The 60,948-nt window shown below is 37.2% G+C and overlaps 3 protein-coding genes, 2 pseudogenes and 2 gene segments (V, D, J or C); 5 read left to right on the top strand and 2 right to left on the bottom strand.

Annotated features, from left to right (window-relative positions):
* Positions 1–9,470: 9,470 nt before the first annotated feature.
* Positions 9,471–11,023, top strand: LOC311080089 (uncharacterized protein). The gene is made up of 5 exons (XM_084109857.1): positions 9,471–9,497; positions 9,596–9,748; positions 10,025–10,150; positions 10,287–10,342; positions 10,561–11,023. The coding sequence occupies exons 1-5, from the start codon at positions 9,494–9,496 to the stop codon at positions 10,714–10,716; spliced, it is 495 nt and encodes a 164-aa protein (XP_083965983.1). The 5' UTR covers positions 9,471–9,493; the 3' UTR covers positions 10,717–11,023.
* A 2,939-nt stretch (positions 11,024–13,962) lies between these two features.
* Positions 13,963–16,394, bottom strand: nitr9 (novel immune-type receptor 9). The gene is made up of 4 exons (XM_084109401.1): positions 16,269–16,394; positions 15,827–16,171; positions 15,265–15,609; positions 13,963–15,177 (listed from the first exon to the last, which is right to left on the bottom strand). Exons 1-4 carry the CDS (start codon positions 16,303–16,305, stop codon positions 14,963–14,965), a joined length of 942 nt encoding a protein of 313 aa, XP_083965527.1. The 5' UTR covers positions 16,306–16,394; the 3' UTR covers positions 13,963–14,962.
* A 5,580-nt stretch (positions 16,395–21,974) lies between these two features.
* LOC311080073 (Ig kappa chain V-VI region NQ2-6.1-like) lies at positions 21,975–24,399 on the top strand. The segment is given in 5 exons: positions 21,975–22,041; positions 22,193–22,543; positions 23,000–23,028; positions 23,167–23,201; positions 23,751–24,399.
* A 5,895-nt stretch (positions 24,400–30,294) lies between these two features.
* On the top strand, positions 30,295–32,484 carry LOC311079748 (annotated as a pseudogene). The gene is made up of 6 exons (XR_014609578.1): positions 30,295–30,372; positions 30,488–30,841; positions 31,252–31,636; positions 31,726–31,842; positions 32,135–32,181; positions 32,259–32,484. The product of XR_014609578.1 is annotated as an uncharacterized misc_RNA (transcript).
* An 8,549-nt stretch (positions 32,485–41,033) lies between these two features.
* On the top strand, positions 41,034–43,895 carry LOC311079608 (Ig kappa chain V region 120-like). The segment is given in 3 exons: positions 41,034–41,169; positions 41,267–41,611; positions 42,533–43,895.
* Positions 43,896–53,995: 10,100 nt separating this feature from the next.
* LOC311079898 (collectin-12-like) lies at positions 53,996–54,656 on the top strand (annotated as a pseudogene). The gene has a single exon. The product of its transcript is annotated as a collectin-12-like (transcript).
* A 1,239-nt stretch (positions 54,657–55,895) lies between these two features.
* Positions 55,896–57,743, bottom strand: LOC311079606 (uncharacterized protein). Its single transcript, XM_084109182.1, has 6 exons — positions 57,659–57,743; positions 57,190–57,543; positions 56,752–57,123; positions 56,546–56,674; positions 56,199–56,245; positions 55,896–56,121 (listed from the first exon to the last, which is right to left on the bottom strand). Exons 1-6 carry the CDS (start codon positions 57,726–57,728, stop codon positions 55,993–55,995), a joined length of 1,101 nt encoding a protein of 366 aa, XP_083965308.1. The 5' UTR covers positions 57,729–57,743; the 3' UTR covers positions 55,896–55,992.
* Positions 57,744–60,948: the final 3,205 nt, after the last annotated feature.

Here is a 60,948-nt window from a genome sequence, read left to right as displayed (position 1 = left end):
AACTTGTTAATTCTGATTTTAGTCAGAGGATGTAGGGTTTGCTAATACCTCAAAAGTCGGTTGCCTACTGCTCACTCGAACAAGAGAGTGTAGTTTAATTTATCCATTTCCATACACCTTGCTAAATCAGTGATAGACAGAAAACAAAAGGTCTTCAGATGATGTGCCTACTGCTCCGTTCATACATGCGCCTTTAGTTTGACCTACCTTAACTAAGATTTGCGGTAGCACAAGGAATGAAACAACTTTACCATTCGCACCAGAAGTATTTATTTTGACCTCTCATAAAACAACTGGAGACAGTAGGTGTGTGTGTTTTGCATGACTGAATGAGACCTGGAGGGGAGAAGATAGTGTGAGGAGTCAGGAACTCAGCATGGGGGGAAGAGACGAGATTGGAGAAGTTGTGTTGTGCTCTCTGTCCCATAGATCTCTTCTTCAGATTAGTGAGTTTTATTGTTTTATTGCAGGTTGGAATTCTTGAATTCAGTCTTAGTAAAAGTCCATCCTTACATGGCCTTAACAAACAAGATTAGTTTGGTTGTACTTTGCATATGCCACAATACATGCAAAATAATTGCACTTGTTGAAAGTCGAAGTAGTACATTAGAAGTCATATGTTTCAAATAATTTCATTTATTCACAGTCATGTAAAATATATATATATACACACAATACAATACATTACCGTTCAAAGTTTGGGGTCAGTAAATTTTTTTAAATACTTTTGAAAGAAATCCCTTCATCTCATCAAAGCTGCATTTATTTAATAAATACATTAAAAAGAGTAATATTCTGAAATATTGTTGCAACTTAAAATAACCGTTTTCTGTTTTAATCTATTTTACAAAGTAATTATTCCTGGGATGTTAAAAATTTATTTTTAGTAGCCAGCATCCAGTCGTCAGCATGTAAATCGTGAAAAAAAAATCAGGAATGTTTGAACAGAACTGTCAAAAGAGCAGCATTTATTTTAAATAGATTTTGAGTAAAAAAAAGTCAAAAAAAAGTCAAAAAAAAAAAAAAAACGTATAAAACCACATCACAACACATTGGTAGATTATGAATCCTCTAATAAAATAAATCAATCCCCTCGGATACCAGTAGATCTTTGCCAGATCTCCAGTCTTCTGGTTCTTCTGCTCCTTCCACCATCCCAGTCTCTTGCATTATGATTTAACAAGATCATGATTTAACAGGATCAGGATCAACCTTTGGATGCTGCGGCCTGGCCTGGAAAAAAATGTCAGAAAGAAATGTTGTTGTTGTTGTTGTTGTTGTTGTTGTTGTTGTTGTTGTTGTTGTTGATGATGATGTGCGTGACACTCCTAATCGTGTGATGTTTTTAATGGCGCGACTGACACGAAAAACAAGAAACATCCTGTGAGTAATCGAGTAATGTGATGTGAATTTTCGCTTAGCTTTTGGTGTGAAGTCAAACATTTATAGATAAACTCATCAAAGTAAAGAAACCCCAGTTCGGTCAGGACCACTATCGTCAAATACGATTGACAATTACTGTAGCATACAGTTAGGATTGGCGGTATGGTTCTGTTCTGGGAGAACACCCTGCGCATCCATGCAGCCTAGCATGGATAAGAGCAGCAATAACCCCCCTTAGGGTAAACAGAACAGAACCAACATGAATGAATTGCAGATATCATCAATTCATTTTTATGTACAACATAATTAGAAAATTTTAGTCTGATTCAGGAGGAATCAGAATGCCAAATCCTGACTGACGAGAGGAGGAGCTGGGGATGGAGGAGGGAATTGGCTCCTGAGAAACGTGATAGCTGTTGACACTAGCCAGGATTTTGATTGTAGGTGGGCCTCGAGAAAACTGGATGGGCCAGTTAAAATAAGCCAAAAAAAAACAGGTTCCCCTTCATCTCCGTTTCAGCGCTTTTCTGAACATACTGAATTATCAACATACTGAAGGAGCTTGAATACAGTGATAGGCGTCGTATTCCTTAGGTAGACGTGGATCAGCTGAGAGTCAGCTGGCAGAACTGACGCTACAAAAAAAAAAAAAAAAGCTACGAAAAAAAAGAAAAGAAGTGATATTTGAATAAAGATTAAGATCTTTATTCAAATCTCACTTCTTTTCTTTTTTTTTTTAGACCCAATTCTTAAAGACTTGCAAAATGCCAAGTCAATCTTTTGTCTGCAATGCAACAGATCTGAGTCCTGAGCTGTCTGAAGAATGACCACACCTGGGACCTCGTTTATAAAACGTTGATCTTAGAGTGTGCATACGCTAAAATTTATGCCAATGGTCATATAAAAAAAATCTTGAACATAAAAAAGTGCTGTTTATCAGGATGTCACTCATCCTGGGGTTTGTCAGTCATGTATTTGCTTGCATGCATTAGCAGATTTGCCTGGAAGGAAATATGCAAACACTAAAAGCCTGCCAGGTTCTAAGCAGACATACGCATTTTTCTTTGTGGCAGAGTCGGAGTTGGGCCTACTGCAGGTTTTTGGAAATATAAGCAATTCATGTCGCTCGCCATTCTCAAGTAGCCTAAAAGATTGACTGGTGCTCTTTTATATTTTAAAGGGATAGTTCACCCAAAAATGAAAATTTTGTTTTACTCACACTCATGTTGTTCCTGTATGAGTTTCTTTATTCTGTTTAACACAAATAAAGTTGTTTTAAAGAATGTCTGTAACTAGACAGTTGATGGCACCCACTGTCTTCTTCCAGTCATTTTTTTCCTACTATGGAAGTCAATGGGTGCCATAAACTGTTCAGTTATCGACATTTTTTCTAATTATTTTGTGTTCAACAGAAGAAAGAAACTCATACAAGTTTGGAACAACTTGAGGGTGAGTAAGTAATGACAAAATTTGGGGGTGAACTATCCTTTTAATGACATTGATTAGTGGGCGTTTATGAGGATTTCACGTCTGCAAAAGAGGCGCAGGCACATTTTTTATGCGTACATTCGTTCTCTGAATCACAGGTACGCACATTTGAGAAATGATCATAGGATCAATTGTAGTATGGTTTCTACGCTACATTTTATAAACGATGCTTCGGGTGTTTGATTAAAACCCCTGAACAAGTAGAAGAAAGAAACCTTTTAAATGTCTCTGTCAACAATGAGTCATTAGCCGCATTTATCAGTAATGATTTGTTAATTTATTCAGAGAAGAAGATACAACAAATGAATTAATCATTATTGTGAAATAAAGAATAATATGATAAAAAATCAATATAATAAAAATCAAATCAAAAATCAAAAATCAAAACTTTTAGCACCATAAATCATGAGCATCGAAGAAGACGAGTTATTTTCTGTATAAGAAAAAGATGCAAGTGAGACGTAATACAGAGGGCGGAGACAATGAATGCATTTCCTGCAGCATCAGTGAGAGGAAGTAGTTGCTCAGAACAGACTGAGCTCTGCTGAGGTGAACATCAACGGACCAACTTATTCACTGAGGTCTGCAATTAATTCACATATAATCATCTGTTAGTTTAATACAAAATGCACTGCAATGCAAAAGTATCATCATGATTCAGGAAACACAAGGTTTAAAACGTATCTATTGATTAGTATAAAATGCATTTATACACTAACTATTATAATTTATGCACAGATAAGTTATGCTTAAAGGGACACGTGTTGTTTGTATTTGAATGTTTGTGTATCAATGCTTAGATGTTTTCCAACCACAAGTTTGACCCGCCTTCACATCAACAAAACCACACAGTCTACCAGCAGTATTCTCACGAGACACGTCTCTTTCTTATCAACCGCCCCTCCTTCTTCTCAACAGACTGCCACTGTAATGGAAATAGCAGAATTAAACTTCAAAAACAGCCTAAAACTACAGTATGTAATAAAAACTGATTGATGTGGTTGCATACAGCTGTATTAACAACATTAATTGTGCACATTAACTGTAACTAATAACAGAACCTTACAGATAAATTGTACGTTGTAATTTTAAAATTCAGGGCTTTCTATGTGTCTGGGAAAAAAAAAAGTGAAATTTTGATTAAAGCACTTTTAATAAACATAGGCAATTATAATTAAACGTTAAAGTAACAAGGCAAAAGTCTACCCTGAATACAGACACCATCAAGAAAAAGCAAGGCATAATTTGATCAATGGATTTCATTCACACAAATAAACCTACCTTACGTTTAGAGGAACAAAACGACCTTCAGGTAGAAAAGAAATGTGAGAAGCTGTGCTGTTTGTTGTTTGCAGAGGCTGCTGCTTGATGCATCATGCACTTGTGGTTTTGGACTTTGAGCCCACCTATTGCTCAGTTTGCAGCCAACCTGTAAGAATGAGAATAGAAAAGCGCAGTCAGAAAGCCCCAGCAGAGCTCACATTTCTGTGGTCAAAAGTTTCCATATCAACAGTACGTGCCAGTGTAAAAACTGTTACTTTCAGAAGTATGACAATTGTCTCCATGCCAAGGTAGTCTCAACCAAGGCCGCATTAAGCCTCCCAAGTTCAGGGGCCTCCCATGTTCAGGTTCATGATGAGCTGAAAAGGTCATATTGTTTTGTAATTTGTCAGGTTTTCTGTCAATCACTCGAATCGCACGTTACATGTCTGCTGATTGAGTGACCCACGTGGCACCATAAGCCCCGTTCACACAGCCAGCGATTTTGTCGCTGTATGTCGCTAGTCTCTATACTGTGAAGTCACTTGTGGGCATTGGTAGTGCTGTCGCTCTAATGTTATTGGTAGACTGCTCGTCTGGCCACATCTATACAAAACACCATCACAAGTGATACAACTATATTATTTTAATTTGACTAGGAATTAGGCTCAAAAGAAACATTATGCTGTTGGGAGAGTGTTTTTATATTACCACAGCAGTGTTCAGTGGATTAAATAATTTACTACATTTACGATCGATCAATCTACAAATTAAACTCACTCATACTGTCATAAATGACTAAAACGTCATCCGAATTTGACAAATAATAAATTTTCTTGTCCCTAACAGTCAACATAATGCAGGGGAAACTGTAAAATGAACTGCAGCAGTGCTAAACTTGCATCATAAAACTACAACAATCGAACTATAAATGTATGAATTAAACTCATTGAGACTGTCGACAGTTTCTTTTCCATGCATCATTTTATTATATCCATGTTTGTGGTTAGTTAAATCATATAAAACAGTGAAATCACCCTCGAACTCTTCTGTCTTGCCTGCACTGCACTCGAGACGGTGACGGGAGCTGAGCTTCACTGAAAGGCTTCTTTCCTATTGGTTGTCGCTCGCGAAAATCGCTTCTCATTTGCATAAAGTTGAAATTTAATTGCTGTGTGTGGTTGTTAAAGGACAACTCCGGTGAAAAATGAACCTAGGGGTAATTAACACATGGTTACCGAGTCGATCTTTCCCTGGGATGCGTGTTCATGAAAATCGAATGTAAAGAGTTTTATCTCTAAAAACAGATTAGCTTATAACGCTAGTATATGGGGCACAGAGTAAGTAAAAGTAAATCGCTAGTTAATACCACTAACAAGGCTCAAAATAGCCTCACACTAACATGGTAGCATAATGAGGGTCCCTACATGCAAACCGAAGCATTGAGAACTTTGTAAGTGTACAGACAGTTTAATAAGAATATACTTTATAAAGACAGTGCATTACGCGTTTACAGACAGGATCCATCTTGGGAAACAGTCTCAACCAATCGAGTCACGAACGCCTAATTTCTCATTTAAAATGAGACTCTATAAATCGAGGGGATGGGGGGCCTACAAAACCTCTCAGCCCCGGGGTAACATTAGGTTAAGGCGGTTCTGGTCTCAACCATATATTGAATATATTGAGTTAAAACATTTTACACAGAGGCACCAAAACATTGTGAATATATTCATTACATGTATATATTCATTACATACGTAAAGATTTTTCACGTTAGGATTTATATATAAAGCCCATGAGAACCGTGAGGAGTCAACCCACAGCCGCTCCGCTGCCCTGCTGAAAATGTGAAGGAGAGACGCTTAATGTCAGATAACATCCATAATAATTTTTTGACAGTTTTCAGTGGTTATGAGGAGCAATATGAGAGAGAAATTTGGGGATCATTGATCGTTGTTTAGGTACATTAAACCACGTTAAACTTTTTTCCTTACAATAGGCTCTAATGAAGCAGAAACGCTTAATGTCAGATTATGTCCATAATTTGACTTTTGGTTCGATTTTTTTTGTCCGTGTTCAGTGGTTATGAGGAGCAATGTGAGAGAAATTTGGGGATCGTTGTTTAGGTACATTAAACCACGTCATGTCATATTGTCAACATGGTCTTTATGAAGCAGAATAGTTGGTCATAGTCTAATGCTTTTTGAAAACTTAAGGCTTTCTTCTTCATAAAACGAGTCGGACTTCATCACATTTTTGTATACATTTTTATTTATTTACATTAGTAAACTACAGGAGATCGTCTTTCAAAACATAAAAAAAAAATGAATGCATCATTGTACCCAGCACTTCTGAAAATGCACTTCCAAATGCGTCTCTGTCCCCAGCACATTTCAAACCAAACTGACGCCCATGAGTACCATCTATGTGTTTGTGAGGCACATGCATGTTTCCAGTAGCATTCAGAATGCACCCATAGTTTACAGACACGCACTCAATCACTTAATTATTCAACTCCTCTCTGGCTTACTGGAAAATCACTTCCTTTTACACACAGCTAAACTCATGTCTTGGCCCCCGTTTCTGTTAGGATGACATTTTGTTTTCTCTACGGTAACAAACCTACACCCTCATTTATTTACTTAAAGGGATAGTTCACTCAAAAATTTAAATTCAAAGTCATTAATTACTCAACCTCATGTCGTTCCAAACCCGTACGACCTTCGTTCATCTTCGGAACACAAATTAAGATATTTTTGATGAAATCGGATGGCTCAGGACGAGCTCCATTGACAGCTATTTAATTAACACTTTGAAGGCCCAGAAAGGTAGGAAAGACATTGTTAAAATGGTCCATGTGACTACAAGGTCACACATGCGCCGTGGTGCTCTCGTAAAACGCGGGTCGGAGATTGATACGAAACTGATACGAGACTGATCGCGCAAAAAAGTATTATCGTTGCTTCATAAAATTAAGGTTGAACCACTGTAGTCACATGGACTATTTTTAACGATTTAATCCAAAATATCTTAATTTGTGTTACGAGGATGAACAAAGGTCTTACGGGTTTGGACCGACATGAGGGTGAGTAATTAATGACAGAATTTTCATTTTTTGGGTGAACTAACCCTTTAATAAGTTTCTAATTACGTTCATCTACTAAACAGTTAATTTTCTGTTTCATTTAAAAGTGTGTGCAATGTTATTGATAAGTATCGTTTGCCATGTGCTATATATAATCACTAACATTTTTTTCTTTTTTTTTTCTTCTTAGACCTGGGTGTGTTGACCAGTTTCGTCAGACATCTTGCCAGATCTATTCAAAGTGGGTGTTACGTGTTGGCTGTTTTTTTGGTCTCTTAAGGTTAATTTACACGCTAGTTCCTCTCATTGGACTGGGCAATTTACACTTATCTCTTTGACATTGTTTTATCCTCTTAAAACTGTTATCATAATGTTTAAAAATATAATGCAGCATAGTTTCAAAAATAAAGATTCTCATTATTTACTTACCCAGATGCCATCCAAGGTGTATATGACTTTCTTCATCAGAACACAAATGCATATATTTAATCTGGAGGAAATTCAAGCTCTGCATACAATGCAAGAAAATGGGTTCCAGCATTGTGATTAATGTAAGAAACAAATCAGTAAGTAAAACATTCTCTACTTTAAACTAGTGCTTCTGACCCAGGGCTCTGATACCGTTTGAAATATCAGAATTTTCATGTGAAGTTCATTCTTCTGTTTTCAATCAAAGCATCGTTTTCTATTCACATGAACATGCCAACATACTTGCATTGCACAGCTACGCAATGAATTGAGTGCAGTCAGGAAGAGCTTTTTTGTTAAATCTTTATTTGTTTTGTTTATACACCTATTGTTTTGCTACATAAGATATTAATTGATCAGGTTCATGCATTACTTTTGGACTTTCCAAATGACTGCAGTCTTTCATTTTCATGGTATGCATCTAAAGATCTCGAATTTCTTTCTAAAAATGTTTGTGTTCTGTTGAAGAAAGGCAGTTGTGCACATCAGGGATTGCATCAGGGTAAAAGAATAAAATGAAAAATAAGAATAAAATTCATGTTCAAATTTATAGCAAATCTTAACTAAAATTAATGACTATTAATGCTATTTGTTTACTTATTTATTAGCAGGCAGAGCAGCAATAACCTTGTTATACTTGTTTGTAGTTTACTTCTGTAGAAACCAAGAAAATATATTATTTTTTATTATTTTTTTTATTTTATTTTTTACACACTACCATCACCACGACTGAGGCTGATAGAATGGTTACATCCAAATGTTAGCGGCATATGTTGAGCACTATAGATCCAATCTTACTAGTATGACTCACTCACTACAAAACGCATTTCTTCGCTTCAGAAGGCCCGAGTCATGTGGAGTACATTTATGATGGATGGATGCACTTTTTTGGCCCTCAAAATTTCATCCTCCATTCACTGCCACTTATAAAGCTAGGAAATCTCCAATTGTATTCGTCTGAAAGAAGAAAGTCATATACACCTAGGATGTCTTGAGGGTGAGTAAATTAGGGGCTAATTTAAATTTTTGAGTGAACTATCCCGTTAATACTTATTTAATACTTACTATTGTATAACAGTTCATCATCCCTCCACTGACTAACTTTGCTGCCGTCTTTCATACCAAAGAACTACCCTTATGTAAAATCTTTGGTGTGATGTCCATCAGGGCAGAATTGTGGCATGAATTCTGATATGACTGTTCAGACTGAGGTTGCATTGCAAAACATCAGACCTATATCTGATTAAGTACCACTTCATGAGTTCACCCTTACATATAATCGGATATAGAAAAGTATGCATATTTAGCGAGCTGTCTGAGGGGAGGGCTACAAGCTCGGAATTTGGTCCAAACCCAGAGTAATCCCCCATCCCTTGTTGGGATAGGAATACTTTAAGAGTGATGAGTCGGGGTGGTGGAGGGATGCTGGAAAACTGTTGTGGGATAGAGGAAGGTTGGGTATATACCGCCTCTCATGCTTTTTGGGTTGATTTATCTGAACGTTCTCCTAAACGTTTTAATGTATGTATTTCCTTTGAATACATATTACAGAATTATGATTTAGGACATGTTTGATGGCATTTTACTTGAGAGGACTGCACCAATGACATTCTAGGCTATAGACTATATATTTTATTAGGTGTAAGATTTTGTAGCCTCACCGCAATGTTAAACCAAACGTACTTTCACACACTAATGACAGCTCTTCAGATGAAAGGTGATAAGGTGGTCTATATAAGGCACTTCTCAAAGCCTCAGAGCTCTGATCATATGCTCTAGTCAGACGCTTTCTAGTAGACACGCAACATGTGTGAGTTAATTTCCTTTTGAATTTATATCACATTGTCAGTAATTGATTATTGCATGCATAATTATCTAAACAGGCCCACTCATGTTTTTTCTCTGTAGGTGAAACGGTTGTAGTAAAATGTTACTCAAGCTTTTATAATATACAAGAACATAATTACTTCACTCTTAGTATTGAAAGATCAACAGAACCCTTACATTATCAATGCACATGGAGTAACCAAACCAATTGTGGATTAAGACTTCTTTTAAAAGGTAAGAACTACTGCAGTGATTAATACTAAAATTGCATATAAAGCTGTTTTGTATTAAGCACATATGTGCAAAGCAATTAATTTACTTTGCACATAAATTATATATTTTTAAAGTGATGTTATAATATTTTTCTTTGCTTTGACAATAATAATAATGATATTCAACTTTGTTTTAATATTCACTTGTTTTTGGACATTATTTGTTTCTTGTACATTATTGATATGCTAGGATTTTTTTCACCATTTACCTGACCAAAATGTTTCCTGCATGTTTTAGAAAATCAAGGTCAAAACTGGTCTTACCATGCAGTGTTTGTCTTCAATACTCTCATTTTGCTCTTGAGTGGAATAGTCAACATATTTCTATGTAAAAGACTGAGAAGAACGAGTGAATTCCTTGGAGGTAAATTTGTAATGACGTTTAAATGTTGTCTTTTTGAAAGGGCTCAGTTGTGGTCAGTATTTCTTGTTTTATTCCCATTATTTTCCTTGTTTTACTTTCCCGCCACAACTGAACAGCAAGTTTCAATATGTTTCAGGAGTTTCTGACCCATCTCCCCCAGACACACCACCCTCTGATGCCAGTTCTTCTCTTGTAAGTCAGAAGTTTTATGACTGTAGCATTTACATTAATGCTTTGGGAAGACACTTTATCTAATGCATTGCATTCAAGGTATACATTTGATCAGTTCCTGCATCCTCTGGAAATTGAACCCATAACCTTAGTGCTGCTAACGCTATGAACTGTTTGAGCTACAGGAACGCAGCAGATGAAGTTTCTGGACAATGCTTTCCCTTTTTCTCTCCTCACAGAATCGAGTTAGTGTAGACCTGAACTACACAACCCTGCAATTTCCTGAAGACGACACAAGTAGAGAGAACTCAGCGATTGAGCGAAGAAAGACAAGAAGGAATGCAATCTACTCCAGCCTTAAATGTCATGTGCAGAACATCACTGAAGAAAGCTGAGCCATTACTTATCCTTCTCATTTTGTTTTCAAGTGATAAATGCAGCACAGTTGTTTAAAAAACCTATAAAGACATTTTGAGGTTACAGCATTATTTTTAATAACTACAGATTTAAAGAAATAAAAATATGGTTTAAAAACAGATCTTATCATTATTATATACATTATAGACACATTACAGACATGTCTTTACCCCTGCAATATGTATTTTCATGCTTTCAATATACTTTGTAACATTATTATTAAAATTGCATTTCTGTTTTAGGCAAGCTTAGGCCCTGATCAATATTTAATAAAATGGAAGTTAACACGCATGTACTTAAGATTATGCTCACTTGCTCAGATTGTAATTCATTGTTTTTGTGATAATATAAATAAAGTGAATGGAGTATGATCATCATTCAAACAGGAAAACGAGTTTATATAAAGGCCAGATATTCTTAACAGGATAGCTGAATAATAATACTTCGCATTACAAATGCCTTCTTCATTTTTACATTTAGTTTTAAAGTTGTGGTGGCCTGTTTTTGGTTCTTTATTGATAAGCTACAACCTTGAGCAAACTTTAAAAAATAGGCCACTTAGTTGTCCATCCTGTCTCTGAAACCACAAATATGTGTCTGTCTTAGTATTTGGTTCTTGTGGGCAAGTACAAGGGTCTCTACAGCTCATTAGATATATATGCATTTTTGCTTCTGACCCCATTGCAAGACACAGAAGAAAGCAAACCTTTCAATCATCATCATTATTATTTCTGAACCCTTCAGCTTTGAGATATTGTAATAATTTGTATATTATGAAATGTTATGCCTTGTTTAAAAGAACCAACACAATCTCCTGGCACTGCATAGGCTATATAGCATGAGTTCATGCTTTTATTTGGCGTGCTCTTTATACGCAAAAGTAATCTCTTACGTGCATCTGGTATGCAAAATTTACTAGTTGGGTAGAATTGTTTGGGTAAGTATAGTGCATATCATATGCACGCAAAAAAATTGCGTATCATATGTACGCTAAAAAGTGCGTATCGGATGCGTGTAAAAGGTAATTTCTGTGTATAAATAGCACTCAAAATAAAAGCATGAACTTGTGCTGTAGATACGCAGTTCCAGGAGATTGGACTCAAAAGAGCATATCAGTTTTATTAAATATTGATCAGAGCATATTTGACACCTCTTAAAAATGTATGGTGTGTAAAGTAAAATGTGTTCTAAAACCTAAAATGTTAACTTCCTTTTAGCTTTTATTCTTATTGGGTTATTGAATTTACATTCTTAGAATTTGCCTCTTTTGTACAATATAAGGTTAATGATGTAAATTAGTTTATCATGCATTATCACAATAGAATAAAAAGGCACAGCTGATGTCATTAGCTAATGTAAACTTGATGTAGCTTCTCTCATCCAGTATGTATGTACATTATCTACTGATAACATTAACTGTGCCTTAATAGGAGTCAGGGGTGTATCTTTGAGGGGTCAGTGAGATCATCCTTGCTTTTTGTATTAGGCAAAAATAAACTTCTTTTAAAATATATTTGTAATACATGGACTTTAATTAATCACTTTTTGTTAACTTAAAAAAAAAAAAATCAGGTTACTTCACAGCCCATGTTATTATCCAGCCAAAACCAGTGCAAAAATTGGAGACAGTGTAACAATGGAAAGTTATTTTCTCAAACCCCCCCCCCCCCCCCCCCCCCCCCAGGGTTAGGGTTAGGGTTAGGGTGGGTTAGGGTAGGGTAACCCTAACCCTAACCCTAACCCTAATAGATACTTATTATCATGGAGTGATTAAGGATTCCAGGATTTCAGTCCTGGAACACTTCTGATGATAACAGGTTAGTATTACAATGCTGCAAAACTCATTCAGTCAGTGGTCTAAAAAACTGATTGTTATATTTTGGATTTATTTTTAAGGAACACATTAAAGTACAAGAAGAATTTTACAGCAACCCGATTTAAAACCTGTTCATCTTGGTGATAACATCACTCTGCAAAGTACAGTTCAATTCATGGAGGACTGTGCACAAGAAAAACTCTGGAGAATCCCTGTCTAGAATTATGGATGCTCATTTTATAATGGCTGCTGCACAGACATGTGTCCACAACTTCACAGTGAGGATCCACACACTCTCTGATACTGCTACTTACGAATGTGCCATGAATGTAGATGGAGAAATAATCTTTGGACAAGGAACTAAACTGACTATCACTGGCACAGGTGATATTGAGTGCACTGACTTTATTGAATGTTCACGAATGTTATGCTGACACTTTAATAACATTGCAATATGTGCTTTTACAGATCAGAACATTATGAATCCAGGAACTTTCATTTTGGAGTCTTCATTTTTTTTTTGTATAATTACGATAGCCATGGTCAAACAGCATAAAAACAAAAAAACTCTGTAGGTACGTGCATTCTTACCTGTATTTATTATGTGTTAAATTAAGCAGCTGTCTGATCACAAGCAGTTTCTTTCACTTCTATCCTGAAGGCTGACTGAATTGAGACATCCTCCCCTACCCAAGTAAGTCTAGTTGAGTCCAGTTCATTTTTAAACTGAACAATTTGATATCAGTTATTCCCTAGAACATCAAGTGCCATTTTGTTGCTTAACTATATTCACTATTGCTATACATAGGCCTAGGTAGTTGACAAATTACAATTATCCTAAATAGCTGTTCTGGGTAAGACACTGTTTTGAACTTTTTCAGTTAGTCATATTTTTAATATTTGTATACAATATTAAACAGATGACTTATAGTATGTGAAATAATAGGCCTGTTGCATCTTCAAAGCACTGTTATATGGTAATGCATGTGTTCTCATGGTTATTTCTAATTCCTCTTATAGATTTTGCTTGCATGTTCAGTAAATAAGGAGAATATTTCCTGCATAATACAAACTACCAGAGGTTCAACATGTTCTGGGCCTGAAATATTCTTTCTATTTATGTTATTATAGCGTTTCTATCAGAACTGTGTTGTCAAATATAGCCTGTTTAATCTTTTAGGTTGCAATTTTTTAAAATGTTTGTGTTCTGAAGAACATCTATTCAAACCCTACTCTGTATTGGAATAAATTACAGATTTAAGAACATTTTAATCTCTGGATTGTGTATGCATTTCTCATTTTTGCATAATTCAGAACTTCAACTTAATTTGCAGGGTATGAAATCATGCGTGAAATAAAAGGATGAAAGGGTAGTCTTGCTCCCATGAACCAAAAACAGACATAATTTGATATTGGACAGTTTATTTCTAACAAGGAGACATTACAAACATTGGTTACACTTTATTTGAATTTCCTTATTAGACATTCTGTTGACAATAAGTAATGCTGGACCTACATGTCAAGAGTTAAGTATCAGTAGACTGTTAGATTAGGGCCCAGGTTTAGCCAGTAGAATGACTGTGCATGGGACCATCAAAAAAGTGTTAGCAGATATTAATAAGACAGTCTACCCAAGCATTAAATGGCTTGTCAAATTGATTAATCCCATGAATTTGCAGTGATACAGTATGTTGAATAATATGGATGATCAGAGGCTGATTTCATCAACAGACCTGGGCCCAGTTGTTCAAAAAATTTAATCTGGATCAGAATTATGTAGAATTTTGCATTCTCTTGGTAGAAATATTGCATTTAATCGCAAAGAAAGAGTGAATGCAAAGTTTCTTAAGGGAACACAAAACATTTGCAAGAGAACGTTAAAACATTGAAATCATTTCCCATAACCATGTCCCTTTAGGGATTCAGTTGCTCCTCATGTGACCCACAATAAAAACAAATATGCAATAAGGGATGCAAATGTTAGTAACTACTTTCCACTGGTTCATCCCTGAGGATTGTGCCAATGTAGTTTGACAGCTGTTTGGGAGATTATTTTATGGATATACTTTACTGTACTGAAAGGCTCAATAGGTATAATCTCTTATTACTTTAACGGTTAAACTAATCAAGAGCAAAATTAAAAATATAAATGTGTGTATATATTACATGACATAAATGTTGTATTTTTTTTTAATCAGTTTTAAAGTTTTATTACATTTTTGTTCCTGAATTCCACCATTCAGCTGGGATCAGGATAATCCTGAATTTTCTTTTTCTTTTTTTGCATCAAAAATCTTACTAAAAGTCTTACTACAAACTGACGACTTGATCCAGATCAAAATCAAGACTGTTTTTTTTTTGACCAACCCATTTTCAAGATTTGATTCAATCCAATAGCCAAAATCCGATCAGATTACTTTGGAACAACTGGGCCCTGGTCTTCCCTCTGGTTGGGATTGTCGATCTCGGAAAGCCATGGCAGACGGAGAACAGCCCTCTTTCGACATTCTTTTTGAATTCATGCAGTACCAAACAGTAACTGTGGCAACAGTGATTAAAAGAAGGACTGTTCTAACAATGGAAAGAAGAACAAAAGTCATCATCTGTTCTGTGGAATCGGCACCTGAAATAGGAAAAATTGTAGGTAAAGTATTAACACATCGTAAAAGTGCCACTTTTCCCCCAATCAATTAATTCTTGAAAGACACACCTATAATGTTCAGTTTGGTTCCGTTCCCGAGCAGCATCTCCCCACATGCAGCAACAGCGCAGTAGTAAGTCTCAGCATCAGACAGACCGAGCTCCTTCTTAGAGACGCTGTAGACGCATCTACGTGCTGTAAAACCGGCTTCAGAGATCCAGTCACACTGATCAATACTCGTTCCATGTGCCCAAATAACTCTTGGATGAGATTCTTCTGATTCATGTATGAGCCAGTACACGCTGTGGTTTCCTACACAGTTCTGATTTAAAACTGTGCACATTAGATTCACTGAATCTCCAGATTGTGATTCAATGAACTCATGTTGTTTTACAACAGTGTAGCTTTTCAACCCTGTATGAAAAAAGGTTATATATTCATGAAGAACACATATTAACCAAATCAAAATATATTTCATTATTGAGCAAGTTTTATGTAAGACATCATGGACTACTCATGTATAAATTGCATTCACACATGGCATTCAGTTAATAGCTTCAATAACTAAACTATTATAAATACTCATTATATTAAAAACAATTAAATTATAGGTAATCAAAACTATAATTACCTTCAACTATCAACTCTGTGCCTTCGACAAATTCCATTACGTTGGAATAAGCGCTTCCACAGTAGTATGTTGCAGAATCTGAGATCTGTATGTTTCTTATCACCAAATGATGCACACCCTTTTCATTCAGCACAGAGAAGCGTGAATTATTCTCAAAATTATAGTAAAACCTGGCATTATTATCATACTTGTAACTGGTGGAGAGTAGCCTGGGATTCTGTCCAGTTTGATGCTTGTACCATGAGAAGTGCATGGCTATTTGGCTCTGGTAAACGCAAGGTAAATGAATTGTTTCTCCCGGTTTAGCAAACACTGGTGGGTTATTCAGGTGTGTTGCAGTAAGACCTAAAAGAAACATGAAAAATAACAAGCAAAAATGGTTTAGCTTAAATAGCTAAAGTAAAAACATTTAAGTTTTGACATTAAAGACAGTTCAACTTACCAATTAGAAAGAGAAAGAAAACTCCAAAGTTGATCATATCTGGATGGATTTATCTTATTTCTAAACGAGTACAAAACAGGTGAGTGATGACTAAATGAACATCACCAGAGAAGCAATGAACGATGTGAGCGGATGTGCTGCGTTTGTCAAAAAAGTGCTGAACCAGATTTTTTCCCCACTGACCTTTTCCTACAGACTTGTTTTCATATTATTATTATATATATATATATATATATATATATATTTTTTTTTTACTTCTGAGACATAGTTGCTCATGAGTAAAACCAGTTGCCGCTGTCAGTAAAGACTGTTTACATGTGCAATTTAAATAGGTTTGAAAGAAGTATGTTTCTGGAAAAGTACTTCTAGAGAATGTAAAAGACAAAGGCAGTGTGCTAGTTGTGGTTTTCTGCTGGTCATGCGGTAACTTGACCTTCTTAAGTTCTAAGTAAGTGTTTCTTGATCCCACCAACATCAAAACTGCGATCTGACAGCGTGTAAATGTGTGAATGTCAAGCATCTCTCGGCAATATTGTCAGGTGGGTCTGATATTAATCGAGCTCCTTTTAAGAAGCTACATTAAAACATTAATGAAGAACTGAATTACACTGCTCAGATCTGTATAATGACCACAACAAAAATCACTCACATGCACTAGTCCGATAGCCTTGTGGCTTCACACGCACACGTGCATCACAAGACCACGAGTGTGGCATCTGCCATAAACACCCGTGCAGTGCAGTTTCTTTGAGTGAACTGACTTTACGGTAAATATCTCAAACAGACACCGTCTTGCCAAAATTCCTATTATCTTTTTGAATAGCCTGAAACATCACTTGAGTAATTCAAATTTCTGCATGATATCTCACTGGTCCGATGTCTGACAGATTCATAGCAAGAACTGTGAAAGTTATGTCCTGTAAAAGTTTGAATTCCTTGTTTTAAACTACCGTTTACTACAAGTAGCTTCATGTCTGTTCTGATGGCAAAAGGATTTTTCTGTTGTTTTCTTTTGTACTCATCTCTCTCATCTTATTTAAGAATTTTTATGTCTGAAGTAAAATCCAGTATGGCATACTTGATGGTTTCATCAGCATTGGTATTTTCTCAAGAGTTTTTAAATAAATATAAAAAAAATGTGCAAAGAATGAATAAATTCCAATGAAAAAAAAAATCCATGAATGCACACATATCACCAATGCCCAGTTGTGCAAAATTCCTTTAAGAATAAAATGAACCCTTTAGTGATAATACGCATAATTATGACCAATGGTTTTCTTATTGTATCTTTGCAACCTTTAAAGTCAGAATGCTTGAAACAGAAGTTGCAGTAATCTTTTGACAGGTTGTCCTGCCTTTGAACCAAAAAACACATCATCAGAGATGTTGCTGCAAGTGAAGCGGGGAGTTATTTTAATCAAAGATTATGAGGGCACATTATTTTATTTATTTTTTATGTGCATAGATAAACCATTTAAATACTGCGATATTCCAAAAAAAGAAGTTGTTTTTGAGTTCATGGTGACTTCAACATCATCTCCATCATACATAATTATGATCATTTTCTAAAAACTATCATCTGGGTGATTTTAGTGGTGCAAAGCATTCTGTAGATGTTATAATAAACATTTTGCATTAGCATCAACCAAGTGTGCAATCTTATAGACCCACCCACCATCCAGCAAAGTGTTTTTGTAGACAAAAGGAGGGTGCTGGCTATGATTTTGGAAACCACTAGGGGGCTACAGTGAGGGATGGCAAATCTACTCAGACTTGCTAATAGGGGTTATGCGCAACATACTTCCGGGTTCTACAAAACAGATATAACTACTTCCGGTCGTCAGCTACTGAGGTAAACACAGCGTAGTGTTACGGACCCTGGTCTAGGTCAGGGAAGTAACATAAACAACAACACAATGCTTCTCAGTTAGTCTTTTTATTTGACTTTTCTTGCTCTCTTGATTGTTTTCAGAATATGGTATCTCAGAGTTTACAAAGTGTCTTGAATAAATCAAATAAATCAAACAAAGCAATATATGAAGCCAAATCTTCAGGGGTGAGCTAATGCCAAAATAACAAACAAACAGAAACTAACTTTCCCACAAGAAAGCTAACTTCCCTATTGATCACAAATAAAAGAAACAAAATATACAAAAAAAGTACCCCATCTCCTTAACTATCCAGTAAACAGGAGAAAAGTGAAGGCCTTTTGGCCTACAAAGAAAACGAGGTACTCACCCCCTACAGCTTCTCAAAGTCATGTAGCTGGTATGTAACAGATGTAATCACAAGCATTGAGGTTTCTAAAAACATATCACCAAGAATGGTGGCTAGGTGGCTAACAGCACTCTGTTAACTCTACACAGGAAGAGCACGGCAGACATTGTGTTACACTTTCACAGGTCAAACACACAGTACAACAAAGTGCAAGCAAAAAAAACAGAGAGCTCCCTCCAGAGGAATTCCAAGGGATTTTATAGTCCAGGCCTCTTTCTCTGGTCCAACCACCAACAGCTTCTCATTAAGTCCAGGACCAATCCTAAAGGAGGAGAAGGAGACAGCAGGAACAACAACAAAAGCATCACAACCGTAACAGTATATGGCAACCTTTTATAGCCGGTGTTTACAGGAGCTACCCATTCTATCCATTTCAGATGTACATCGTATTGCCAAACGGACTTCCAGAGCCCCGAATACTCCGTTAGATAAAGGATTTAAAGGTCCCATGACATGCTACTTTTTGTAGGCTTTAATATAGTCCTTAGTGGTCCTTAGTACTATATCTGAAATCTCTTTCCAAAAATTCAGCCTCGGTGCAGAAATATAGCCACTACAAGCCAGTCCCAGAATGAGCTTCCTTCAGACGGGCCGTTTCGGTGTCTGTAGCTTTAAATACTAATGAGGAGGAGAAAGGCGGCGCAAGGTGGAGGGTGGTGTGGCCTATGACCATCTTGCGCAACGGTACCATGTATGTTTGTTTATGTTGGATATTGCAATGGCACGAAGACACGCAGTCGTTCAAGCATTTCAGTTTGACCCAGAATCTGATCCAAATGGAGAAGCAACGGATGAAGAAGTTGCAACTCAGCGGCTCCAGCAGGACGTTTCCGAATGGTTAGTTTAAAATATTATGTCTGGATACGGTACTTTATTCGGATGGTTTACAGTTATTATCATGTAGCTAACGCGAACCTACTGTTGCCTTTTCATGAGAGATCTGTAACGTCTGTAATTTATCTTATTACAATTACATCAAGCTCTGCGATCTTGAAATGCGGATATCGCACGCGCCATATAACCAACAGGAAAACGGTTATCCAAATAACAAAGAAATGTACAACACTCGCGTTACAGTGTGTGTAACTTGATGCTGTCTACCTTTACATTAGCACAAGTAACTGCATAGCTAATGTGACAGCCACATTCTACGTGTAACAAGCTAGGTAACCATAAACAGTAAAGCAACACACTTATATCATTTGTTGACTTACTTGTCCGACGTTCAGCAAGCCATCTGTATTGACCATTCGATGTTCATTTGTACATCCAATTATTGAGCAATTATTATGCTTCGCTCGCTCAAAAGCCTCTCGTGGACAAACTGAAATCGCGCGCGCGCGTTCTACTTCCTAGCTCATTTTCTCATGGGCGGAAAATATTCTCTGGGCGGGCAAAGCAGAGAAAGGGGAGGAAACATTTCTCCTTATAACATCATAAGGAGGAGATTCAAGCTCAGCCCGGTTGAGCTTCCATTTTGTCAAAGGCAGAGAAAAATAGCAAAAGCTTGATTTACACCGATTAAAATTTCTAGAAACTTGGGGACCATATACAGGCTAGGGGAACTCATATTAATGTTAAAAAAACTCAGAAAGTGGAAATTTCATGTCATAGGACCTTTAAGTTTTTACGCCTCCTCATTTATTCATGATTATGAAGGTAGGCTATGTAAGTTAGTATATGTAGCTTTTGCTAATGGCACCCGATGTAGAGTTAGCTAACTATCAGTAAGTTAGTTTAGACTTGTATGCTATCATAGTAGTTTAACCTTTTATATTTGCTTGCAGACGATTAAAACAATCAAATGAAGACTGCATTTTATTTTTGTATAAAATTTTTTTTTTCTGATACTTAAGCATTCGTGACATTTTAATTAAAACAGAAATAAGAATTGTATTCTAAAAAAAGCGCAAAATAAGTTACCTCAGAGATCACCTACCGCTGCAGATGCATACGGTAATGCAAACCGGAAATGTTTATACCTGTTTTCCGGTTCGAACGTTGGGCGTTCCGCATAACCCCTATTAGACGCTTTAACTTGAACCCACATTTGTAATACAATGGCTTGATAAAAAATAAAAAAAGTGCCAGTAAGGCCGGTGACACACTGTTCTGCGTGGCTGCTTACACTCTGCTAACGCGTGCAGTGTGAAACCGGCGTAAGAGTGCTCCGAAAATTATGACCATGTAATGCATACTGATAAAGGTACTTTCATTTGACTTGCAAGGGCATTTGGAAGCTCACATGCTGCTACTGAAGAACCAATGCACATCATTGACAGGAACATCATATTTAGTTCAGCAGGCTTGCAAACTGGTCTTTAAGGCTACGTCTGTATTAATCCGGATACATTTAAAAAATTTGGTCCACACTGAAACATCGGGAAACACTAGATTCACCTTACTGTGCATGCGTAAACTCTCGTAAAAGCTCACTGAGATGATACAGACGGAACAAGACATAATAAAGTTATCATGCAATTGTTCTGGCAGGATCATTTTATTTAGCAAAAAAAAAAAAAAAAAAACCCTAACCATTCACTGATGCTGTCACGGTTCTGTTTAGTTAGTTTATTTTCAGTGACGTGTTCCTTTGTTCAGTTTCCTGCCACTCTTTAGTTGTCATGGAGTTTCAATTATCATCACAGGTATTTGTCATTATTTCCCTCATTTGCTTTGCAGCTTTTCAGTGTTCATTTGTCTGGTTACGTCTATGTTAGAGGTTGTGTTTTGTTTGCCCGCCTGTTTGGATTGCCTTTAATGTGGATTATTAAAGACTTTTGAAACTTGATCATCACCTTCTTGTTCTTCCTTCAACCTTGTGTGACAGATGCATCCTGGTCGGTATTTATTGTATCTATCGGTACAATATGCGTCTCATGACTAAATGTCATCGTTTTCAAGTACCTTTGTTTTCACAGTCGACACTACAATGTGAAAACACCGTTTTAAAATGTATCCACTTTGGAGAGCATTTTCAAAAAGCTCAGTTTTCGTTAATAAAAACGCTGTCTCAGTGTGAACAGAAGGCCAAAACGGAGAGAAAAAGATGTTTTCAAATGAAAACGTAGTGTGGACAAGGCCTAAGGTACACAGTGGGTTCCTTTAGGCAAATAGTTAACCAAGTAGTGACATCACTGATCTTGTGTATAGATGCAATAGCAGAAAAAAAATATTTACAGGCTGAAAATCATTAATAGGTCTATTTATATATATTATTTATTGACTGTTTGCAGATTTAATTCATTCAGGAAATCCCAAACATTTTCAGAGCACTGAATAAAAGAAGACTTAACATGGTGCCTTCATCAGTACATATTTTGTATTTGATTATGTTCTCTGTAGAGAGCATATTTGTTCAGGGGTAAAAGCCACTCCTCCTTCTTATATATAAAACACATTGATATCGCCCACTTAATTTCCTCTTCAGCTCTGGTTTGACTCAGTGCACAAATGTTACATATTTCAACTGCAGCGTTATTGCTCTTTGGGGCTGGTAAGATTTATCTACTGTAAACTACATTTCTATGATGGGAGACATGTAATAAAATCTTTGGAGAGTTATTAAAATGGGTAGAGATTTTAATGTAAAAATTATGTTTTGTGGTGTACTATGGCTTTACTTCTTTTCTTTTTACGTTTTTCAGGTTGTCTCCAAGTAATGTTTTCTATAGCAAGTATGAATGCTCAGCCAGGACAAAGTGTCACTATGTGGTGTGCACATGCTATCCATGTTTCTGGAAACCTGTACTGGTTCAAACAAACAGACAGTGATGTGCCGATTACTATTGCGTACATGCTATACACCGAGAGTCTTCAGACGGTACAGCCAAATTATTTCAACAATTTCACAAAAGACCAAATTGCCATGAATCTGTTCAGCAAAAGCACAACCCTAACAATTAAGCATGCAAGTATTTCTGATTCTGGCTTCTATTTTTGTGGAGCTATGGGATATTACATGGAATTTGGCAATGGAACCAGGCTTGAAGTGAAAGGTAATCTTTTTGAATCTCAATATACTCTCATGTTTATATAATGTTTATAGCTCTTTTTCTCATTTTGTCATAAATAGCACATGTTGAAAAACACCACAGTTTAGATACCATTGTAAATGCCACAATGGTAAGTGACTCACACTGGCCAACTGTTTTCAATTCAGAGAAAAATGGCAAAGGAACCTCAAAAAAGGGTATGTTTATTATTTTACTTTCTATATTAAGTTGAAACTGCAGGTGATTCATATCTAAAATAATATAAAAGATGTGTTCTTTGTGGAATCACTAAGTGGTGTAATAAATATTGTAAAATTGAAATGTCCACTTTTTTACAGATGATGAGAAATCGCCTGTGTCTGAGGAGTGTTCTAGAGACATTTTTTTCATGCTGACTCTCCTATTTGGTGGCATAATTTTTTTTACATGTACTATTCCTCTCCTTTTGGCGATTATCAGGCAACATAAAAGGCAGAAGCATAAAAAAGGTAAAATATTTACACATTTAAACAGATCAATCACAAATGAAATCACAAATATAAATGTTAATCACCAATGTGGAATTCATTCTTCAAAAAATGTATTCTCAACAGCAACTGATTGACTTTTTCTGTGCTTTGTGACAGCCGCTGAATGTCAAACACAACAGCACGATGACAAGGTAAACTCACTGACTTTGATTATGTTACAGGCTAAATAAAACTAATTCAAAATATCTCAAAGTAGAAATGAGAACAAGCAAATCTCTGTTTTAGTTCTGTTTCTTTCTAAAATCACTTTCATTGATTGACTTTCAACAAGATGACATTAATGAATTGATTGGAAATGAATTACTGCTATGCTTCTCCATGATGGGTAGAAATGCTTTTCATTTTACCGACAATACATTTGCATGTGTTCTGCCATTTAGTAAATTTAGTTGTGTCAGCAAACGTCAACATTTGTTGCGCATTAAAGAAAAAATATATTTTTGTGTTGTTGGTATTAACAATTGTTTTGATTCTGATTAAACAATATTATTTCTAATTCTGTTGGCTATTGGAATGAACTGTTGCTCTATTTTTTTGGGGGGGGGGGGGGGCTGTATAATATAATTTGGGCTAAAAATAAGAAAAACAGGCTTGAGAATAAAATATAAGATGTCATATGATAAGTTTTCCTTTTAGAATTTCTGATTAGAATCTTGAAAGACATTTCTGCTTCTTTGCAGGAAAATGATTCAGTAGAATATGCTGCGGTGTATTTCTCAAACAAGAGATCCAAAACGGCAGGAAGACATACAGAGGACTCAACTGTTGTGTACACTGACACTACTTGAAATATAAAACAACCTCAAACTTATTATTTGAAAATTAACAATGGTTTATTATCAACACCTGAACAATATCACAGTTTATTTTTTAATTTATTAATTATCGGAGGTCAAATGCTTAGGCAGAAAGCTGATGTTCCGACATGCTCCATCAAACCCTGGGCCTTCAGAGAATTAAAGTCAGGATAAGATCAAGTTTAACAATTTGTGGGTCAGGTAAAATGTATCATGTAAAATGTATAATATAATTCAGAAATTATCAATTAAAGACATGTTCATACATAAGTGTCAAAGATGCTTTTTAGTTCTTTGTAAATTTGATTTGGAAAAATGTATTCTCAAAAGTGCCATGGGGAAACTATGGGGAGCTAAAGCAGTAAACAAAACATAAAATCAATATATCTGATCAATAATGAAACTTCTTGTTTTGAATTGGCAATATGTGCTGTGAAGTTGCCTGTTGATTGACAGGTTTGTCATAGTTTGGTGTTGGCGTAAGCCACACCCCCTCATATATAAATAAAGCACATTGATTTCCTCATCTAAATTTCTTGGTTGGTTCTAGTCTGATTCAGTACAGCAATGTTTCATATAATAATTTCAGCGCTGCTGATCTGTGGCATGGGTAAGCATTACTGCACTATAATTGCTTTAGTCATGCAAGATAGGAATAATTAATTCTGGATTAAATAGTAAACATTAGGTGTGAGATATGCAGCATTTTTTGTGTCATCAATTTATGTGTTCTAAATATTAATATGAAGTTATTTGTTATCCCTCTGTGGGTTTTAGGTTTGCTCACAGCTACAGCATCTCAGACAACCAATATGTCAGCTCAACCAGGAGATAATGTCACTATCTGGTGTCAACACACCTTAAATTTTGCAAAATACATGCACTGGTTCAAGCAAACAAACAGTGCTGTACCTCTTACTATTGTATACATGATGTTACCTTACAATATTGAAGTAGTGCCAACATATTTAAATGGTTTTCAACAAGACCGTCATGTGATGTCTCTGAACAGCAAAAACAGCTCCCTAAGAATTTTAAATGTGGATATTTCTGATTCTGGTCTGTACTACTGTGGTTGGCACAATCGGGTGTTCACATTTGGAGATGGAAAAAAACTGGACATTAAAGGTAATCTTTCTTTATCAACAGCATATTGTAGAGGAACTGCTTGCCCACATTATGTATGATAGGATAATATGTTTTAAAAATGTGAATTTTTTTGCAAAGTACAGACATACAACCTTATGATTTCCAGACTGCAACAAGAAGTTGTGTTGATTTTCTAAATGACTCATATATTTTAATTCTTCATTTATTGCATAGAGAGGAGCGTTACGCCACTGAAAAATGAAACTTACGAAGTTACAAATAAAGGTGTTTATCATCTGCCATCTGCCTAACACTCATAACATTCATAATTTCATATGCAATGATGCTTTATCTAGATTGTGTTAAATGTGATTTACTTTTAACAGATCTTAAGAGGAGTTCGATTTCTGAAAAATACTGTCCTGGAAACATCTTTTATACACTGACCTTTATTTTTGGTGGTGTTGTTGTTATTCTGATCATCATTCCTCTCACACTGTTCATTGTTAAGATCAGAAAAACACAGAAAAAAGGTAACAGTACATCTATTCAGTTCAAGATATTTAATTCCAGTGTGAATGCTTTCACGTATTGGATGTGTAAATGGCAAATAACTGTTAACAAATCAGCAAGTGTATTTAACAAATTATATTGGAAAACAAAATCTGGAATAAACATCTAAATTTCTCTTTCTCTTTGTTGTCACAGATGCTGATCAGCATGTAACACAACATCATGAGGTAAACATTCTTAATATACAATTATTAGATTACACTATGTAAAAATTAAATGCAAAGCATATTTCACACAGAAGTCTTCTGAGGTCTGCAGGATATATATATATATATATATATATATATATATATATATAAGCATATACATATTCTTGTAGAGTTGCTATTAAAGATCATATTGACCCGTGTACAAAAAGATTTGAATATGTGCGTCTCTGCTGTTGATAGGAGTTAAAAAATCTGAAAACTATAAACCGACTTTTCTAATATCAATGTTTTTAAATGTCTAACATTCTTCAGGCGAAATAAAGTTTCTTACTTGATGATCTTTTACATACGGACTGCAGGCCTGCTTCTTTTTCCGTTTAGTACTAGCCATGTTCTTTAAAAGGACTGCATGTTTGAAATATTTTTGTAAGAATCCAGATCTATAGATCTATAGAATAGAACATTATAACAAAATTAAATATGATTTATTCTTAAATAAATAAAGTGGGTATAAAATATAAAGTATTTTGCATGGGTAAAATGACCATGCGTTTTATATGATACATTAAATGAGTGTGGGAGAACAAATCATGAACACTTTCAGTTAAATTCCACTTTTTCTTTCCCTGACTATTTCCCGACTACCCACAACATCAGAATTAGCATTAAATAATAAAATCTACGTAACAGCAGTGAATGTAATTTGATGTTACTAAGTCTAAGTCATAGTTACTAAGTTACTAAGTCATTTATACACGCATGTATAATAACCGTTTGCCTTCGTTTTGCTAAACACACAGATTTTCTTCTAAGTGCATTTTAATTTTATTTAATAAGTGAATATTATTTGAATTTAATAAGTGAAAGATTACAGTAGCTCTGTTGATAAATGCATCTTTGGTTCAGTTGCAGGAGCCTCAATCAACACTGTATGCTGCTCTACAGTTCTCAAAACAGAAAACCAGAAGAGCAGCCAGACATGCTGAGGATACAGATGTTGTGTATTCTGCTACTAGATAGTCCAGCAATGACACATGGTCCAATACTGTAGCCTAATGTTGTGTTTACAAGCTATATTTTTATCAAGACTCTAATATTTATGCTATTGCTAATACGATAAATTTAAAGTGTATGTGGACTTTGCAATGTTTAATATTTTTGAAGCAATAAAAGTTGTGAAATCATGTCAAGTTCTACTAAGAACTTTATTTTAGATCTGTGTATATACTGTATCATGGAGATATAACCAGGCCCTTACAGAAGAGGCAGGGGTTGTGATGACATCATTTCCTATACAGACCCAGACAGGAAGAAGCTGTTCAGAGCAGAATGAGACATGTTGAGGGGAACTTCAGCGGACCAGATTGCAGAGCTAAAAATATACACATCAAAAAATAAATTGTTATAATTACTGTATATCTGTGCACACATTTCAAAACAATGAAGTACGTTGAGAGCAGCAGCAGTCTAGCCTGATCATGCTGAACATTTTGATATTACTCATGACGATTTATTAGTAGAACATGCTTTTAAAACAAAAAATTGTGATGTGACCATTTAAAAAATAAAAAATAAATCATATAAAGGTTTTCTTAAATGTCTGTGTTAGTGGCATCACACAAGTGCATCACAGTCTGACTGTTTTCCACACCAAACTGACCCCCGGCTCATCTCTCACACCCCTCACTGCAGCTAAACCACACATTCACACTACAGGCCTTTCACACTACTTTCCAGAACCACAGACAAAATACCCCTGGTTTATCAGTGAGGTGACAAGTCAACACATGACAATAACTTGAATAAAATATATATATACTTGAGAATTTAATTATGAAACAAATAAAAATAAAAATAAAAAAACATTTAAATTAAGATGCTGATCTTTGTCAGAAATGAAAAATAACAATAATAATAATTATAAAACAAGTAGTGAAAAACGAAACTAAATTCAAATACAATGGTTGTATATAACTCATCTGCTTGCATTCAGATGCAGTGTATTGACAGCCTTATTTAAAAAAAATTTTTTTTTGAAATGTATTTCTGTTGGCTTTCAGGGAATGTTACTGTTCCCCTATGGTATAATTTCCCAGGCCAAGCCCATTAACCCTAAAACACAACACAATGCAATGCGTAATTCAAAAAAATGGTAAACACCTGTACATTAACACAGTACATTGGGACCTATTTTTACAGACTTTTCAACAATATTTCTCTCTTAATGCATAATACAGTTTTCACCACTGTGCAGAACTGAAACTTGATTCCTTTGCTTCTGTGCAAGCACCATTATTTAACTGTCATATTGTGCTTTAATATAATACTTTGTCTTATTTTTATCATTATGTGTTAAAGGCTAACTTTTTTCACAATGCACTGTTAAGGTCTGCAACTGCATGCATACGCAACGCTATCTCCTTTCACATGTTGACTAATGGTTTCGGAAACCGACTTATGCCACTATATATATATATATAAGACAATGAATTCAATCCACAGAGCTTAGGTTGCGGTCACCCTTTGTTTCTGAAAGTAACATAGAACAAACAAACAACTTTAAGCGCACTTAGGTCTCTGTGGGTAAAAGTTTCCATACATCATCTTATTGCAGTGAAACCCAAGAGTCAAAGCAAAGCGCAGACAACTGTGTTTAGAGTTTGTCCACCAGCATTACCTACCAACACACCACAATTCAAGAACCTTTATATTATTCTGAATTGTTATGCAGTGGTTCAAAATGTGCCAGATACAAAAAGGGTATTGTACTTTAACATGCTAACAGATCATTTAACTAAGCATTTCTGGATCTGAAGGTGCAGCTGATAGAAGTTCAGTCCATATTTCTCAATGCAAAATTCTTACAAAGGCCCATTTCTAATATCAAATGTAAATATATGTTTGCATTCAACTAATGCTGTTTTTAAACCCCCAAAATTGCATGACTTAACACACAGAACTGCCTAGACTGAGTAAACTACTACAGTACATGAGCACAACGTTTGCAAGAATAAATATGCTGTTATTTTCATTAACATTGGAAAATAAAATGTAAGTATAGTGACATTTAGGGGAACTGATGAGAATATAAATGTGCTGTAATAGTTTGACAAAAGGGATGTGTTGTGAGTCTGTGTTTTTCTATTGACTGCACATAGGTGGCACTATTTCATTATTTGAAATGTTTTACAGGATACTATTGTTAGAGGTCATGTTAGTGGATGTGTTTTGCGGTTAAATTATCGATTAGGCATAAAAAGCATGCAAAGTGTGTCAAACATCCATGACCGGCTGAATTATCTGAAATAGTAAATGACTGGATGAGCTATAAGAAAAACAATGACAAAATTCAAATGTTTCCTATAAATAGATACTATATACAGTCATCATTTGTGAGTATGATGTTATTGAAACAATAACTGTTACTAGGGGTGCAATGGGTCGTCATTGATCTATGATCCGTACTGATCAGTCCCCGCGGTTCGGCAACATGTGATTCGCAGATTTATTGGCAAGTTTAACCATCATACAGTGAAAGTTTATCATTTGCACGTGTTTTTTTTTCTTGACAATTTACACATTCAAGCGAATTTAAACAATTCAAGCACAAGAAGAGGCGAAAGAGAACTCGATCGCTCTGTTATCTGAGTGTACAGACACATAAAGAGAGCAACACACACCCGAAGCGCGCGCACACAAAGAGAGGCACATTTCAGATAGCGCAGCAACACTGAATTTATTCCTGTCTACTCTATTTATCTCTCTGTCCTGTCACAATAAAAGGCAAAAAAACAAAAAAAACAATGAACAGTTGAGAAAGAAATCAAATGTGGATCTGTTCATTAGGTCTTAAAGTGACAGCAGCCTATAAAAATCTGCTGCTGTCTGTGTCATTAATGTTAATCACACAACAAAACACATCTTTAACAAAGTTTAATCTATATTTAAATTATACAGTGAACACTAGTGTTATTTTGCATTTAATGGTTACATTTCTGTACCTGAATACTACTGTTAGACCTTACTTTATTTGTAACATTGTTATATTGTATTCATCTATGCTTGTAATTTGTGTATTTGATCTTATTTTATTACTGACTGTTCACTTGTCTTCAATGATGTTTAATTATTAAAAGCTACATTTTTGCTGTGTTATCAGAGTACTTAAGTACTAAATAAAAGTTAGATGAAAAAAAAATTCTCATCCAAAAAATTATCTGATCCACAACTCAAAAACTGTAATATGATCCGAACCGTGAGTTTAGTGATCCATTGCATTACTACTGGTTATCAATATATTTGATCAAATAAATGTATTTTATTCTGAGCTTGCTGTGTAAGAAAGAAAGAAAGAAAGAAAAGGTCAAAAACTACTGTAAATGAGAGTTCACAAAGATTAAATATTACCAGTTGATCATTACACAAGATTCACAGAGACTCCAATAATAAGCATAAGAGCAAAAGATGAGCCACATCACATGCTATACGTCTTGGGTCAGACAGCCTGAATGGAAAAACGACAACAGCCAATCAGACCCAGACATCATCTACAAGGCAAAAACAAGGCTTGACTCCTCCAAACCCAGGCGTTTCACAACCACATGTCTTACAAACGCTCCATAAGATGTTGCCTAATGCACAGAGGACCTCAACTATGTTAAAACTTCTGATATTTTTTCTACTCTTTAGGACAGGTGTGTTTGCTCTGGAAGAGAGATTTGTTCTGCAAAGTTAATTCTTACCTTATATTTATGAAAGGGTGTTTTTCTGATCTGCTCTGATGGTCCTGCTTGTGCTTTTTCTTCTCAGGCTTCATCACATCTGCTGCTGTAATTCAAAAGAAAGTCCTGGAGACCTTCGCTGCAGGTGAAACTATAACTTTAGAGTGCTTGATATCTGAAGACCAAGAGAACTACGTCTCCTGGTTCAAGCAATCTCTGGGAGAAGCTCCAACATGCATCCTCAGTCTCTATACTGATGCTTTAACGCCAACGTTTTACGGAGACTTCAAGAATGACACAAGATTGACAGCTGTAAAGAAAAAGAATTATTTTACTTTAATTATAAAAGACTTAAAGCCTTCAGACACTGGAATCTATTACTGCGGTGCTCGTGACTATGATCATATAACTTTCGGTAATGGGCTGTTTTTAAACTATAAAGGTAAGTAAACCTAGAAAAACTATATGGACCACTACTGGTACTACTTCAAGCATCTCGGAGACGTTCCCGTAGTTCTTCTGGATTTAGTCTGTCTCAGTTTGTTCTGTTTCTTCATGTAATCACAGACGGACTCGATGGTGAGATCAGATCATACCGGCTGTTGTCAGACTCCTTGTGCATACACAAATCTCACTGGATTATTACAATTAATGGCAAAAATAATGTTTGGAAACGTAAACTGATATTTCCTACTGACACACTACAGCAAAATATATAAATAACTGACTTAAAACCTTTTTTTGGGGGGGGGGGGGGGGGGGGGGGGTATTAACATGCCTACGACTTTTGCACAGTACTGTATATATAAAATGATATAATGTATATAATGTATAATCCTATTCTAATTTTAGGGGTAAATACAAGACAACATCACATTAAGCAGTTCTTGTCAGGAGTGGACTTGAGTACTGGAGTAAATGAGCATGAGTTTAACCCAGGAGACTCTGTGAATCTTCACTGTACTGTTCTCACTGAAAGATGTGAAGCATTGAAAGATGTGATGTCACAGCGTCTACTGGTTTAGACAAGAATCAGGAGATACACATCCAGGAATCCTTTACAAGCACGGAAACAGAAACGATCAATGCAATAAGAGCTCTGAGAAAGATTTCCATACACGGTCTTGCATCTACAATCTCCCCAATCTCAGTTTAACTGACGCTGGGACTTACTACTGCGCTGTGGCCATGTGTGGAGAGATACTGTTTGGAAATGGAAGTAGGATTGATATTGGAGGTGAGAAAATTATTTATATACGATACATTAAATCATTTTAATTGCAGTTTGAATATTTTGACTTTTTAAAATCTTAAAACCAATTTCAGAGATGGCCTGGACTGACTTAAAGGTCCCAGTTTTGGTAGTAACAAATATATTGTGCTTGGTGATCATCGCTATCCTTCTATGTAAGAGAGCACAAAAACGACAAGAAACATTTTCTGGTAAGCCATTTGTATTTTAATAATATTGAGACAATATTGTACGATAATGTTGATTATTAGAGCATTACTGACACTGATTATATTACATAAAAACAAAAAGTATAACTGTCCAAAAGATGAAATTAAATCAACCTGAATTTAATGTTCAATTGTAAAATACAACAAAATGTTGATTTTATCATTGAGAGGTTTGATAACTTACTGCAAAATACACATGTACGTATAACATACCAAAATGTGTAAATATCATGTCATAACAAAAAAGAAAGCATATTCTGCATATTCTTTGCAGAAACCCAGCCATTACAAACAACACTTTCTTCATCTCCTGCTAATGAGGTAAAATTTAAATATACTACATTGCTTTGTTTTATTCGTTTAGCTATGTATACTGAGTACTTTGGTGTTGGTTTTAGGGTGTACCAGAGGAGATAAGCTACGCAGCGGTACATTTCCCTGGAAGAAACACAAACAGACACGAGACTGAAAGAAGCTCAAGCACACATGTAGTGTACTCAGCTGGGAGAGGTTACAGTAGTAAATAATAATTCTGTGATATAACATTTAAATTAAACTAATATTGCCCTATGTGTTCATTAGTTGTATTTGATGTATCTGAATGCTGTTGTGAGCTCTAATAAAACAAACGGCATTGTCTTACAAAAACATGATTATATTATCATCCACAACAAGCCAGTTACAGTACAAACAATGAACGATTCCTCAAGAAACAAAGTTTTAAATTCATTGGTGGAAAAACATTTCATAAAAAGGTATTTAGTTGCTGAGAGCCTTATTCTTTCACAATGTCTTATATTAGTGAACTTATGATCAGAGAATCAAAATTGAAATATTGCAATTTACTATGCTATGTTTATGACTTAGAGGGGCAAAATACAACTGGGCTAAACATATTCAATGTGTGGCCCTCAATAAAAAAAGCTGCTCTCTTTGTTCATGGCCACAGTTAGACTATAGGGTTTTTTAGTTTTTAGTTTTTTACATGCATATGTATTTAGGTTCAGGTGACGCAAAAAAAACAAAACAAAAAACACAAGTTTCACTTTTAAGCAGTGTAAGGCGTTTTTGAAAAAGACTATAACACACAAATGAGCTTATCTGAACCAGATGAAGTAGAATTTCACTGGTTTACTGATGATAACACTTGTCTATTTAGCTCCCCCTGCTGTTGAGAATCGAAATTGCAAAGGTGAAGCAGTTTGTATTAAAATGCAGTTCAAGAACTAAAATGTTTTCAAACCAGAGCTGAAGAGGAAATTAAGTGGGCGATATCAATGTGTTTTATATATAAGAAGGAGGAGTGGCTTTTACCCCTGAAAAAATATGTTAGACCTGCCAATGAAAATGCCAGTCAGGGTCAGATACGTATAGAGCTGTGATACAAGAAATCTCTACAGAGAACATAATCAAATACAAAATATGTACTGAAGGCACCATGTTAAGTCTTATTTTATTCAGTGCTCTGAAAATGTTTGGGATTTCCTGAATGAATTAAATCTGCAAATAGTCAATAAATAATATATATATAAATAGACCTATTAATGATTTTCAGCCTGCAAATTGATTTTTCTGCTATTGCATCTATACACGAGACTAGTGATGTCACTATTTGGTTAATTATTTGCCTAAAGGAACCCACTGTGTACCTTAGGCCTTGTCCACACTACGTTTTCATTTAAAAAAACATCCTTTTCTCTCCGTTTTGGCCTTCCGTTCACACTGAGACAGCGTTTTTATGAATGAAAACTGAGCTTTTTGAAAATGCTCTCCAAAGTGGATACATTTTAAAACGGTGTTTTCACATTGTAGTGTCGACTGTGAAAACAGAGGTATTTGAAAACGATGACATTTAATCATGAGACGCATATTGTACCGATAGATACAATAAATACTGATCAGGATGCATCTGTCACACAAGGTTGAAGGAAGAACAAGAAGGTGATGATCAAGTTTCAAAAGTCTTTAATAATCCACTTTAAAGGCAATCCAAACAGGCGGGCAAACAAAACACAACCTCTAACATAGACGTAACCAGACAAATGAACACTGAAAAGCTGCAAAGCAAATGAGGGAAATAATGACAAATACCTGTGATGATAATTGAAACTCAATGACAACTAAAGAGTGGCGGGAAACTGAACAAAGGAACATATGTCACTGAAAATGAAACTAACTAAACAGAACCAGTTTGCAAGCCTGCTGAACTAAATATGATGTTCCTGTTAATGATGTGCATTGGTTCTTCAGTAGCAGCATGTGAGCTTCCAAATGCCCTTTGCAAGTCAAATGAAAGTACCTTTTTCAGTATGCATTACATGTTCATAATTTTCGGAGCATTCTTATTTGCACTTTTTTTTTTTATCAAGCCATTGTATTACAAATGTGAGTTCAAGTTAAAGCGTCTAATTAGAAAGTCTGAGTAGATTTGCCATCCCTCACTGTAGCCCCCTAGTGGTTTCCAAAATCATAGCCAGCACCCTCCTTTTGTCTACAAAAACACTTTGCTGGATGGTGGGTGGGTCTATAAGATTGCACACTTGGTTGATGCTAATGCAAAATGTTTCTTATAACATCTACAGAATGCTTTGTGCCACTAAAATCACCCAGATGATAGTTGTTAGAAAATGATCATAATTCTGTATGATGGAGATGATGTTGAAGTCACCATGAACTCAAAAACAACAATTTTTTTATTTTTTTATTTTATGGAATATCGCAGTATTTAAATGGTTTATCCATGCACATAAAAAATAAAATAATGTGCCCTCATAATCTTTGATTAAAATAACTTCCCGCTTCACTTGCAGCAACATCTCTGATGATGTGTTTTTTGGTTCAAAGGCGGGACAACCTGTCACTCACATGAGATCGACCAATAGCAAACCACAACCATCCAATCAATTCCCCACAGACAAAATCAAGTTCCGCCCTACTTTTTTTTTGTTATTTGAGAAGCCTTTTCACTCAGAGATATATCTAGATACAAGGGAATAAAAGATTACTGCAACTTCTGTTTCAAGCATTCTGACTTTAAAGGTTGCAAAGATACAATAAGAAAACCATTGGTCATAATTGTGTATTATCACTAAAGGAATTTTGCACAACTGGGCATTGGTGATATGTGTGCATTCATGGATTTTTTTCCATTGCCGTTTATTCATTCTTTGCACAAATTTTTATATATTTATTTAAAAACTCTAAATAACAAAAAAAACAATGCTGATAAAACCATCATTAAGAATGCCATACTGGATTTTTACTTCACACATAAAAATGATTAAATATTTTACAAGATGAGAGAGATGAGTACAAAAGAAAACAGAAAAATCCTTTTGCCATCAGAACAGACATGAAGCTACTCAAGTTACTCATTACTCAAGTTATGATGTTTCAGGCTATTCAAAAAGATAAAAGGAATTTTGGCAAGACAGTGTCTGTTTGAGATATTTTCCCGTAAAGTCAGTTCACTCAAAGAAACTGCACTACACGGGTGTTTATGGCAGATGCCACACTCGTGGTCTTGTGATGCACGTGTGCGTGTGAAGCCACAAGGCTATCGGTCTAGTGCATGTGAGTGATTTTTGTTGTGGTCATTATAGATCTGAGGAGTGAAATTCAGTTCTTCATTAATGTTTTAATGTATAAAAGGAGCTTGATTAATATCAGACCCACCTGACAATATTGCCGAGAGATGCTTGACATTCACACATTTACACGCTGTCAGATCGCAGTTTTGATGTTGGTGGGATCAAGAAACACTTACTTAGAACTTAAGAAGGTCAAGTTACCGCATGACCAGCAGAAAACGCCTCGGTTACGACTGTAACCTCGGTTCCCTGAAGAGGGAACGAGCGTTGCGTCGAGTTTGACGCTATGGGAACGCTTTGCGTGATGACGTCTTGAAGCACATGTAAAATCAGTCCAATGGTGTGGCGGAACGTCAGAGGCGGGTGACGTCACGTACCAGGAAGCTATAAAAGCCGGCCCGAAACAGAAAACGAAAGCTTCGTAAAGTCTGAAGTCGTGTTGACAGGCATGAAGGAGATATGGCAAGGTGACGCAACGCTCGTTCCCTCTTCAGGGAACCGAGGTTACAGTCGTAACCGAGGCGTTCCCTTTCAAGGGAACTCGCGTTGCGTCGAGTTTGACGCTATGGGAACGTCTATACCAACGCCTCCATAGCTACAAATGTCTGTCCTGTGTGAAATCTGGTGAGCAGCACTAGGAAGACAAAACATGAGACCCTGGAGCAGAGTCTAGATCCAGAGAGTAGAACCTGACGAAAGTGTGCGGTGAGGACCAGCCTGCCGCATCACAAACGTCCTGTAACGAAACTCCTGATATAAGGGCCTTAGAGGCCGCCATACTCCTCGTAGAGTGCGACCGGACAGCCTACAGGAGAAGGCTGTCCAGCCGCCTCATAAGCAAGTGAGATAGTCTCAACCACCCACTGCTCATCCTTTGCTTAGACACTGGACCTCCCTTGTTAGGGGAGCAAATGTCACTTTTACGCCACAGGGCAGCTCTGTGGACATACGCGTCTAACGCCCGAACAGGGCAAAGCAAATTAATCGCCTCCTGGTCCGATTTCGAAAGGGAGGAGGACCTCCAAGTGCCACGAGGGAAACGAGATACCAAAGGGGTCTTTCCCCACAGACATTCCACCCAAAGGACTGTGGTAAGCACCTACGGCCGCCACATAAACCTTTAAAGTGGACGGGGTCAGACCTGCAGTGAACCGGTCCTGCAGGAACTCCAGAACTGTACCAATTGGGCAGTTGACTGGATCCAACCGACGGTCACTACACAAAGAGGTGAATACTCTCCAGTTCAGGGCATAAAGTTTCCTCGTGGAGGGAGCTCTGGACTGTAGAATGGTCTCAACAACCTCAGTTGAGAGACCTGATGGTCGGGGGTGAAAAATCGAGCCCCCTGCTTGGGACAGAAGGTCCCTCCTGACGGGTAGCTCCAGAGGAGGCCCGTCGAGGAGGGACACAAGATCGGGAAACCATACTCTGCCCGGCCAGCGCGGGGCTATAAGAAGCAGGCAAACCCGGTCCCTGCGAACTCTTTCCAGAACTCCCGGGAGCAGAGCAACTGGGGGAAAGGCGTACAGACGTAGCCTCGGCCACGTCTGTACCATAGCATCCAGTCCCAGAGGAGCTGGATGCGTGAGGGAGAACCAAAGTGGACAGTGAGACGTCTCTCGTGACGCAAACAGATCCACTTAAAATTTCCATATCAGCTCCACCACCTCGGGGGTGGAGCCACCATTCCCCGGGCCTCGGCCCCTGTCTCGACAGAGTGTCTGCTCCTATATTCTGGACCCCGGGGATGTAGGCTGCCTTGAGTGACAGCAACTTCCCCTGGGACCACAAGAGGATATGGCGTGCCAGCGCAGACCCCCTTGATATAGGCGACTACCGACGTGTTGTCCGTATGTACTACACATGGTGTCCCCTGAGACCTGTGATAAAGCTCCTCAGAGCCCGGAAGACAGCTAACATCTCTAGGCTATAGAATGCCAGGAACGATGATGGTCTTCCCACAGACCTTGAGATGAGCGACCCTCAGGATCGCTCCCCAACCCGTGAGGGAAGCATCCGTCGTTAGCAGTTTGCAGTCTGGGACAGGAACCAAGGTTTCTTCCACATAACCAAGGCACGTAGGCATCACCGCGTGACCTTGATTGTGCGAAATGGGTTGCCCCTCGGGGAAAAACCCTCTGGTCCTGAGCCACCACTGCAGGGGCCTCATGTGCAGCAGTCCAAAAGGTATCCCGTTGGAAGCTGCTGCCATGAGACCCAACAGTCTCTGGAACTGTTTGACAGTGAGTAGCTGGCCTAGCTTTACACTTCTCACAGCTGCCAGGATCGAAGCGTGGCGATGACAGGCGCGCCTGCATCGACACTGAATCCCAAACCACGCCTAAAAAAGTGGTCCTCTAAAATAGAGAAGCACACTCTTCTTGGCGTTCAGCCGTAACCCCAACTCTTTCATATGGGCGAGAACAACATCTCGATGTTGAACCGCCATCTAATGCGACTGAGCTAAAATCAACCAATCGTCAATGTAGTTCGTGATGCGAATACCCCGGAGGCGCAGAGGCGCCAGAGCTGCATCCACGCATTTGGTGAAAGTGCGGGGTGATAAAGCCAGGCCGAATGGAAGAACTCGATATTGGTATGCTTTGCCCCCGAAAGCAAACCTCAGGAACTTCCAATGACACGGACGGATGGAAATATGCGTCCTTGAGGTCTATCGTGACAAACCAGTCCTCGGACTAATCTGTGGCACGATTGTCTCAATGTTAACATTTTGAACTTGAGCTGCATGACAACTCGAAGACCTAAAATGGGACGCAATCCCCCGTCCTACTTTGGAACTATGAAGTACCGGCTGTAAAACCCGGTTTCCCTGTTGGAGGGAGGTACATATTCTATGGCCCCTTTCTCTAACAGAGTGTTTACTTCCTGTTCCATAACCAGAACCTGCTCGGGGCCCACCATTGTGGGCAGGACCCCCATAAACCGCGGTGGGCGTTACTAGAATTGTATCTAATACCCTTTTTCCACGGTCTGCAGGACCCAACGAGAAACATTTGACAGTAGCTTCCACGCTGTCAAAGATTCTACTAGAGGTACCAGTCTCTCGAGACTGGTTTCTGGATTTTGTTGCTGTTGAGTAGTCGGTTCGTCGCCCTGTAACGGCGCACCGGCAGGGAACGACCAAACAGACTGCTCTAGCACCCTCCTCAGAGGGGGCGGGCATCCCGAGGCCACTACGTTTCCGGGTGGACCTTGAGATATGTGCTCGCCGGAGACCGCTGCGCCCTGTAACACCGGAGGCGGCAGGGTTGGCAGAACGGTCCCCTGAGGGCACCGAAGAGAGACGGCACCGTATTTTTCTCCTGCTGTTGAGCAGTCGGTTCGTCGCCCTGTAACGGCGCACCGGCAGGGAACGACCAAACAGACTGCTCTAGCACCCTCCTCAGAGGGGGCGGGCATCCCGAGGCCACTACGTTTCCGGGTGGACCTTGAGATATGTGCTCGCCGGAGACCGCTGCGCCCTGTAACGCCGGAGGCGGCAGGGTTGGCAGAACGGTCCCCTGAGGGCACCGAAGAGAGACGGGCACCGTGAAAAGAGGTGTTAACCGCTCTGCTTCGGGGGGACTACCCTCATTTGTCCTGAGCCCTCAGACATCAGGACTTTTTCCCAGCAGCCTTCTTGGCGGTAATAACGGTCCGCAGATCCGTTTTACCCCTCGAAGACTGCTGGGTTTGAGAGCGCCCTCCGTGTCCCCGAGATTTTTGTGGGGGAGCACGGGAGGAAACGCTCTGTTTCTGAGTGGCGCGGTGCTCAGCGCTCTTTTTAGAGGAGTGAGGCTGCTCCCGCTCAGCAGCCTCATAGAAAGAACGGCGGGGGAGAAGTTTCTGAAGTGCAGCTGCCTGTTTTGAAGCTTCTTGTGACTTCGCTACAGCACTATTAACTGCGTCTCCAAATAACCCTTGCGTGGATACTGGTGCATCTAAAAGAACATGTTTTTCTTTGTCCTTTATGTCACTTAAGTTGAGCCACAGATGCCTCTCAGTGGCCACCAGGGCTGCCATAGAGCGGCCGATGGATTTAGCCGTCTCCTTGGTGGCCCTGAGAGACAAATCCGTGGCTCTACGCAGTTCAGACACCGTATCAGCACTAATACCCCCGCCCTCCTCAAAATCACCCAATAACTCAGCCTGGTAAGCCTGCATTATGGACATTGTATGTAAACACGCTGCAGCTTGACCGGCGGCGGCATAAGCTTTATGAACCAGGGAAGAAGTAACTTTTACTGGCTTGGATGGAAGTGCAGGAGCCTTCAGAGAAGATGCCGTTGCTGGAGAGAGATAGCTCGCGAGCGTCTCTTCCACCTTCGGCATCTCCCCATAACCATGCTCTTTATAATTGTGAATGGATGAATAGTGTGATGTTTGTGCAGTATACACTCGATATGACACTGGTTTCGCCCACGATCTCCACACCTCGGTGTGGAGATCGGGGAAAAACGGCAGGCTCCTGCGCTGGGGCTGCGCACGAGATGGCAGGAAGCGTTCGTCGAGCTTACTTTTCGAACGAACGTCCTGCCTATCTTCTGGCCACTCAATAGACAGTCTGTCAACAGCTCTAGTAATGACATCGAGCAGTTCCTCAAACGCATGAGACTGAGGTGGCGAATCCTCAGACTCAGCTACAATACTCACAACATCCAACTCCTCAGAGCTGGATAGTTGCAGTACTGGTACCTCTATCGGGGGGGAAGAAACCGCAGCGCGTGCTTCCACACCCTGATAAGAGGCACTGGATCTATCAGACGGATGCTGAGATAAGGCAGAGCCCGTCTCAACATCCACTGATAAATCCATCTGTGAACCCCAGGTCTGAGATCGACGCCGTGCCTCGGCAGCGGCGGGACCCGAGCCCTGGGGAGCGTGGTCGGGATTGAACCGAGCCAAGCGGGATTGGAGCGTACGCAATGGAAGCGCACAGCAATGCACACAGTCACCACCCTCGAGTGCTGACTGGGCATGCTCCTCTCCCAAACAAACAACACAAAGAGTGTGTGTGTCACCTCCCGTTAAATAACGCGGGCAGGGATGGACACACACTCTAAACTGCTGCTCGCTCGCCATACTGAATATATATATATATGATATAGACAGACAACACCAAATATACAGACAGATTTCACACAGAGCGCAACTGAAGACTCAGAAAGCTTTCGTTTTCTGTTTCGGGCCGGCTTTTATAGCTTCCTGGTACGTGACGTCACCCGCCTCTGACGTTCCGCCACACCATTGGACTGATTTTACATGTGCTTCAAGACGTCATCACGCAAAGCGTTCCCATAGCGTCAAACTCGACGCAACGCGAGTTCCCTTGAAAGGGAACCACAACTAGCACACTGCCTTTGTCTTTTACATTCTCTAGAAGTACTTTTCCAGAAACATACTTCTTTCAAACCTATTTAAAATGCACATGTAAACAGTCTTTACTGACAGCGGCAACTGGTGTTACTCATGAGCAACTATATCTCTGAAGTAAAAATAATAATAATAATATGAAAACAATTCTGTAGGAAAAGGTCAGTGGGAAAAAAATCTGGTTCAGCACTTTTTTGACAAACGCAGCACATCCACTCACATCGTTCATTGCTTCTCTGGTCATGTTCATTTAGTCATCACTCACCTTTGTTTTATACTCGTTTAGAAATAAGATAAATCCATCCAGATATGATCAACTTTGGAGTTTTCCTTCTCTTTCTAATTGGTGAGTTGAACTGTCTTCAATGTCAAAACTTAAATATTTTTACTTTAGCTATTTAAGCTAAACCATTTTTGCTTGTTATTTTTCATGTTTCTTTTAGGTCTTACTGCAACACACCTGAATAACCCACCAGTGTTTGCTAAACCGGGAGAAACAATTCATTTACCTTGCGTTTACCAGAGCCAAATAGCCATGCACTTCTCATGGTACAAGCATCAACCTGGACAGAATCCCAGGCTCATCTCCACCATTTACAAGTATGATCATAATGCCAGGTTTTACCATAATTTTGAGAATAATTCACGCTTCTCTGTGCTGAATGAAAAGGGTGTGCATCATTTGGTGATAAGAAACATACAGATCTCAGATTCTGCAACATACTACTGTGGAAGCGCTTATTCCAACGTAATGGAATTTGTTGAAGGCACAGAGTTGATAGTTGAAGGTAATTATAGTTTTGATTACCTATAATTTAATTGTTTTTAATATAATGAGTATTTATAATAGTTTAGTTATTGAAGCTATTAACTGAATGCCATGTGTGAATGCAATTTATACATGAGTAGTCCATGATGTCTTACATAAAACTTGCTCAATAATGAAATATATTTTGATTTGGTTAATATGTGTGATAGATTTTTTAATTAATAAAATAGTAAACTGTATATCAAACTTTTTGTAACTCTAACATCTAACATTCTAACATTTTGAACAGGATGTACTGTTCAAAACCAAGGGAAAACTTGTGACTTTGAGTGTGTGTGTGTAACAAATAGGGGGAAATGAAACTAGACAGATCTCAAACCTTGTGATAAGTAATCACAAAAACAGAGTTTGCTTGTACCAGTGACAGAGGGAAAAGGTTGGGGCTTTTGAACCAATTGAACCAATCATATTGAAGGTGACATGTTAGTCACGATAATCTTTTTTGTTGTCTCGATTCTATAAAAACTGTTGTATCCGTGTTTACTGGTGGGATTCTCAATGGAATTTGTCTGAGATCCTCCGACCTTGCTTCTTCTTGGGAGAGATTCCCTGAGAACTGCTCGGGAACTCTTCCGGCCGTGATTAAAGCATTTAAAGGACATTTGCTGAAGTCTGTTTGTCGATTATTCCTGCGCAGGAAGTAAGCTAGTTTAGCTAGTTTAAAACTCGGCCAGTGGTCAACTGAAGACGCAAGAGCTAGAGTATAAAGGTATTGGGTGTCGATTTGGAGACGCCCCAAGTTAATAAGATCAATTGGGTGTCGATTGGAGACGCCCCAGATAGTTAGGTTTAGGGAAAAATCTACCACATATGCGTTCTTCATGAATAGTGGCAGTTTTACTATGTGTTAATACTTTACCTACAATTTTTCCTATTTCAGGTGCCGATTCCACAGAACAGATGATGACTTTTGTTCTTCTTTCCATTGTTAGAACAGTCCTTCTTTTAATCACTGTTGCCACAGTTACTGTTTGGTACTGCATGAATTCAAAAAGAATGTCGAAAGAGGGCTGTTCTCCGTCTGCCATGGCTTTCCGAGTCGACGATCCCGACCAGAGGGAAGACCAGGGCCCAGTTGTTCAAAAGTAATCTGATCGGATTTTGGATGTTGGATTGAATCAAATCTTGAAAATGGGTTGGTCAAAAAAAAAAAAAAAAAAGTCTTAATTTTGATCTGGATCAAATCGTCAGTTTGTAGTAAGTCTCCCAAACAGCTGTCAATATCAAACAGAAATAATGTATTTAATTGTAAGTGTTTTTTTGTTTTTTTTAATCACTGTATATATAAACTACATTGGCACAATCCTCAGGGATGAACCAGTCGAAAGTAGTTACTAACATTTGCATCCCTTGTTGCATATTTGTTTTTGTTATGGGTCACATGAGGAGCAACTGAATCCCTAAAGGGACATGGTTATGGGTTTTAGCTTTCTCTTGCAAATGTTTTGTGTTTCCTTAAGAAACTTTGCATTCACTCTTTCTTTGCGATTAAATGCAAAGTTTCTACTAAGAGAATGCAAAACATTCAAAAATATAATTTTCCTCCTATTTCATAATTTGTTCCATAGGGGTCTGATTGTTTGAAGGAAAATGAAAATGGAAGAGGATGTTTGTTGTTTTCTATCTCTTCAAATAAAGCAAAGTGACCCCACATTGACTCTTCTACCTGTTGTTCTTTACATACTGTAGCTAGCAGCCTTTATTGTGAAATATAACCGTAATTGGAGCACTGCTAATCCAGATTTGCTAATCTGAAAAAGTGTTTATCTGGATCAGGTGATTCAATCCTATTTTAGCCAGCACAAAAGTAAGATGGATTACATGATCCTGGATAGCACAACATAAATCTACATAATTCTGATCCAGATTAATTTTTTTTAACAACTGGGCCCAGGTCTGTTGATGAAATCAGCCTCTGATCACCCGTAAAATTCAACATACTGTATCACTGCAAATTCATGGGATTAATCAATTTGACAAGCCATTTAATGCTTGGGTAGACTGTCTTATTAATATCTGCTAACACTTTTTTAATGGTCCCATGCACAGTCATTCTACTGGCTATAAGTAACTGCAACTTATTCTACTAACCTGGGCCCTAATCTAACAGTCTACTGATACTTAACTCTTGACATGTAGGTCCAGCATTACTTATTGTCAACAGAATGTCTAATAAGGAAATTCAAATAAAGTGTAACCAATGTTTGTAATGTCTCCTTGTTAGAAATAAACTGTCCAATATCAAACTATGTCTGTTTTTGGTTCATGGGAGCAAGACTACCCTTTCATCCTTTAATTTCATGCATGATTTCATGCCCTGCAAATTAAGTTGAAGTTCTGCATTATGCAAAAATGAGAAATGCATACACACTCCACAGAGATTAAAATGTTCTTAAATTTGTAATTTATTCCAATACAGAGAAGGGTTTGAATAGATGTTCTTCAGAACACAAACATTTTAAAAAATTGCAACCTAAAAGATTAAACAGGCTATATTTGACAACACAGTTCTAATAGAAACACTATGATGACACTATGAAACACAAATAGAAAGAGTATTTCAGGCCCAGAACATGTTGAACCTCTGGTAGTTTGTAGGCTATTGTACAGGAAACATTATTTACTTATTTACTGAACATGCAAGCAAAATCTATAAGAGGAATTAGAAATAACCATGAGAACACATGCATTACCATATAACAGTGCTTAGAAGATGCAACAGGCCTATTATTTCACATACTATAAGTCATCTGTTTAATATTGTATACAAATATTAAAAATATGACTAACTGAAAAAGATCAATACAGTGTCTTACCCAGAACAGCTATTTAGGATAACTGCTTGTGATCAGACAGCTGCTTAATTTAACACATAATAAATACAGGTAAACATGCACGTACCTACAGAGTTTTTTTGTTTTTATGCTGTTTGACCATGGCTATCATAATTATTACTGCAAAAAAAAAAAAAAAAAATGTTTGAAGACTCCAAAATGAAAGTTCCTGGATTCATAATGTTCTGATCTGTAAAAGCACATATTGCAATGTTATTAAAGTGTCAGCATAGCATTCGTGAACATTCAATAAAGTCAGTGCACTCAATATCACCTGTGCCAGTGATAGTCAGTTTAGTTCCTTGTCCAAAGATTATTTCTCCATCTACATTCAGAGTGTGTGGATCCTCACTGTGAAGTTGTGGACACATGTCTGTGCAGCAGCCATTATAAAGTGAGCATCCATAATTCTAGACAGGGATTCTCCTGAGCTTTTCTTGTGCACAGTCCTCCATGAATTGAACTGTACATTGCAGAGTGATGTTATCACCAAGATGAACAGGTTTTAATTCGGGTTGCAGTAAAATTCTTCTTGTACTTTAATGTGTTCCTTAAAAATAAATACAAAATATAACAATCAATTTTTTAGACAAGAGACTGAATGAGTTTTGCAGCATTGTAATAATACTAACCTGTTATCATCAGAAGTGTTCCAGGACTGAAATCCAGCGCAGTCTTAATCACTCCATGATAATAAGTAGCTCCTCTGTAGCTGTGTTTATTGCAGCCCTGAGAGGACTACAGACACTCGATTTTTATACTCTCTTTTTCAGAGTACTTACATTTTAATTATGTATTGGTATATAAAGACAGTTTAAACAAATTTGGGAAAAAGTTTTTTAGAAAAAACCTGCCTACCCTGCCTTTAATGACGTGTTGCTGATTCTGTGTGAACCGGAAGTTTCCACCAGCATTACTTCAGTATTGTGACTTATTTCCAATGAAAAAGATAATTGAAAAGGAAATCTCTATCTCTCATCTCTAGCTCACAGTCGTCACTCAAAGAAACTGGAACTGGACTGTGGATATACAAGCAAGCAGCGGATTTATTTTGATATCTCAATTTTCACTTCATTTCAGGCGGCATGTCATTCATTGCAATATGCATGTTTAATGCTAAGCTTTTCGGGTATTGGCAGCATGCTTGTTGCTATGGCTTATGCGGGTATTGGCAATATACTCGTTTAAGTCATCCGGGTAAGGGCAACATACTTGTTGCTTAGGGCTTACAAACTTAAAATTACAATTTTTTTCATGTTTTATCATCTATGGATTGCATACTTTCTTTCTCCCGCTCTTTATTCCATACAAACGCACAAAGATATAGTGCAGGCACACACTCGCACATGGACCATAAATGGAAACTTTATCAATAAAAGAGGTTTTAAAATTAAAAAGCGTACCATTTCTCAGTTGCATAGTAATGTCGCTGTTCTTGAAGCACTTATCTGTTAGCTCTAATGACGTTTTGAATTAGCAACTGAGGCTTGGTATCTGATAATAAGCGCAAGTTGAAAAATTTAAATTCGAGCGTAAAATTTGCATGACGCGTTGTCACTTAAGCCAATCAGTTAACAGCTTTTTGATAAGTCCATGCACTGGGCACCTGTCATCCTCAAGTAGTGCTGGAAACGGCTGTCATTCAGGTGCGGTTCCTGGAGTAGACTGTGAAATTCACCGAGCTGTGTGCGCTTCTGGATGGTGCTGTGAACCCAGACACCTCGGCATTTCGTTGTTACACAACAGGTACTGAGCAGCAAGAGTAATTATCTTCAACATGGTTGATGACGGGAAAAAATGGCAGAAAGAAATGTTATACGTAGGCTATAATAACTTATATGTTTCATATACTATAACCGAAGCTAGATTGTGAAATCAAACGAAATCTTAGTGTTTTTTAGTAATAGTAGCATAGCATACAGATATCCAAAATGATTAGAGATAACGTTTTTTTCACCATCTATGATATTTTTCGATAAAAAACTTCGATAACAAATATGATACAAGAATAATTCTGTTTAAGAATTAATTATGACATGACAATTGTAATAAAAAAATATTATGCCTTATTGCTTAACAATTAACAATGTCACAAAACACCTAAAAATGCAATTTCTTTCAGTTTAATTATGTAAATAATCAGGATAAAAATAAAAGATTATTACATGAAGTTAAGTTTGATTGATTACGTTAAGAATCGCGAGAACAGCTTTAGATCAGGCATACTACTGGGGTCCTAAGCTGGGACTCATCACTTCGCTGGGACTCAGCACTTCACCACTTTATAACCCAGATTTAAAAGTGTTGTAAGAACTGATTTTCCTGCTGAGACAAAACTCACCCTGCAATAAAGCAATAAAACGCACCCTGGACAGAAGATAGCAAAGACAGAGCACAGGACATTGTCCTGTCTAAACTTTTCTCCTACCTTATCTCTGCATACCCCTCTCCCTCCACCCTTCCTCTCCCCCTGAGTCAAGTCACCAAAAGTTCACTAAGAATGTCTATATATCACATATGATGTATCTTGTGAATCTATTGTTTTTCCTTTTCATGTTTGGTATCATTTTAAGTGTCTCAATTTCATGGTCTTAATTTCATTGCAGTCATTGGTTTAATGAGAAAGATTGAGAACTTAGGAGAATCCTGTTCTCCTCTCTGGGTGATGTCTCTTCAAGATATCTCCCGAAACCAGGTGCTACCACCTGGGGTACATGAATTGACCCAAAAATATTGGTACAACCCTTTTGTTCTGGTCTGGATATATAAGGGTAGGTGACAGAGCAGTCTTTGGGAAGCCTGTAACCAGGAACGACCCCCATACAGTGCTGTTTCAGTGTTTTCCCATTGGAAAACACTCACACACCACTGTATGTCTCTGTCAGGAATGCATTGCTTACTTTTAGAGTCATCTTTGAGTAAAAGATGTCATGTATTTATTATTTCTGAATTGGCTTTTAATAATTTACTTGTGTAATTGGCATGATACATTTTTACCTGACAAGTAAATGTTACATCTTGATTTATTCTGAAGTTTTCTGAAATCATTATTTTAGTAGACTATGAGGAGGCTGGTGCTACCGCAGCTCTGTGTCCAGGATAGGTCAAACTAAAGGCGCATATGAACAGAGCAGTAGGCACGTCATCTGAAGACCTTTTGATTTCTGTCTATCACTGACTTGGCAAGTTGTACGGAAGTGGCTAAATAAACTACACTTTTTTGTATGAGTGAGCAGTAGGCAACCGACTTAAGAGGTATTAGCAAACCCTGCACCCTCTGACCAAGATCAGACTGGCGAGGCTGTGTCCGTGAGGTCCACGTAAACCCGGGGCGTGTGACTCTGTGCGGCATCGGGTCCCTTAATGAATGAATAATTGAAAGTATGGGATGCTCAGAATAATCAAAGATCTAAATTAATTCATAATCAATATTTATGAATATTTTCTAATAAGAAATAAGATCTAAATTTGATTATCATTTGAAATTGGAGTCAGATTAAGCACAGAGCTAAAGTAATATTGAAACTAAATTCCAATAAATTAAGTGAACTTCACTGGAGCGCTGAAAAGACATACACGCATTATCCCTTCGCCCAGGCCCTTGGATTCCGTCTTTGGGCCAATGGGTGGTCTTTACAGTGTCACACAGTTTGTTACTTTTGTATTTGCTGGAATGGATCAGCCGATGCATGGGCAAGTTTTAGAACATTTGTTACTGAAATACTAAAAGCCTCATCCTCTGAACATGCCATTAATGCTGAGCATTCACAAAGGTGGTGTGGAGGCAAATATTGTCAGCTGGGAAAATGGAGAATGTGTGTGTGTGTGTGTGACAACCTTACAGGCATAAAAACACAAATTTGCATTTTTTTTTTTTTTAAAGAAAACTCAAGTTTATTTGTTCTACACTTGCATGTTTTCTTTGTTTCAGCATGGTTTGGATACTTGCTACACAAATACCTGCCTGACCATCTGGTTGGTCAGTGCCTTCCAGTTTTTTATTGTCTCTCAGATATAAAAGACACCCCATTATCGCTGAGCACACACAAAGGCTGCACTGAGCAGATCATCTGTGTAGAAATGAAGGCTGCCGTCGCTGTGCTCCTGTTTTTGAGTCTCTTTAGACTGAGCTTCAGTCTCTACAGAAAACACTTCTTTGTGAATGAATTAATGACCTGGGAAGATGCACAAACTTACTGCAGAGAATACCATGATGACCTGTCCACTGTCAGTACAGAAGAGGCACAACTGCTCTCTGCAAATCCAGGAATCAATGATTATTTTTTTTGGATTGGACTGCACATGAGTCCTAACAACCCAGAACAATGGATTTGGTCTGGAGGTGAGAATGAAGAAATTGACAATTGGGACAATGGCGAACCGGACACATACATTGAAAAGTGTGGCCTTGTAAGAAAATATAATTCAAAACTGTGCAATGCTATGTGCTCGTGGACTCTACCATTTTACTGTATGCAGGTCTTTGAGCCCATTCTGGTGCATCAGAACAAGACGTGGGATGAAGCCCTGGACTACTGCAGACAGACCTACACTGACCTGGCGAGTCTGAGATCTCAGACGATTATGGCAGAGGTGATAAAAAACACCATAACATCCCAGACAGCTTATGTGTGGACTGGCCTGCGCTTTCTTGCTGGTCATTGGTTTTGGGTCAGTGGACATAATCTTCGATATAAAGCCTGGTCTAAGGAGGGGGAGCTCCAGTGTCCTGCCAGAAATCTGCGCTGTGGAGCTCTGGATAGAGAAAATAATATTTGGAGACCCAACAATTGTGAGGATAAACTGAACTTTCTCTGTCTTAAAAAGCTATAAATGTGGTTCATGTTGCAATACACATACATTTCTTCATGTAGGCCTATATATGATATTGATTCTTTTATCAATCATGAATCTATAGAAATCTATTGCTTTACAGTATGTATGTATGGTCGTTAAAAATAATGGATTTTTAATCTTTCATTTTAGTTGTGTCAACATATACATTGTCTTGTAAAACAATGTTTAGCTAAAATCTTTTATGGGCTTGCAGAGACATTATAAATTGTATGTACTATTGTAAAAATACAAGATTTAGATTCTCAGTTAAATTGTAATAGCCATGTTAAAAAGATCAAGGTCAATCTTATTAGCTTTATGATTAGAAATTGTTTAACTTTTGTTCATGCTTTGTTGTTTTTAAACTCAATGATATTTTCACATTGCCTATATCATACGGATTAACAGTTTGGTCTAGGACTATGTCTTTATAACCATGCCCTGAAAATTTTATATTGGAAGCAAATAAGATATCATCATTGTAAATATATTAAAGTTTTTAAATAAAGTTTTGCTCATTTTGTTTGTTTTCACTGTACAGCTTGTATTCAGGTGTTTAAATGATCTTGCCCCTCAGCCGTTATGAACTTGTTTCACGTTAAAAAAAAAAAAAATGATTACTGTTGTTGTAATTGTAGTCTATAAAAGGCCCTTCTAGGGACAAATGTTGCAAATTAGCTTTAGCTAAGCACTACAAGCAGTTGTATCTGTTTATTGTATCCATCCCTTTCCAAATAAACTGAAAAAAAAAAAAAAAAAAAAAACAATTTGATGTGCTATAACAGGAATTGGTCACTTGTATGTTATGTTTACAACACCACAAATGTTCCTCCATTCAAAATTAAACATGGTTTTGGTCAGCTTTTGTGTACACTATTCCCATATGTGCATGTACTGTGTGTGGACAGGCCAGGTTGGCTGCTTTGGATATATCAGGATTCACGACCCAGCAGCATATACTCTGTTGTTGGGTTTTCACTGTGCAAAAGAAAAAAAATATGAACACACAATCAAAGATCATCATGACAATGGGCCTCATTCACCAATATCCTCCTAAGAATTTTCTTAAAGGATTAGTTCACTTTTAAAAAACTTTTGCTGATAATTTACTCACCCCCATGTCATCCAAGATGTCCATGTCTTTCTTTCTTCAGTCGAAAAGAAATTAAGGTTTTTGATGAAAACATTCCAGGATTTTTCTCCGTATAATGGACTTCAATGGGCCCCAAACGGTTCAAGGTCCAAATGACAGTTTCAGTGCAACTTCAAAGGGCTTTAAACGATACCAGACGATGAATAAGGGTCTTATCTAGTGAAACGATCGGTCATTTAAAAAATAAATAAAAAAGTTTAAGTTTTATAAGCACAAATGCTTGCCTCGCTCTGTTCTGTGATGCGCGTTCGTGACGTCACGTAATACGCAATTAAGTTGAAAAGGTCACGCTTGACGTAGGCGGAAGTACCATTTTTTTTACCGTATTGCGTGCCATGAATGAACTATCCAGTGTCCACAGATCAGCAACATTCACCATGGATTTACTGTAGTAACACTAACTGCAACCATGGAAGTTTGGCAGGAATAGTAGGCATAATGCCTTCAAGTAACATTACGTCGGTTTTATTTTGACATTATGAATACAATTGCTGCCCTCAAATGTTAATCTGAACTAAAATAAACCTTTGTTTATAACTACTACAATATTACATTTCATTTTTTCCAAGGAGCTGTTTTGTTTTATATGCTCGTCAATTATAGCTCTAGAATTGCTCAAAGTAAAAAAATATACTTTATGATTTTAGTTTTAATAAAAAAAAAAAAAGAATAAAAAAAATTAAATCAAGGACATTTCCCTGGCATTTCTTTCTTTTTGCTGTATCAAAAACGCACCGAACCGTGACAAAAGTGTATCGTATATATCGAACCGAACTGTGAATTTTGTGAACCGTTACACCCCTAGTAATCATGTAAATTTCCTGCACCTGTCATAGACGTCCAAATGACGTCCAAAAAAATTACCCAGTTCAAAGGTCCAATGTTGAACGTCAATATGACGTCCAAGTTGGGTCATGGTTGGACGTCCAAATACTGGACCTAGTTTGGACGTCGAATAGATGTCCAGAATTGGTCATGGACCGACGGACCCAATATAGACATGATCTGCACGTCCATCCGACGTCCAATGTTTAGTGGGTTGTCTATTCCGGATCTCTGGTAACCTATTCTTTTTTATCACGATAAATTTGTATTGGATGTGTATAGTTTCTGTAAACATTTGTTAGCTAGTGACTGCTTTAATTGCGTTTGATTCGAAACCGGAGAAATGTTGTTAACGTGTCATTTCATTTTTTCGAGAGATGGATTTTTCGCCATCTCTTGGTTGCAACTATGTCAATAAAATGCTGTCATTGCCTGTTAAGAGAGATTTATCGACAGGATAATATTTCCTATTTCAGCCATGTCGTGTGTTCCGTATTTTCTTACATCTGTTTAGAACTATCTGTGGTCGACAAGTGAATGAATGAATGAATGAATGAATGAAATGAGTCGGTTCTTTTTCGTGAGCAGGACAAACGGGTTAGGAATTGGAATTGGTTCGAGATTCGATCAGAATCATTTGGACGGCTCAAGCACTGAATTGCGTTGGAACAGTAGCCTAGGCTATCACCCAGTCCAAAAAAATAATAATAATTTGTACGATGCTTTACAGCAGAAAAAAACAAATATGAATTTGTTATCTGTTGAACCTGCAAAAGCGTCCTATTTTTGGCAGCAATAAAGAAGGTCTTCTGCTCGTACAGCTGCTGAATGACTACAGAAGATAAAGTCACAGACACAAGATTCAAAAACTTTGCAACAGGCAACAGCTAACCTACACGAAAACACTGAAAGTATCATGGTGCACATAACCATAACATGCTTTAATGTTGTTTGGCGGGGTTGTTAGGCATGCACTTTACATAATGCAAAACTGTAAAGTTTCAAAGCACATTTTCCCGCCCGACAAACACTGAGTGTTTGACTAACACAATTACAAAAAGTTACACATAGGTAGGCTACATAGAGACAAAAATGTCCATGTCAAAAAACTGTCATAAAAATTTGAAGCTTTGGAGCACAGACTTAAGTTTGGTCTCATTTTAAAGAAGACCCATGGCAGATTATTGCTGAAGTACAAAAAAAAAAAATGTTCCAAATTTGAGGATGATATCTCAAAAAATGATCTTTGATTTTGTTTGGGTGCAGTAACAGATTTCCCCCATTTGATGCCAGCAAAACTCCACTGGTCCACACAGTGATTGGATTTGTTATTTGCAGTTGAGTTTTTCTCTCTCAATATTACAAACACGCACATATTTTTTTTTTATAACACACATACCAACCACACTCTGACATCCATACCAACACACCCACACAATTATCGTTGCATAATTTAACCAATTGGCTCTATAATATGCCGAAGCAGAAAACAGGAATAAAGCGAGTATTTGCTTTATAGGCCAAACCTGAAAAAATGGCACCATCTGGTAAAAAAATAGTAAAAATTACAATTTTGAAGCCTTGCCAACAGAATGAAAGCCTATTAACAAAGATTGAATCATTTTATAGTTAAATGGCCCTGGGATTCAAAATTGCCGTTTTAATGGGTTTCAATGGGGACATTTTTGTCCAAAAGGCACTGAGAGGAAATATTTTGTGTAACTAGTGCAAAATAGATTTTTTTAAAGGAAATGGGGGTGAAATAGTAAAATTCCAATAAAAATACACACCTGTGCCAAAATTTATGCATTTAGCATTAACACAGGCAAAGTGATAAAATAAAAAAAAAACTGAAAAAGACAATGTCCATAAGGATGCACAAGGGTTAAAACGATCGACTCTTATGAATCTGTTGTGTGTAGTGAATCAAAATCATACAGTGCAAATTAGTGTTGTCGGGTTCACAAACAAAAGACTCATATTAGTTTATTCTGTTCAGTTAGTAGTATCAAATACTGTATAGCCTAGCCCTAACGTGACCAGTGCATATCCGAAAGACGGACTCATATTTAACGGGTCTTTTTATTGAATCCAAAACACCAATAAATAATAAGTGAGAGGGATTCATTTGTAAATTTTGTCACCAAGAACTATGTTGTATTCAGTGGTATTTTATAAAAAATGAATGAATGAAAATATGTTGCTAAATATTTGGTTTATTTAGTAGCTTATTAGGACCAGCTAATAAGTTGCATTTATGCCACTGCAATAAATTCTGTAAAAAAAAAGAAAAAAAGAAGCAGTTTATTATTCTAAACATTTCTTTCTTAAAATACTCAAATAATTTTAATGGAACCATCAATAAACCACAATCCTATGATACCCATCCCTAGAATTTTTTTTTAAGAAAAAATCATTTTCTTTTATTATTATAAAGATTCTTCTGTATATTTATGTAAAATCATGGACACTATTTGGTTGTTATACTCTTAATTTTGCTTGGATGGATCACATGTTTTCTTTTCTCTCAGCATATTTGCAATGATTTCTTTAAATATTTGTTACACAAATTCTTAAAGGGTGTGGCCTTCTGATTGGCCAATGCTCTGCAGCCTTATTTACTGGTCTCTCATTTGAGATAACATTATAGCTGAGCACACACAAAGGCATTACAGTGTAGATCATCTGTATAGAAATGAAGGCTGTAGTCACAGTGTTCTTTCTTTTGAGTCTCTTTAGACTGAATTTCAGTCTCAGAACACACTTTTTTGTGATCCAAAAAATGACCTGGAAAGATGCACAAACGTACTGCAGAAAGTACCATGATGACCTGTCCACTGTTAATAAAGAAGAGGCACAACTGATCTCTAGGGATACGGATTTCACATCTCAATTTAACTGGATTGGACTATACATAAGCCCTAACAACCCAGGAGAATGGATCTGGTCTGGAGGTGAAGTGGAAGCAATTGACAACTGGGATAGTGGACTACCGAATGGTGATACTGCAGAGTGTGGCGGGCTAAAACAATCCACTTCTAAACTGCACAATATTACGTGCTCTCAGACGCTGTCATTTTACTGTATGGAGCTCGTTGGCCCAATTTTGGTCTACAAGAATAAGACGTGGGATGAAGCCCTGGACTACTGCAGACAGAACTGACCTGGCGAGTCTATCTCAGACGATTATGGCAGAGGTGATAAATAACACCATAACATCTCAGACAGCTTATGTGTGGACTGGCCTGCGCTTAATGGCTGGTCATTGGTTTTGGGTCAGTGGTGATGATCTTCAATATAAAGCCTGGTTCACGGAGGGGGAGCTCCAGTGTCCTGCCAGAAATCATTCTGTTTAAAGGGAATGATTGTGGTGGGGAGTTTGCTCAAACTATGGCAGCGATACAGTGAATAGTTGTTCTAAAAAACGGCGGCGTCGGCAGAACGCTTTCAAAGACCAGTGAAAGCATACTGTCAGTTAAGTCCTATTCAGACGCTAACTGTTTCTCATGGGCTCGTCCGGTATTTTAAACATTTACAGGGGTAAGTCAGTGATTTTATTGCCGTCCAAATCCATAATGTCAATGTTTTTTCTCACCCAACCCGCGAAAAAATCCCTGGCCAAATTACCTACTGTTTTTTGACAAACAGGTCGTGTGGTAGCCTAATTTAAATGCAGTCTGAATTCACATCTCTGAGTTTACAAGAAGAGATTAAAAATTCACTGTTTAAATCCTTTTTGATCACTGCCGAGCACCGTACGTAAGATGTACACTTTTATTACTGAAATGCTGGAAAGTATTTAAGAGAACAATATTTCATCACAGCTCCACCTCAGCGAACAAAAATGGGAAAGAGAAGAAAGCACGTAAAAATTTGAAATGGTTATTATGGCAGCAATATATGATACAATTTTAAAATATGTAGGCTAGGCTATTATAGTCCTGATAAATGCAATTTCAACTATTTCTGAAGTGCTTCTTTTATAAAGAATACCGCTTTCTCACATAATGCAGTGAAGCAGCCCCTGCACGAGAGAATAATTGATTCTCGAGCCATCGATATTAACCAATTCAGCGCCATTCATTGCAATTTCGATTCTCAACAGCAGGGGGAGCTAAATAGACAAATGTTATCATCAGTAAACCAGTGAAATTCTACTTCATCTGGTTCAGATAAGCTCATTTGTGTGTTATAGTCTTTTTCAAAAAAATGCCTTACACTGCTTAAAAGTGAAACCTAAATACATATGCATGTAAAAAAAAAAAAAACCCTGCTAGTGTAACTGAGTGGCCATGAACAAAGAGAGCAGATTTTTTTATTGAGGGCCACACATTGAAGATGTCTGTATTTTGCCCCTCTTAGTCATAAACATAGTATAGTAAATTGCAATATTTCAATTTGATAAGTTCACTAATATAAGACATTTCTTTGTGAAAGAATAAGGCTCTCAGCAACTAGAAATACCTTTTTATGAAATGTTTTTCCACCAATGAATTTAAAACTTTGTTTCTTGAGGAATCATTCAGTGTTTGTACTGTAACTGGCTTGTTGTAGATGATAATAGAATCATGTTTTTGTAAGACAATGCCGTTTGTTTTATTAGAGCTCACAACAGCATTCAGATACATCAAATACAACTAATGAACACATAGGGCAATATTAGTTTAATTTAAATGTTATATCACAGAATTATTATTTACTACTGTAACCTCTCCCAGCTGAGTACACTACATGTGTGCTTGAGCTTCTTTCAGTCTCGTGTCTGTTTGTGTTTCTTCCAGGGAAATGTACCGCTGCGTAGCTTATCTCCTCTGGTACACCCTAAAACCAACACCAAAGTACTCAGTATACATAGCTAAACGAATAAAACAAAGCAATGTAGTATATTTAAATTTTACCTCATTAGCAGGAGATGAAGAAAGTGTTGTTTGTAATGGCTGGGTTTCTGCAAAGAATATGCAGAATATGCTTTCTTTTTTGTTATGACATGATATTTACACATTTTTGTATGTTATACTGTATGTACATGTGTATTTTGCAGTAAGTAATCAAACCTCTCAATCACATCTCAATGATAAAATCAACATTTTGTTGTATTTTACAGTTGAACATTAAATTCAGGTTGATTTCTTTTGGACAGTTATACTTTTTATTTTTATGTAATATGATTAGTGTCAGTAATGCTCTAATAATCAACATTATCGTACAATATTGTCTCAATATTATTAAAATACAAATGGCTTACCAGAAAATGTTTCTTGTCGTTTTTGTGTTCTCTTACATAGAAGGATAGCGATGATCACCAAGCACAATATATTTGTTACTACCAAAACTGGGACCTTTAAGTCAGTCCAGGCCATCTCAGAAATTGGTTCTAAGATTTAAAAAAGTCAAAATATTCAAACTGCAATTAAAATGATTTAATGTATTGTATATAAATAATTTTCTCACCTCCAATATCAATCCTACTTCCATTTCCAAACAGTATCTCTCCACACATGGCCACAGCGCAGTAGTAAGTCCCAGCGTCAGTTAAACTGAGATTGGGGAGATTGTAGATGCAAGACTGTGTATGGAAATCTTTCTCAGAGCTCTTATTGCATTGATCGTTTCTGTTTCCATGCTTGTAAAGGATTCCTGGATGTGTATCTCCTGATTCTTGTCTAAACCAGTAGATGCTGTGATTTCCTTCACATCTTTCAGTGAGAACAGTACAGTGAAGATTCACAGAGTCTCCTGGGTTAAACTCATGCTCATTTACTCCAGTACTCAAGTCCACTCCTGACAAGAACTGCTTAATGTGATGTTGTCTTGTATTTACCCCTAAAATTAGAATAGGATTATACATTATATCTTTTATATATATATAGTTTTTCTAGGTTTACTTACCTCTATAGTTTAAAAACAGCCCATTACCGAAAGTTATATCATCATAGTCACGAGCACCGCAGTAATAGATTCCAGTGTCTGATGGCTTTAAGTCTTTTATAATTAAAGTAAAATAATTATTTTTCTTTACAGCTGTCAATCTTGTGTCGTTCTTGAAGTCTCCGTAAAACGTTGGCGTTAAAACATCAGTATAGAGACTGAGGATGCATGTTGGAGCTTCTCCCAGAGATTGCTTGAACCAGGAGACGTAGTTCTCTTGGTCTTCAGATATCAAGCACTCTAAAGTTACAGTTTCACCTGCAGCGAAGGTCTCCAGGACTTTCTTTTGAACTACAGCAGCAGATGTGATGAAGCCTGAGAAGAAAAAGCACAAGCAGGACCATCAGAGCAGATCAGAAAAACACCCTTTCATAAATATAAGGTAATAATTAACTTTGCAGAACAAATCTCTCTTCCAGAGCAAACACACCTGTCCTAAAGAGTAGAAAAAATATCAGAAGTTTTAACATAGTTGAGGTCCTCTGTGCATTGGGCAACATCTTATGGAGCGTTTGTAAGACATGTGGGTGTGAAACGCCTGGGTTTAGAGAAGTCAAGCCTTGTTTTTCTGATTTAGATGATGTCTGGGTCTGATTGGCTGTTGTCATTTTTCCATTCAGGCTGTCTGACCCAAGACGTATAGCATGTGATGTGGCTCATCTTTTGCTCTTATGCTTATTATTGGAGTGTCTGTGAATCTTGTGTAATGATCAACTGGTAATATTTAATCTTTGTGAACTCTCATTTTCAGTAGTTTTTTACCTTTTATTTTCTTTCTTTCTTTCTTACACAGCAAGCTTAGAATTAAAGACAGCTCCAGTGTTATTTGATCAACCATACTGATAACCAGTAGTGGTGCAACGGATCACTAAACTCTTATTATTTATTACTTAAAGCCCACTTTTAAGTACATCGATAACACAGCAAAAATGTAGCTTTTAATAATTAAACATCATTAAAGACAAGTGAACAGTCAGTAATAAAATAAGATCAAATACACAAATTACAAGCATAGATGAATACAATATAACAAAGTTACAAATAAGGTCTATCAGTAGTATTCAGTTACAGAAATGTAACAATTAAATGCAAAATAACACTATAGTGTTCACTGTATAAATTAAATGTAGATTAAGCTTTGTTAAAGATGTGTTTTTTTTGTGTGATTAACATTAATGACATAGACAGCAGCAGATTTTTATAGGCTGCTGTCACTTTAAGACCTAATGAACGGATCCACATTTGATTTCTTTCTTTCTTTTTTTTTTTTTTTTGTATATTGTTTTTTTGGTGATTTTTGCCTTTTATTGTGACAGGACAGTATAGAGTAGACATGAAGCGAGGTGGGAGAGAGACGGGGGACGGGATCGGGAAAGGTCCATGAGCCGGGACTTGTACTCAGCCGCCCGAGTGGAACATGTCGGCACACTGACCACAAGGCCATCGACGCCGACACTCAACCCTTCATTTAAGACATAACCGACTGTGTTTACAAGATTACTTGCCGAGACGGGTATTTAACATAATTATTTGTGTATGTGTCTTTTCAAGCGCAAGGACATGCAAAAGAGGAATACATTCAGTGTTCCTGTGCAATCTGAAATGTGCCTCTCTTTGTGTGTGTGCGCTTCGGGTGTGTACACTCAGATAACAGAATGATCAAGTTCTCTTTCTCCTCTTCTTGTGCTTGAATTGTTTAAAATCACTTCAATGTGTAAATTGACAAGAAAAAAAAAAAACACGTGCAAATGATAAACTTTCACTGTATGTTGAATACACTTAGCAATTAATCCGCGAATCACATGCTGCTGAACCATGGGGCCTGATCAGTACGGATCACGGATCAACGGCTAATAACAGTCATTTTTTCAATAACATCATACTCACAAAATGATGTTTACTGACTGTATATAGTTATATATATATATATATATATATATATATATATATATATATACTGTATATAGACTGTATATAGTCTAGAAGTACAATGTATTTATAGGAAACATTTGAATTTTGTCATAGTTCTTCTTATAGCTCATCCAGTCATTTACTATTTCAGATAATTCATCCTGTCATGGATGTTTGACACACTTTGCATGCTTTTTATGCCTAATCGATAATTTAACCGCAAAACACATCCACTAACATGACCTCTAACAATAGTATCCTGTAAAACATTTCAAATAATGAAATAGTGCCCCCTATGTGCAGTCAATAGAAAAACACAGACTCACAACACATTCCTTTTGTCAAACTTTTACAGCACATTTATATTCTCATCAGTTCCCCTAAATGTCACAATACTTACATTTTATTTTCCAATGTTAATGAAAATAACAGCATATTTATTCTTGCAAACGTTGTGCTCATGTACTGTAGTAGTTTACTCAGTCTAGGCAGTTCTGTGTATTAAGTCATGCAATTTTTGGGGGTTAAAAACAGCATTGGCTGATTGCAAACATATATTTACATTTGATATTAGAAATGGGCCTTTGTAAGAATTTTGCATTGAGAAATATGGACTGAACTTCTATCAGCTGCACCTTCAGATCCAGAACTGCTTAGTTAAATGATCTGTTAGCATGTTAAAGTATATACCCTTTTTGTATGTGGCACATTTTGAACCACTGCATGACAATTCAGAATAATATAAAGGTTCTTGAATTGTGGTGTGTTGGTAGTTAATGCTGGTGGACAAACTCTAAACACAGTTGTCTGCGCTTTGCTTTGACTCTTGAGTTTCACTGCAATAAGATGATGTATGGAAACTTTTACCCACAGAGACCTAAGCGCGCTTCAGGTTGTTTGTTTGTTCTATGTTACTTTCAGAAACAAAGGGTGACCGCAACCTAAGCTCTGTGGATTGAATTCATTGTCTTATATATATATATTTAGTGGCGTAAGTTGGTTTCCGAAACCATTAGTCAACATGTGAAAGGAACTAATGTGTGGTATGCATGCAGTTGCAGACCTTAACAGTGCATTGTGAAAACATTTAGCCTTTAACACATAATGATAAAAATAAGACAAAGTGTATAATGGTGCTTGCACAGAAGCAAAGGAATCAAGTTTCAGTTCTGCACAGTGGTGAAAAAAATGGATTATGCATTAAGAGAAATATTGTTGAAAAGTCTGTAAAAATAGGTCCCAATGTACTGTGTTAATTTGAAGCGTAAATTGAACGTATTGATTTTTCACAGGTGTTAATGTGTTTTTCGAATTACGCATTGCATTGTGTTTTAGGGTTAATGGGCTTGGCCTGGGAAATGATACCATAGGGGAACAGTAACATTCCCTGAAAGCCAACAGAAATACATTTAAAAAGTTTTTTTTTTTTTTGTTAAAATAAGGCTGTCAATACACTGCATCTGAATGCAAGCAGATGAGTTATATACAACCATTGTGGTCTTGAATTTAGTTTCGTTTTTCACTACTTTTTTAAATTATTATTAGCACTATCAGCATGGCAGGCAATTAATACTCAATAATAATACAAGCAATTTGAAGGACTTTTTTGAAATGTCTTCTGATTTAATTTGACCTTTTCTTCACACATTTCAGATGTATTTTGCAATCTGAAAATGTCTGTAGCATTTCTTGCATTCCCTGCAGTATTTTAAACCACTACAAAAGGAATATACTATATATTGAATTTAAAAAGATATTCAGGGGTGAGGGGTGAGGGGTGAGGGGTGGGGGGTGGGTGGTGGGGGTAAT

Source organism: Abramis brama, assembly GCF_963993115.1.
Source record: "Abramis brama genome assembly, chromosome: 3".
Lineage (NCBI taxonomy): Eukaryota > Metazoa > Chordata > Actinopteri > Cypriniformes > Leuciscidae > Abramis > Abramis brama.
This window is presented reverse-complemented; position numbering and strand designations above follow the sequence as displayed.

Coding starts and splice junctions, on each gene's coding strand:
- nitr9 (XM_084109401.1), bottom strand. CDS start 16,305: ATGATCAACTTTGGAGTTTTCTTTCTCTTTCTAATTG. Junction 16,172..16,268: donor TTTCTTTCTCTTTCTAATTG/GTAAGTTGAACT, acceptor TGTTTCTTTTAG/GTCTTACTGCAACACACCTG. Junction 15,610..15,826: donor CACAGAGTTGATAGTTGAAG/GTAATTATAGTT, acceptor TTTTTCATACAG/GGTTGAAAAGCTACACTGTT.
- LOC311079606 (XM_084109182.1), bottom strand. CDS start 57,728: ATGTTGCCCAATGCACAGAGGACCTCAACTATGTTAAAACTTCTGATA. Junction 57,544..57,658: donor TTTTCTACTCTTTAGGACAG/GTGTGTTTGCTC, acceptor TTTTCTTCTCAG/GCTTCATCACATCTGCTGCT. Junction 56,122..56,198: donor CTTCATCTCCTGCTAATGAG/GTAAAATTTAAA, acceptor TGTTGGTTTTAG/GGTGTACCAGAGGAGATAAG.
- LOC311080089 (XM_084109857.1), top strand. Junction 10,151..10,286: donor AACGAGTGAATTCCTTGGAG/GTAAATTTGTAA, acceptor AATATGTTTCAG/GAGTTTCTGACCCATCTCCC. Junction 10,343..10,560: donor CTGATGCCAGTTCTTCTCTT/GTAAGTCAGAAG, acceptor CTCTCCTCACAG/AATCGAGTTAGTGTAGACCT.